General features: G+C 38.7%; 1 protein-coding gene across 1 annotated transcript; it reads right to left on the bottom strand.

Moving 5' to 3' along the window:
• Positions 1–858: 858 nt before the first annotated feature.
• pacsin3 (protein kinase C and casein kinase substrate in neurons 3) lies at positions 859–50057 on the bottom strand. The gene is given in 9 exon segments (XM_056233198.1): positions 859–908; positions 911–999; positions 11078–11253; positions 11918–12073; positions 15438–15673; positions 18230–18386; positions 20886–20986; positions 38746–38811; positions 49659–50057. Coding segments are annotated over 7 exon segments (903 nt in total). The 5' UTR covers positions 20940–20986; positions 38746–38811; positions 49659–50057; the 3' UTR covers positions 859–873.
• Between the last annotated feature and the right edge of the window lie 3732 nt (positions 50058–53789).

Below are 53789 nucleotides of genomic sequence, written 5' to 3' on the forward strand. Positions count from 1 at the left end.
GAGAGAGAGAGAGAGAGACCGAGTGACAGAGAGACCGAGTGACAGAGAGAGAGAGAGAGAGACCGAGTGACAGAGAGAGAGAGAGAGAGAGAGAGAGAGAGAGAGAGAGAGAGAGAGAGAGTGACAGAGAGAGAGAGACCGAGAGAGAGACCGAGAGAGACCGAGAGAGAGAGAGAGAGAGAGAGAGAGAGAGAGAGAGAGAGAGAGGAGAGAGAGAGGAGAGAGAGAGAGAGAGAGAGAGAGAGAGAGAGAAAGAGAAAGAGAAAGAGAGAGAGAAAGACTGTGCCTGTTTACAGTCATACAAAGGCCTCCAGTGTGCTGGCAGAACAGGGAGGATGCCAGAAGATTCCTCCGGAGGTGTCGCTTGCCTGGGCAAACTCGACTAAAAGTTTAGTTTTTAGCGAAGTTTAATCTACTGCTCGATTAAACATTCACACCGTTGATTTAAAAAGTTCGGACACACTCAGATTCCACAATGCATCCACACACAGACCGTCATGTGTGTCCAAACATCATTTGCACAAATGGAGGTGCTGACACTGCCACTGTGTGTCAGGGTGTGTGTGTGTGTGTGTGTTTGTGTTGGTCGGGAGGGCTGGGAAAGATTTGCCATTAGGGAGAAGGATCCGACATTCCAGAACCCACTCATGGGCCGTGCGAAGACAACAGCTCATTCACACTCGACCCATTAGAAATTCACCACCACTGGAGCCCGGGGCCCAAAACAGCTCTATGGTTGACGACGCCACACTGTTTGGGTCTGTAAATGTCATATCTTTTCTAGGCAAGTGTTAGCGCCTAAGTTTGCATCTGGTAAACGTCTTTCCTGGCATTCTGGGATAGCAAATATACTAAACAAAGCATCATTTTGCACTATACCTCGAGCTGTGGCCAGTTCATGCTCATGCGGGCCCGTGGGTGTTCCTCCACCACCTGAGGTCCTCCGTGTCACTCGCTGCGGTGATGGTCTGGCCGAGGTCTCGGTACAGGGCTTTGAATCTGCATGGGGATTTTCCACATACTCAGAACAGGTTTTATTTGTGCACAAGGAAGTGTATGTTAAAAAATACAGGTTACACCAACTTTAATCGATGGTGCTTGCCAAGACAAACATCCCTATTACAAATGCTTGTATTTTTAAAACACATAGTAAGTACAATTATTTATATAGCACATTTAAACACAGCAAAGCTGACCAAAGTGCTGAACAGAGTAAACAGAATAAAAAAATAAAAAAAAACAGCGAGACAATAAAACAATACTAAAATAATAATAAAGCGTCTGGGAGAAGATATATGTTTTCAAGCTCTTTTTAAAAATGATAATAAAAGGGGCGAGGCGAGGGACATACAATAGAAACCTATCTGAAGATCTGCTAGATGAATGTGGAATTAGAAGATGTTTGAGATAAGGAGGAGCTTGATCATTAAGAGCTTTAAAAACACAACTGAATTATAAACTGGACCAGGAGCCAATGGAGCGATGCTAAAATAGGGGTGACATGCTCATATTTCTTTGCCCTGGTCATTTTGAAGAACCATCTGGAGACGAGCGAGAGATGGCTGAGGAAGACCCAAGTACTAAGAATTACAATTGTACAACACAGAGAAATATATTGTGACGTGTAACGCATCCTGCACAGTGTTAAACTTTTGGGGAGTATAAAGGGACAACTTTTTACCTTATCTACCCCTAAAAGGTGCATACTAGTACTTAAATGGGTAATTCACAGCTGACGAGACGGGCTTTTACTCAAAAATTGGTGCTACATGACTAGAGAAAAGAGAAAAAGAGCTGTGTTGTTCCCTTTAGCCAAAAACGTCCACACACAAAATGCGCTTTTGATTAAATCAATCTGACGGTTCGTTCAATCTGTAGTTTTAACAAAAGCCCTGGAGCTGTCAAAATTCTGCAGGATCCAGTGGGCTTTCTTCCTGACAAATATAAACGCGAATATCTGGGATCAGGAAAGAGTACACTATTTATATAGTAATAATTTATTAGGGTTATTGTACTTTAACTCCAGTATTTGATCGGTTTACTTTGTTCACCGCCGGTCCTCCTTAGTATAAGTACTTGTTTTCAATTTTTCTTGAGTAAAAGTACTTGATACGTAATGTTATTAACTAATTTAGTCGATGGACCACGTTTATTATTTATTCGAACTAAATCATAATTAACTAAATCATACATTTAAGAAAAACTAAATCGTAATTTAAACTAAATCATAATTTAAGAAAAAGGTAAATACAATAAATGTTTAAATATGTGGAGACAAATAGTAAAAAAATGCAATGTACAGATCATGTCACATGGGCAAAATGCTTTAACAGGAAGGTTATGTAAATATACTAGTTATATATCATTTCCAGCAGGAGGATGATGTTAATTTGTGTTATTCTTCCTAAGATTCATGCATTTCAGTTAAATTAAACAGCTCTCCCTTTTACAGCAGATTTAGTTCCACAAATTACTCAGTCATGATTTCAATTTACAATAATGAAAACTACCTACAATAATCATCAGTTGCACACACTCAATCTCTGATATCCTGGTTCTTGGCTCATTTTGAGTCATTCTGAACGACTCATTGAATCAATGAGTCAATCATATCAGTCCGATTCCCAAATGAATCATTCAGGGCTGCATTTCCCAAAAGCATCGTGAGATAAGTTGATTGTAGGGAACGTTTATGGCTTTGGGGAAACGCAGAACAGTGCGATTCGTGATCCGCTTCAACAGGTTCGTTGAAAAGAATCAGCTCTTTCAAGAATTGGACATCGATTTTTTTCAATTCAAAATAACGAGGAATGAATGATGTGTTTGCAATGGAGTAAAAAGTATGATATTATGCTTAGGAATGTAGTGAAGTAAAAGTTTCCCAAAACAAAAATACTAAGGGTGTAACGATACCCTCATGTCACGATACAATATTATTGCGATACTCCAATATGGTAAAGGATATCAAACAATGTACTGTCGATTAAAGGGCTAAATTTGGGTTTGGAAATGAATAGGCTTGGACTTGGTGCTGATAACCCAATGCACAGGACAAGTAAGTACAGTAACGAAATAAATAAAGATACAAAGCTGGTTGAAAATTGGTGGACTTATCCTTAACCCTCTGGGGTTCTTCGGGTCAAAAATGACCCGAAGCATTTAAATAAAAAAATGTTAAAAATCGTAGCTTCATCGGAATGGTCCAAAACTTGGTGACTTTTTTGGTACTTGGTATATGAACACCCAAAAAAATTGGGGACAGGATTTAAAAAGTCTAAGTGGTCGAAAAAAAAAAAAAGTCACACTCAGGGTCTTCGGGTCTAAAATGACCCGCATAGGAAATAATGGGAAATTGGCAAAAATATGAAAATACAGAGTTTTTTTGTGCATACAAACTACCAAACAGCCAGGATGCAGAAAAAAAGCACACAACAGTGAAGGGGTGAATCTCTTAAAACAATGGGTGACAAAATGCTTTCCATTTGTTCTCTTTATAATGCAATGTTCAGGTTTGAATGTATGATAAAGTAAAACTGCCACTTCAAATTACCATTTAAACCAACCAAAAATTATTATTTTTTTTTTTTAAATGACAAAAATTGTCTTTGAGAATCTGTTATTATATATTCAAATCAACAACCTGAAAAAAATTAAACAATGTGAAAAAATCACTAGAGTGTTTCTACCATAGGTTTCTACAGAGAGCTGTAAATCCACTAGTGGTAAAAATGTGCTATTGCGTGATAAAAATGCTCAGTGTGTCCACCAGATGGCTCCGATCTCATTTCAAAAATTGCTTTCATGAGGCCTAGACTTGACTCTTAAAATGAAAAAATGGGTCTTAATTATTGCATAAATATTAATTATAAATCATAAAATTATCTCAAAACACCAAAAAAGAAAAGAAAAAATATTATTGAACAAAAATATATTTCATTGATTTTACTCAAATTAAATGTATCTTAATGCCGCCCTCCGGGTAATTTTTGACCCGAAGGTCCTGAGTGTGAGTCTAAAATGAAGAACCCCAGAGGGTTAAGGTACTACTACTACTAGACTCCTGTCGACAACTTTTGTTTAGCCAAGCACCGCTCACATTTTCTTCAAATCTAGTTCTTTTGTCAAAGTTTATTTCGTAACCACTGCTACCAGAACAAAAGGGCCAGGAAACATCAAGTACCATGGAAATTCAAAGAATGAGGGAGGGATAAAGTAAACAGAAAGATTCCTGTACATGAAACTATCCTATACTATTAACACACAGCTCAGCACCAGCCCTGTAATTACAGCTCAACAAAACTGCAGAGACAGGTTTGAAGGGTGTTGTTTTTGTTGAACATGTAACTCCACGCTGATTGAGCGAACACCGAAAACGCAAAATGAAAGGAGCTATTTGCTCATTGGTTAAAAAACAAAAAAGGCACTTGCACTAGCTTGTAGCTCTTTTGAAACGACCCTGGTTAATGGTCAACGACATGCTCCGAATTCCTCATTAAGTAAACAAAATGACAGCAGAGAGCACGGAAAAAACAAATACACACTTATTAATGGTTAACGTTCTTCATTTATTTCAGTTCTCAGCTATGAGACACATAAATGACCAGAAACTATTTCAAGAGCCTAAGGATATTGATATGGCCTTTATAAATGAGGACTTGACATTGAGTGGGTTTAAGTCAGAGCTCCCCATTTCTCTCATGTCGGTTTTCATTGCACAACCCCACATCTGTGCCTGTCAGTCTCTCCGCTTCAAACTCTAATGAGTCCCTGACCCGGGTCATTCATCTATTCCGGCACCAAGGCTGTTAGAAACAGTTGAATACCACATTTTGCTGCGTTTTAAGATATTCCAAATCTTCATGGATATAATCAGTTTAAATAAACTAGCAATGTCACTTTTGACTACATCATTCCATTCAATACCTAAAAGTACCATATAAAGTATTAATTCTAGGGATGCACGATATAGGATTTTGGCCGATATTCGATATGCCGATATTTTCAAACTAATTTTGCCCGATGCCGATACCGATATATATTTGTATTTTTTTTAAGTGCAAAAAAAGCTCATTAAAGATCTATTAAAGTTCTCAGTCAAGAGCAGTGAGTGATTTCCTCTGTGTTTTGTTGTTTTATTAACATTAACGGGATAGTTCTCCCAAAAATTTTAATTGTCATCATTTACTCTCTCAAGTTTCTTTCTTCTGTTGAAATTATAAAAGTTATTTGGAAGAATGTGGCTAACCAAACAGTTGCTGTACTCCAGTGACTTCCATATATTTAAGCACAAGAAATAAATGAATCCAGGTTTGGAACAACATTAGAGTGAGTAAATAATAACAGAATTTTTATTTCTGGGTGCAGTATCTCTTTAAGGACAAGCCGCAGCATATTATAGATACTGTCTCTTTAAGAGCTGCACGCGACGCGTCTAATATACACACATTTGACAAGCAGATTTTCTCTGTTTGCTTTCACTTTAGACATAACCAACTTTGTTTATGTAAACCTTGTGTGTATTTGACAGTATCAGCGCAATAAGACTCGAAAGATTAGTCCAGTATGCAGGCGCTGTGACGGCTTTAGTTCCTGTGAGCGTCGGGTGTAACGCGCTCAGAAAAGCGGATGTTAGAACAGCGCATCAGCACGTGAATGACAGGTTTAGCTAGCAAGACTTTGACGCACATGCAAATAATGAACTTTTGTGAATTGCAGTGTCCCGTGAGTGTAACTCTACCTCTGCGTTTACATGTGATGTGAATGTACGTCGCGTTGTACAGTATGTTGAGATGAAGGCGCCAGAATTGAACTGATAGAATGCACAATACTATGATTTTTCTTCAAAAGCAGATCGTGGAGACATTTTAATCGTCCACGATCAACAACCGTGAGACGCACACCCCTAGCTGGAAGTTTAAGTTGCTGGCGCTCATGCTTCATTCACGGTCGTCAAGTGCATATAGGAAACACGCCACCCTATCGGCAAGGCTCATCGGCAGAAATATTCATATCGGCCGATGCCGATGATGGTCATTTTAAGCTTTTATCGGCCGATACCGATGTTGTCCCGATATCATCGTGCATCCCTAGTTAGAAGGAACACTGATCTCCATAATGGTAACCATATACACTATAACCCAAAACAGATGTTTTAGTTAATACAACTATGACCCCTATACATTTGTTTACAAAAACTTAAAAGTCCCCCAAACCCTCCTTTCTTTGCAAGGCCCACTTATTTAAATATTCAGGTGCGAGAGCCAATGGCCACTGATCCCGAACACAATATGCAGATTTGCAGACAGACATGACCTCAGCTCAATCTTTCATTAATTGACAGTTTGTTCTAAAGACAGAGAATGCATTAAAATATTTATTAAAATAAACATCTGACTTTATATCTCGCAATTCTGACTTTACAACACGCAATTGCGACTTTATATCAATCAATTCTGACTTTATATCTCGCATACCGATGTTGTCCCGATATCATCGTGCATCCCTAATTAATTCCAATCAAATATGTTGACTAAGAATTTTATTTAATTCAAAAAGTATTGATTAGATCAAAATAATTTACACATTCCATTTAACTCATTTATTTTTTTACGATTATTAGAATATTGCATTGTTTAGCTCAATCTCTATAGGTCTTTACAATTATGGCACACACTGTTTTCATTTGCAAAACGCACAACTTTCAAAAATGTTCTATGGTCTTTTTGTCTACTGAAAGTCTTTTGAAAAGATGTTGTGTCAGCTGAGCAATCGGTATGTTGTTAAACAACAGTAAAATCCACTGAACAACTGTAATTCAGTCCCTCACAGCCTCGTTTCCATTCCTGTCAAAAACTAAATACGGCTCTACCCTGATTAAAGTCTACTGGAAGCTGCCTTTTAAATACATTTTAGCCAAATTCTGTAGAAGTATCACATGCATACTTTGTGGATAAGGCAATCAGTGAGAATTAGGCTATTGGATAAGGGAAATGCCGATTATGAATATCAGCATACTGTATTAAAAATGGAAAAGAATTGATGATAATAGTCATGTAATTAAAAATGAACTATTTTACCTAATGTGCGTGTGCTGTGTGTTTATTATGCAGTATTATTAGAGTAAAGGGAATCTACTCTTAATCACTGTTTGGTTGGGGTGTGTGAACGACCATTAATGGACTTGATGAGGACTAGGGTTGGGTATCGTTTGAATTTTTACGATTCTTATGGATTCCTAATTTTGATTCCAATAAGGTAAAAAACTAACATTCACATTTATTGGAAGTCTTACTGCAAAACATTTCATTGTAGCTGAACACCATGAACAAAAATCGACATTTACACAAGGAACTTTCGTCTATGGTTTAAAAATATCATTGCAAAACCAACTAGCCTATCAACTATAAATTTCAAGAATTATTTAAGACAAGTACACACTCAGTAATTAAAGAAGAACAAATGAGCAACTGCACAAATAAATAGAACAGAACAAATGAACAAGACTTATTCAGGTACAGAAACTAATGAAATAACACTGCACTTCATAAATAACTTTAACTATATTTGAAATGTATATTTTATTTCAGTCAAGAACCGTGAGTACATTTTCTCTTGTCTTTTGTAGTTTGATTAATGTTATTATAGAGACGGCAGAGGATATTTTGACATTTTTGTGTGAATTTGTCCATTCAAGTTCCCTGGAAATCCAGAGTTCTCGCAAGAGCACAATTTGAATTTGCTCAGCGAGTCACTCTGGCATTGAGTAATGATGCTCATTAACTATGCCCTTGCAGCCGAGCTGCACCAATCACATCGATGTATCTGATATAGGCGGAGCTAAACAGATGACGACAGCGCTTCGACGTCATTAATAAACATTGCAAGATGGCTATGGATGATGAACACCAGTTGTTTGAAACGGCACATTGGCGTTATGGCTTTTTATCTAAAAGAGGAACAGAAGACGGCGCTCGAATCATTCCTTTGCAAGAAGGACGTTTTTGCTGTTTTGCCGACCGGATACGGCAAGAGTGTAATCAACCAGTTAGCTCCGCTGGTAGCTAAGCGTATGGGGCGTATTGTTGTGATTGGTCATAGTGTTATCCAATTGCGAGCAGTGAGATTTTCAAATGCATGCTTGGTGCCGCCCCTTGAGTTGGCCGATTTTCATTACTCAATGCCAGATCCTTAATCTTTCAGATTTGGGTCTGGATTTCCAGGCTACCATTCAAGTACAAAAAGATGCGAAAGAGAACTCAGTTCAGTACGAGAGGCGGCTTTCTGTGCGCTCGTTTTCAGGGTACCCCCAGGATCCTCCAACTTAAATTCAAGGCTTTTTAAGACATTTTTAATACCATTTCAAATGAAATTCAATGCCAACTTCGTACCCATTCCGACAGAAGTATGAGGGGAAAATGTCAAATCTGTATACATTTTAAACCCTAGAAAATAATTATGTACAAGGAGGCTACTTGACTGATAATTTAAGTAAAATGTTTTAATTCATTTAATACATACGCAACAGCATTGTAGCGCGCATGTGTGTTTAGGCCAGTGTAATTTTGGCAGCCATTTTTTATTTAGTCTTAGTCTTCAGACGAAAATGTTTATTGGTCTTAATCACATTTGAGTCATCCAGTTTTTTATAGTTGTAGTTGACGAAAAGTCTTTGCATTTTTTTTTAACTTTTAGTCAAACTGCAGTTACTTGGTAGTTATTTTATATGTAGCACTTGTGCAGTTCTACATAATTATCCCTTTTTTACCTTTTAAAAAAAGAAAGAAATAATGCTTTAAATAAAACAATGTTCATTAAATTTGCAATGTTAAAAAACATTAAAATCGCCAGTAGGTGGCGATAACTCCCTATCTTTATGAGTGAGTCTTTGAGTCATTCATTAATTGGATCTCACGATTCGTTCAAAGCCACATATTTCGTTGCAAAACAGAGCAATAAGCCTGACAATGCTGTTTTAAATGTAGAACATAACTTAATGTTACCCTTTTTTCTTTTCTTTTTTACTGTTGTAAAAAATTAATGTCACATTTGAAAACGTGTGGATATTCGGGAAACATTGCATTCTTGTTCGTATGAACACTGGTGGATATATCAGCCTGCATTTTGATCGCAGATTTAGTCGCACAAACAGCGCAAGCGGCTCGTGACAGAACACAGACCGACTGAATGACACTTTAATTTAAGTAGAACATCTTAAATAAAGATCGCTGAATCCCAACCAGCTTGTCTGTGTTTTCAGATAATCCGCGCTTCAGCAGTGTAGAGAGAGAGCGCGCGCATGGTTGCCAGATACTATTGAAAAGACCGGGTAGAATATGTTCTTTTAACAGAAAAGCTCTTATTTGGGGTTTAAATTCTGTCATTTGTGGCCACAGCGGATTAAACTAGGCTAGGTACTATCTTGTTATGTACCTCACTTGCCTAGTAACCATAGTAAAGGTGTGCGCACGCGATCGCTTTTTCTGCTATGACGTGGAGCGCGAGGTGCACTCAACCAAAATTGTCTCTGACTCAACGTTGCATACTTTTTGAATTAGCCTACATTATTAACAGTTAATTTAGTCACGGTATGAACTTAATCCAAGCAAACGCAAAAACATAAATAAGACCTTTGTAACGAAATCCAAGACTTGGTATACAAAATTCAAGGCTTTTAAGGCCTTAATTTGAGATGATCAAATTCAAGACTTTTTCAAGGCTTTTAAGACCCGCGGGTACCCTGGTTTTGGATGTGTGTACAGCACAGAAAACAGTGTGCGAGTCTTCTTGCACTTGAATGGTTTAAAATCACATTAAAATCCCGTTTTCTGTGCGCTACCTTTGGATGCGTGTATAGCAAAAACAGCACATCGGTTTTCTTGCACTTGAATGGTTTACAGTCACATTAACATGCACACAAAGGAATCAATAAGAGGAATCGAAATGAGCCTAATCGAATCCCCGCTTTCTGGAATTTTGGAACCGGTTCTCGATACCAAACCCTGCTGCTGACACAAAGAGTTTCCAATTCAACATGTTCATTAGCATCAGTGTTTCCCCTAGGATTTGTTTTCAGGGGGGGGGGGGGGGGGGGGGGGGCTGCTAGTGTTGCGGAGCGGGCGTGTTACGGATACGTGGTGTAATTTTTTTTTGCAATCAAAAAGCATGTCTAATTAATTGAAATCATGTATTATGAATCATTAAACTTTTTTTTTTTTTTTTATATATATGGAAAAAAAAAAATCACACTAATTCTGTGTTGTGTTTTTTCTGGTAATAAAATGAAGACATAAAACACAAATTGTATCATTTATCATCAATTTTAATCATATGAAATTAAATAAACTTTTTGTCAAATAACTTGCTGCACAATGAGCTTTACTGTTAAAATTAAAACATGGATTATTCCTTAAAAATGTCAGTTTTGATGATAATTTATTTGGATTAGTGTTAGTGTATTATTACATTGGGACATATCTAAATTCTAATGTACAACAGTAATATATTTCTGTCAAGTTAAACCGAACTTTTATTTTGACGGGTTGCCGTGAAGACCTTTTGAGTTTCTGTGTGTTTATGTCATGATGATAGTTTTTCTCAAATGAAGCGGTGAAATGATCACGAAGTGACTTTCAGAGTGGATCTAGAGCCTGGAGAGGAAGTTCATGCATTTGTGTCTTCATATAGGCCAAAAAACAGCGCAAGCGTCACACGTGGTTCAGTGTGTGTGTGTGTGTGTGTGTGGTAAATTAAACTGCGCGTCGGCGGCACCACTCATTCACACAGAACATGCAGGATTCGTATTTAAATAGTCTTTGTGTTTTAATATTCACACACACTAGTCTACATCGCGATTTGATTTCAAGTGTACTGAACTGCTTTCTATTTTTTCCTCAAATTTACAAATTCCGTGAAATTCCACGTTATACACTAAATCCCTTTTTTATGACTGGATTTCGTCAGCATTTTAGGGGGGGGGTCGTTTTGGGGCCCCCCAAAACAATGGTAGGGGAAACACTGAGCATGCTGTCCTAGAAGATAAGTGTCTGTGTAGCGTGTGAAGCATGGCGGAGGGACTTACCCATCATTGTTGGAGAGGTCCATGTGCTGGTGTATGTCCTGAAGAACTTCTTTAAAAAAGCGCAACCTCTTCTTTTCAGCCTCCTGGGTGATTTCAAACACTTGCTCCATGTCCTCCATGTAACGTGGGTTACATCGATTCAGCTCGTCCAGGGCTCTCTCGTAACGTTCCTTAGCCTGAGGAAAAACAACCAAAGAAAAGACCAACAACAAAAAAAACAAGTAGGTCATAGGACACAGTTCAGTTCACAGGGTGACTAACAAAGATCAGAATTTCCTGTTCAGAATACATCTAATGGATCAATGAATATTCACAAGGTTTTGATGGAGAGTTGTTGAAACTAAAGGAGAAAGCTGTGCCACTTTCTTGATTTGTACATCACATTAGCATCGTCTAAATGAAATGTAAATGTACTAATTTGAATTTCATGACTATCTGAAAGACAGACAACAAGTCTGCTTTTATAAATTATGGGAAAACAAAGCAAAATGCCTCTAAATAAATAAAATCAGGTGGTGTTTCTCTTTACATCTTTGAAAAAGCAGAAACTGAAGGTATAAAGTGTAGTTTTGCGAATGAAATACACATTCGGAAGCATGTTGTTCACACCCATAATTTATCATTGTCACAGTAAGACATTAGTAATAATGGCACTAGCAACAAGCAAGCCTTGTCTTGTCAACATTTTATGGAAATTCTGTCATTCCCCACCCATCTCCTTCCACCTAGACATGGACACTTGTTGACAAGCTTTCCATATAGTAATTACAAGCTTAATGGAAAAACCTCACAAAACTAAAATGACTTAAACGGCTGTGTCTGTGCTTTTTCCCACGGTACCTTCTCAGCCTCTTGGGTGCATTTCTCCAGGCGATCTGTGAACTTGCGGACCTCCTCTTGGGATTTGGTGGTGTCGGCCTTGGCATGAGTTTCACGGGTCAATGCCGTGCGCTCTTCCTTCCGGGTTTGGTGGTAACTTTTTTTGGTAGAATCCACCTATCGCAGAGAAAATGTTTACACATCCATACTATTTACTCATATTACTAAATACACTGTGATACATGGTGTAACACATAGTTTTCTTTAAACACTGTTATAGACCTGAAATAAAGACTCGTTCATCCTAACATTGCTCCAAATCAGTCGTCGAGATTTTTCAGTTTTCAGATTTAATTTCAGTGTGTTTCTCATACTAAGCTATCATATTGATTTAGAAGACTTGGGATACAACAAACCAATCATTAGGGTTTCTGCAGGTTTATGAAGGTAAATTTAAGACTTTAAGGGCGGTTTCACACCTGAAAGTCCGCACCAAGGTCCAAACCAAAGTTCACGTTTTGATACATTTTATACTTTCAGAAAGTTTTGGTTCCACACTGCAATTCTGCGAGCGCACTAAAGGACTTTACGTGACACACTCGCGTCCTGTCGTCATCATCTGTGTGGGCTGCATCTTGACATTGATTGGTTTGTAAATGGACGTGACGTCAGCGTGTTGTCAATTCGGCGGGTAACTTTGACAACATGAATGAACAGACGCATATCGCTGCAACTATATTGTTATTTTTATGGCATAATTACCTGCAGCACCAACTATACACAAGGCTAGTCCAAATTCGCCAAATGAACGTCCTCGTCGTGCGAACATTTTATCGTCGCCGGCAGGAAAGGAGGAGAAGACTGCAAGTTGACTTCTTATTATGTCCTCAGACCATACTTCAATTAAAAACCTCGTCTCCTCCTCTCCCCGTGTGCCACGGCTCATTTCTCCTGCCACCTTCAGTTTTTTCGGCTATGCGGGAACCACCAGAACTTCCTGTAAAAGGTCTGAAAGTCCGAACCATACAGAAATGCTTTCACACTAGAAACGCACCAAACCTTTGCTCAGTTTGATCCGGACCGAGACTACCTCTTTTCGTCGGACCAAATTTCATCTGTTTAGTCCGGACCGTGGTGCGGGGGAGGTTTCACAACTGTAATTTTGATTCGGACCAAACTGAAAAGTCCGAAAGTCCGGACCAAACAAGGGAGGTGTGAAAGGGCCCTAAGACCTTTTAAGACCAAGTAAATAAAATGTAAGGAATAAAGTCAAGGGAACACAACATGTCTAAGGAGAAACAGAAGCAGAGTTAAAAAAAATAACTTCCAACAGATATCTATTACGTTTCACTTTTGCTTTTTATAAGTAGCTTCAATCACTCTGCTCTCAACCACTAGAATATGGAAATATCTTTTACTGAACCTTCTGATCACCCTGCACAAAAAATATGTTTTTCCTCAGTACTTTCGTATGGTTTTCCAGTGCAAATGTCTAAAGATTCTTATCACGATGCATTTACTGGAGATAAGAAATAACAAAACATGAAGTCTCGTTTTCTGTGAAATTGATCATTTTCAGTGAGTTTATGATTAAATCAAGAACAAATATCTGCCAATCTGTTCAGAAAAATCTACTTGATTCTAAGTGAAGTTTTGAAACACATTACCAGATAATTTTATTCATTTTCATTTGCACCTTAAGTAAATCTCTCTTTATTTAAAGATGTTTAGGTATTTGTATTGGAAAACAGGTCAAACATAGTGAGAAAGATATTAATTTCTTGCAATGCATGCAACATTTAACTCCATTGCTGCGTCCCAATTCGCCTACTTATACTACGCCCTAAAAGTATGTACTCTTTTTGTGAAGAAAAAGTACATACTTTTGAGTGTGTAGCAAAAGAGTAGGCAAGCTTTGGGACATCTTTAACGGACAGATCATGTCACCGTAAACTGCCCTGTCAATCATCTCGTCACAGTTAAAATCCTCCATTCAATCTAATATAACTTCTTACCATTTCGGAGAGAATTGTTGTCGCACGTTCATCTGCCAGTCATGGGTCTTTCATGCCGAGACTCTCCTCATGTGTTTGGAATTTGAATATAATAATGCATTTAAAAGTGAATGGCTAAACGTATCTTTGCAAAAGTTCACAATGCTGCTGCAGATGCAAAATAATGTGGACAACATTGAATAAATACATTTTCGTCAGGTTAGATACTGATAATAAATCACTCAAACCCCTTTGTCTAAACCTCTCTACATAACCGTCGGACTCGCGTCCTCCATGTCTATGGTTTTTGAACACTTTTCACTCGTGTTTGTAGTTCTATCCGAATCCTCGTCCAACGCGCGATGGGTTGTGGGCAATATCAGGCGTTAGCGTGCGCATCGATCTGCACTTCGGATTCTGACCGGATATAGTAGACCATCCGGGTCTCTTTGGGACACTCATTTCAACATACTATGATTTGGGACGTACTAATTCTATTTTCGAATACTATTTAGGACGGATAGTATGCGAATTGGGACGCAGCACATGACTAAGACTTTCTGCTCTGATTTCAGTACCCTTAATTTGTGTAAGGGCGAATTAAAACTTAAGACCTGCAGAAACCCTAAAGTCATTTTGGAGATTGACAATCACTGATCACCATCTATTTATTGCATGGGGGAAAAAAGCTGATTTTTGGCATTCGTCTAAATCAGTGGTTCTCAAACCTGTCCTGGAGGACCACCAACACTGCACGTTTTCTTTGTCTCCCTCATCAAACACACCTGAATTAACTCATCAGCTCATTATGACATGGGTTAATGAGCTGATGAGTTGAATCAGGTGTGTTTGATTAGAGAGACAAAGAAAACGTGCAGTGTTGGTGGTCCTCCAGGACAGGTTTGAGAACCACTGGTCTAAATGATAACACTTTACAATAAGATTTCATTTGTTACCAATTCATACTTTGCACGTGACGTCACAAGTACTGGCTGGCGGGCAAGAACGTCGTTCTCCAGCAACGAAACCCAGTAAACTAATCAAGGATCTTGCCAGGACGTCGCCAGTTTTACTATACAAAAGTTGGTGTTTTGAGGTTTGTGATATCTATGGTTTTCAATGAGAACCAGAGATGACCCAACAGTAGAGCTAGATTATTTACGGAGGAATCACTACTGCTCGATTATCTTAAAAAACCTTGTCTGCTTTACACAATTAAGCTACCTTGGAGTTAATCCTATTTCTAGTCCATAGTTACGCAGCTAGCTCGCTAACAGACTTGATAGCTACTAAAAGACTCATAAGACCTGGAACTACAGGACTCTATGTTGAAAATACCCGTTTGTTGCCCGCCAGGTATCCATGGTAGTCAACGTGACTGCAAAGTATGAATAGTTAACTACAATAGTAATCATGAACTTACAATGAAAACAAAACAAGATAGACAAAGTGGATTTAAACTCCGATATACTTTGTTCTCTCTGCCATCATTTAATGGATTAAATCCATACTAATGGCGTAGTATTCTGCAAAAGGAGAAGACTCACATCCTTCAGTTTTCGGACCCAGGGTTTCTGGGCCTTACGGAAGCCTTCGTCTGCGTCTTTGGTCTCACGAAATCCACCAATCATTTGCTTGTGGAAGGCGTCCTTCTGCCAGTTTCTAATCTTTTCACTGTCCTCAACAACCAGTTTCTCTTTTAGTTCCATATGGATCTCACTCAGTCTGTCAGCCGCATTCATGAAAGCATGCCAGGCCTTTTCCAGAGTCCCATACTGTGAGCCTGCAGGAGACAAAACAGAATTCAGCTTATAACACTGGATAGTTGCTTACTGGCCCGACTTAAAGGATTAGTTCACTTTTAAAAAAACTTTTGCTGATAATTTACTCACCCCCATGTCATCCAAGATGTGCATGTCTTTCTTTCTTCAGTCGAAAAGAAATTAAGGTTTTTGATGAAAACATTCCAGGATTTTTCTCCATATAATGCACTTTGCTGGGCACCAAATGGTTCAAGGTCCAAAAGACAGTTTCAGTGCAAACTGTTCAAAGGGCTTTAAACGATTCCAGACGATGAATAAGGGTCTTATCAAGCGAAACGATCGCTCATTTAAAAAATAAATAACAAAGTTTAAGTTTAATAATGTCAAATGCTCGCCTTGCTCTGTTCTGTGATGCACGTTCGTGACTCTCCTGTTCGAACTCGTTCATCAAAATGAACAAATCTTTTTTCGAGTCATTTGGTTCATTTAACGAACGAAATGAACGAATTGACTCGGAAAAAGATTCGTTCATTTTGATGAACGAGTTCGAACAGGAGAGTCACACAGAACAGAGCAAGGCGAGCATTTGAGCTTATAAAACTTAAACGTTGTTATTTATTTTTTAAATGACCGATCGTTTCGCTTGATAAGACCCTTATTCATCGTCTGGTGTCGTTTAAAGCCATTTGAACAGTTTGCACTGAAACTGTCTTTTGGACCTTGAACCGTTTGGTGCCCAGCAAAGTGCATTATATGGAGAAAAATCCTGGAATGTTTTCATCAAAAACCTTAATTTCATTTCGACTGAAGAAAGAAAGACATGGACATCTTGGATGACATGGGGGTGAGTAAATTATCAGCAAAAGTTTTTTTTAAAGTGAACTAATCCTTTAAAAAAAATAAAAACACCCCCAATTTTGTATAATATTCTTCTCTAGATACACGTCTTGCCTCTTATTATAATTGTAGGTCAGTGCGTCTGCCCCTTTAAGGTCACGTGGTTTGGTTACTGAATGTGTGTCCAGCCGGAGGCTCTCACTGGGAGGTAATCCACTAATATCCACAACTTTTCTTAAGGTCAATACAAGATACAGTGGCTTTGTTTACACTGAATCCTGAATGCTTAAAACTGTAAAGCTTTCCTGTAGCTCAAACAGTAGAGCATTGGCGCTTGCAACGCCAAGGTCATGGGTTCGAAAACTGATAAGAAAGTAAATGTGTACCTTGAAATGCAATGTAAGTCGCTTTGGATAAAAGCATCTGATAAATGCATAAATGTAAATAGGTACTGTTCTCATGGTTATTTTGCAAGTGCTGTAAACACATCTATGCAAAATCCAGTATATTGTCGCTGTTGGGCGGAAAACTCGTATCTCCAGAATTCGTTATTTACATTTTTTTCATAAATCATTACGATTGGTCACCCTTAACGTCTGTCTGTGGGTTTTTTGCAAATATCTAACCCAGTGTTTCCCAACCCTGCTCATTGAGGCACACCAACAGTGCACATTTTGGATGTCTCCCTTTTCTGACCCATATATTTCTGGTCTTGGAGTCTCCACTAACGAGTTGATTCAGGTGTGATCGATTAGGAAGAGTTGGAAAATGTGTAGTGTTGGTGTGCCTCCAGGAACAGGGTTGGGAAACACTTATCTAACCAATGAAAAATATTAAAAAGAGCTTGTTTAAAGCTCATAACTCCATTGGATCCTCAAACTGTCAATCAAACCTTATAACTCCACCCACTTCTATTGTGAATGAAGTGCCGCATACGTCTTTGCTTGTTTGCAATGCAAGGGTAAGTAAAGAACTGGTGCAGCATTTTCTTTACTCACGAAACACTAAATATGGCTAATGTTTTATTAATTTGAGGAGCAAAGAAGTGTGTCTTAGTCAACCATTTGTCATTGAGAAACCAATACTTTAAATAGCCTGTGCGAAGCACTTCATCTGTTATAACATGAGGCCAAACGATCTTAACCAGTAAGTTGATGAAAATGTAATGCGATGCACTTACTGCATCAGATGCAGCCGTTTTAATAACGGACAAAACACGACACTCAACGGTCAAAAACCTTGCAACTCTATTTGAGCTTGATTTTGGTAAAATGTTTATAATATAATGGACTAGCCTCATAGCATAATTGCCTTAGACATATTTCAAATAAACATGACTTAGGCAATTATGCTATGAGGCTAACGTGTCTGACCACAATATTAACTTTGACAAGGCAGTGTTTAATTATTTTAAAAAAGAAGAAAAGAAAAAAAAGAAGTGTTTTTCCATTTCCTAAAAAGTAGCTGATTTGGAGATACAAGGTTTCCACACAAATTGATAGATCACCGGCACACAACATAAGAAACAGAGGCAGCATTACTGTATATTACATTCATACCTTCTTTTCCCCAAACTACTGTGCAACTATTTTCGGGTGGGCACTAATACGGTGAACAAAAGGTCAGACAGATTTATAAATGTTTGACAGAGCCACTTATCAGCTCATCAGTATAGAATGTGTTAAAGTAGACGCATCCCTCTACAGTCACATCAAGATAAGACGCAAATGCATACTGACCTTTCTCCACAACACCCCTCCATTTCCTTGCCCAATCGCCCAGCTGCTGGGAATAGCCCTTCTCAATCTTGGCCCGCTCCTGGAAGCAGCTGACCAGCTCGTTGCATAGCTTGTAGCCATCGTCAATGCGCTTAACCGTCCTCTTGTAGTTCCCAGGCTAACCGACGAAAGTCATGTTAGACAGTCATACACAAACTCTGCACACAGATCAATTTCTGAATCCGGTTCTCAAACGGAGTCAAACTCACAGACTCAGTGATCTGGTCACAACAATTAACAACTAGGAATATCAGTGATTATATAATTTCAGTCTAATAAATGTCAATCGTTAAATTAAAGATTTTAGAATTTGATTTCCTGTAACTTACACAAGTTAAAAATGGCACAGTTCTCCTAAACTGGTTTAAGGTTTACTCAAAGCAAGGAGAAACGAGATAGTACTTCGGTATTTCGGTTATCAAGTGAAACGAGAAGAAAGCATTTATGAACAAGGACATTTATGACAAATCTTAAAAAAAAAAAAAAAAAAAAAAGAAGTGGTCCACACAACTTGATGCACATTTGGGTGAAAGGTTTATAGAATTATAAGGAACTACATTAATGATTGATAATTCAAAAACATAAAATGGATATAAATGAGAAAAAAAATATATTTACTGCATGATCCCATCTCAACAGTCTTATTGTGCTGCAGATTATTTACATTTATTAATATTCATAATACTAGAAGTGAAACTGTGTTAACATTTTCTATTTGTGCAACATTTGATGCACTTTGGCACACTTTTCTTTTTTTTTTCTAAAATGATATCTAAATGTAAAAGTCATGGCTAATCTTTATATCTTTAAATGGTTTTAGACATTGTCAATTGACCAATATGTTTGATTTTTTTTTTTTACACCTGTCTATGACAGAAAAACATAAGTATTTGCATTGTAAAAAATGATTTTGTGGTGAAGTAAATACTACTGAAAAAAAACAATGTAATTTACATGAAAAAGTTAGTTCAGGCAAGAATAAAAAAAAACTAAGTAAATTCCATATCAGTACTTAATTCAAGCGAGTAGAAATGAAAGCGTAAATATCAACTTAATAAAATTAAGTAAAAATTACTCAACTTTTCTGATACTGGGGTTCCCATCATGCACTGGACCTTGAATAATTAATGAGGATGATTTTTCACTGGTTTCCAGCTGTATTTACACGGTTTTATCATTGCTTTTGTTGTTAGGATTATAGTAACTTGCCATTTTGTGACTGAGTAAATTTTCTGCTCAAAATGACACATTCAAACACAAAAACGATCCATCAAATGTTACCGTCATTGTGTATTTTCTACCAAGTATTGAGGTCTTTGCATTCACATGATGTTTAACATCTGACATGATGTAGTATAAATTACTTAGAAGTTCTAAGTAAAGCCCATACTGGTATAAATCAATATTATTGTTTGAGTGAAATGTAATGCAAAGGAAATTTAAACTAAATTGATATTACTCAACCTTTTACTAGCCAAGTTAAAATTTCTTATTTTCTTTAATTAACCTAGTCAAGTGAAATTAACAAAGTTTACTTAATTCCATATTCCAAGTAAATTTAACTTAAATATTTCTGATTAAAGCTACTGATAAATATGTTTAGGTTTTTACTTAGAAAATGCTTGTAAATTTACAACGATTTGCCGAGTGAAAAAAAGTTGCCTAGCTTTTTTTCAAGTAAATCCTACTCCAAATTTTTTTCAGTGTGCTTATACTATAATTTTATAACATAATTTTACATTCTACATTCAATTTTACATAGGTGCATTCTACACCTAAACTACTGTCAAGACAAATGTATTTATATAGCTCTTTTAAGAATGTGTATGTATGCAGGCAAAGTAGGATGTATCCAACTGGTTTACATTTGACTATATAACAATCAAGCAGTTAAGATTTGCTATATAGTACATAGTAGTTTACTATGAGTGTACTGTATGTATTTGGGCAAGGGTGAATATACTTATAGTAGTTGTATAATTCATAATTAATAAGTAATTAATTAATTATCTCGAGTTATATTGTGGGGATATTGAGAATCATGAAACCTGTGAGGTTTTGTTAAACTTATAACAGTTTGGTGTGGTGACAAGCCTAATTACTATTTGGTGATGCATATAAATGACAGGGTTAAAATAAATATAACATCACCCAGTACCAAGCAGTTTTGCTGATGAGTTAATTGAAAGTAGTCATGGCATAATACTAAGTTATGTCCCATGTACTGCGTGTTATGTAGAAGTCCTCCAGTGTGCAAGACAAAGGCAACTTTTTCGCAAAGGAATGAAAAAGTCCATGTGATGAAAAATGGAGGAGAAAAAAAAAAAACACCCTAAACAGTCAACAGGACCGATGGCAAAATGCTACTTTCACTTTGCTATCTAAGAGCCCTTAATATCTCTTAGTTTTCTCCAAGGCAAGTATGGACCTGACCAAGCATGCTTGAAGAATTGTAGTGTAGAAAGCTCTCAGAGAGCTCTTGGAAATGTCGGATCTGCAGGAATCCGCTCCTTTAGTGTCTGTAACTCCCTGGCTGGACGCCACAGCATGCGGCCCACTCTGCCAGGGAGATCTGTGTCTGTGTGTGTGTGTGAGAGAGAGAATGTGGGATACTAACCTCCCAGAAGCTGTCCCAGCTCCCAACGTCTTGCAGATCCCCGTTGGAAGACATTTTGGGGTCGCCCTTGCAGCACGGAATGATGGCGGCTGTCTGTCAAACTGTGAAGAACAAGTCGTGAAATCAAACAGTGCCAACAAGTGTAGCATATCATGACAACCAAAGACACACAAAACAAACTAGTTCCTCCAGTCTCTGCTCTAGATGACACACATGCCCTCAAGTTCAATCAAGAAAACTAAGTAGTGGCATATCATACGAAATATATATTCCATAGACATTTCACTACGGTCTTGCCAGGAACCTCTCGTGACCCAACGCTCCCTGGCCTCTAAAGTTAAGACATCTGCCCATGCACAGTAATCCTGCATTTCGCTACAGTAAGGAAGCCAGCGTAGGCCAGTCTCACCTCTGAGCGGATTGGTGTCTGCCTAAGGTAAACCTAGGTGAAGCACAAGCTTCTCTGCTCCAGTCTGGGTGGAGTCGCAAAAAAAGCAAATGGATCCTCCCTTTAGTCAAGTCAAGTCACCTTCATTTATATAGCGCTTTTAACAATATTGTTTCAAAGCAGCTTAAAATAAAGGTTCTTTATTGGCATTGAGGATTCCATTTAGAACCTTTAACATCCATGGAACCCTTCCATTGCACAAAAGGTTCTTTATAGATGAAAACTAAAATCTTTAGATTATTAAAAGTTCGAGGCTCAGACTCGCTGTCCCAGTTTAAAACTAGATTAAAGACGCATCTCTTTAGCCAAGCATTCACATAATGCTTACCTTTTATACAACTGTTGAATCAGACCGAATGCATTAATATTATGAACAGCAGCTACGCTAATTATTTCTCATCTACTTTTCTGCTGTTATCTCGGGACGCTAGTCCCGAGGTAAATGGTGTTTGTCAGCTCCAGTTTGTATCCAGCCTCTCACGGAGACTTCAGATGCCCCAACACCTGCGATGAGATGACTAAACGCCTGCGATATGTTATGCCCTAAATTAATACATGAATAACTAACTGTATTTTTCTATGCACATTTCTGAAATGCACTTTCTGTAAAGCTGCTTTGAAACAATATGTATTGTGAAAAGCGCTATACAAATAAATTTGAATTGAAAAGTTCTTTACACTAAAGCTGTGGTCACACATTAACGATATTTCACCAAAATTTCATAGGCATTAGACAAAAAGGTTAATTATCTCTTGTCAATAATATAGCGGTGCATTGACAATACAAGATCTTGACCAAAAGTTGATGCACCTCTTGATGGAAATAAATGTCGTGATGTTACTTCCATCAAGAGGTACAGTACATACATTTTTGGTCAAGATCTTGTATTGACAAAGCAAGAGTCCATCACTCTGTAAAGTCTCCTCCGGCACATCCCAAAGACTTTCAATGAGTTTAAGCTCTGGACTCAGAGGAGACAATTCATATGTGAAAATTATTCTTCATGCTCCTCACACCCATTCTTTCACAGTTTGAGCTTGATGAATCTTGACATTGTCATCCTGGAATATGGCCATGATGTGTCTTTAGAAGTGCTGTCAAAAGTACCGACTTTGGTCCCAATTTGGTATTGAAATTTAAAAAATTTGATGATACCAGCATTTCATGCTTAACATATGTCTGTGATTGGCAACAATAAAAAACGCTTCAAAAACATGTTGTAAATAGAAATCTTTGACGCTCTTCACAGAGCGCTTACACAGATACACACAGAAGCGTTTGAAAGCAGGAGTCAATCAATGATCGGATCCCTAGTAGATCCACTGATAGACGGATCCGCTGATAGCATCTGCTTTTAAACACTCCAATCAATGTGTATCTGTGCAGGGGCGTAGGAGCAATTTTGAACCTGGGGGGGACAGTAAACGTCCCAGATTTTTGTATATATTTTTTTATATATATATATAAGGCACTTAAATGCTCATTTCTAATGACTTATGGGAACAGACTGTATTACTTAGTTTGGTTCTAAGCAGTGATTAAATTGGGATTTATTATGTGGGCTCTCCCTAGGGGGGTCCGGTGGGTATGCTCCCCCGGGAGTTTTTTTGAAAAATAAACCATTAAATGGCACTTTCTGGAGAATTTTGTGCAAAGAAATTGAGAAAATGAGTCTTACATGATATGTGAAAAACTGCAAGGTTAAGAGCATATACTTTGCATTGTTGTAGTATCAACAGGTATTAGGACATTTAGCATTTACATTACTGTTAATCAGTCATGTACTGATTAACTAAAGTTAAAAACTCAAATAAAAGGTTGATTTAATTTCCATTAACCACCTAGCTTACCCCCCAAGGATAGATTGAAAAATAAAATCAATCTATCCTTGTGGAAAGGTTCCTTAGTAGCTAAAAGTAGGTCTAGCAAGTCTTATATTTCTGTAATTCACACAGATCAAACACAAATATGCTGCCTGAATAGATTGCTAGTTTATTTTGAGTAGCCAGCTAGCAGTTCTCTTGGCAGTTTGCTGATAATCCAGTGTCTGAAGTAAAATGCTCAAAACATCTCCTGAGAAAAATCACATGGCCAACCTAGTCTTGGTTATTTAATTTAGATTTAGTCTTATTTTCCTTACCTTGTCATTCAAGGCCAGGGCACTTTATGTACATTTCTGGAACTTTTGCACGCTTCCACATCCCGCGCAACTAGGATCTCCCAGGAACACTCATTATATATCGCTGCGTACATTTATCTGTGTCACCTAGATGCGCATGCGCGATCATGGTCGACTGACAACGAGATTAGCAGCTGAAGAATATACGGCCGTTTTTTAAAATTGAATTATGTATTTAAAGCTCCAGTCCGTACCTTTAAGTTAAAAAAAATCCAAAATAATTATATTAAAAAAAACTTATTCTGCCAGTGGTCAAAACTATCTGCTTGCCGTAGCTAGATTCAAAACGGTTAGCTTGTAATAATGATTTTAATTCCAGTGGTACTGGTGGGTTTCCGCGGGAAATTCGAGCATGTCTTTGCGTCATGACGTCACACCCGTACACATAAAGAAGGAGTTTCGGCTAGCCGGCTATACTGCGCGTGACGAGATGTTTAGATGTATAGGCTTTTCTCGCAGCACTTTACATAATTAAACTTATGGCATCCAGAAAGATCCAAACAACAATCATCAGTGTCAACTGGAGATTCAGCAGTTATAAAACCCAAAAGACTTCGTACTTCGGATTTAAGGTGGCTAGAGAAAGAGAAAGAAACCGTCTCATGCGAACACAAGGATTTAAACATCGGCGGGGCTTTTGAAGAGTGCGTGAACTCCGTGTTTTGAAGGGGTTCGAAACGGAAGAAGAGACGGCTTTTTTCTGCTGAACAAGTAAGACATTTCAATAGTTCAATCGTGTAACAGTACGTTTTCTTAATTCACACAGTTATGGAGTTTCCTTTGTTGTGCCTTTCTCGTTTTGCTATTATGGAGAATATGAATTCTGAACTACACAGGTAACCATAAAACACATTAAATTTAACATTAGTCACGCAATGCTGATGTTGTTAACATGAACAATTTGAGAACAAAGTAGGCTATAATTTGCACGGTTGCTGTAAATCGCGTTGATTAAATCTAACGAAGCTTATCATGTCGAATGCTTTTTCCCCCTTAGTTGGTCAGAACAAAAATGGATTTTACTTACTTGTTCAGAAGACATTTTCTGATGAAAATTCTTATGTTGGTCAAACTTTCAAAAAGTGAATCTGTGATTCTGTATGCCAGTATCCACACAGCGCGGTGACTGACAGCAGCACTCGCCTCAAAGCACTGTGTTCATCGGCGCTGCTTCATGCCGATTTACAACCCACGTAAAGATGATAATTCCGCGAATCACTGCAGTTACAGATTTCGAACAGAGAGATGGCGACAAAGAGGAAAAGATACGGACTGCAGCTTTAAAAGTTGCCGAATTGATTCATTTGGAGACTCTGAAATTGGCAGAGATAGGCAGGCAATGCAAAAAAAAAAATTCTTACATTGGGAAATAGTGGGGGGGACAAAACTTAGATTTTGAAATGTGGGGGGGGGGGGGGTGGGGGGGCCCCCACGTATAATGGCTCCTACGCCCCTGTATCTGTGTAAGTTCTCGGTAAATAAAACATGAAACAATTGAAGCGTTGATCATTGTAGCCAATCACAGACATATGTTGAGTGCTTGAACACCATGGCCAATCAGAGGTGTTTAAGAATCCGTTCAACAGCGCTCAAAATGCTACAGGGAAATTATGGTATCACCACATTTTTTTTATTTCTGTAACGAGTCGGTACAGAAGTCAGGAATTTTGACAACACTACTTCCTTCCTACATGGTTGTTTAAGAAATGAAAAGCAACACACTCCACCAATTAGTGTTAGAAGAACTGTTGCCAAACATATAACATGCTAGAAACATAATAATCACTGCAATAATGATCCAATCATAGACTCTTAAGCATTAGCCTGTTTAAATCCAAACAGCGACTTTTGTTTTAGTTTTTTGGCTGGGCGGTGTATAAAGCACAGCTCACACATAACTCTAAGCTACTTTCGGTTTGTCAGAATGGTGAATTCAAGAAATAAAAGGTACCACCTGGAAAGGGTTTCCTGGAACCTTTCCATTGGATAAAAGGTTATAAGGAAAAAAAAAGGTTCTTTAAGAACTGTTTATAAAAAGTTATTTGGGGATTGCTGCAAAAAAACTTTATTTTTAAGAGTGTGGAAAGGCATGTTGATAAATATATGTCTGCTGATATGCAAGTGTCCATTGCTCATAGGGGCATGGGAGACACTACGCCTCTCCAACACTTATTCATCGCCCTAAAATAACCGGTTTATTAATGCACAAAGTGCTTCGGCTACTGCATAAACTACATTTAGTCCAAACAGAACAAGTAGGCGTACATATAATAAACTTTGTACACGCTCTTCCCGTGCTTGTATACATTTAGCACCACTTCTGGCCTTGGTTTCTCGTCATATTGTTTGAGCCAAGGTCGTATGGTTTCCTCAAACAGACACAACAAAAGGGAGGAAGCAGTGGGATCGGTCTCGCAGGAGCATCTGCTTCCAATTCAGGCCAAACTGGCTATGCTAATGGAAAATTAGCATCCTCAAGAGGGACTTGGGAACCAACATAGTGAAGAGCATTTGCTGTGGATGCATAGTTCTGACAATGTATTTAATGATTTGTTGAGCAATTTCTGGTTTGCGATAGATTTTCAAACATGACACAAAGGTAGGGTTGGGCAGTATAATCAATTTTGTAGGGCATATCAATATATTTTCAAAAATGTGAAACTTTATTTTGTTTTTGGGCTTTTTTTTTTACTTATTTTTCCCATATTTTACATTGTTTCAGCTCCTCTCTTTCCAGTCTGTCAGTAAAGCTCTGTTTAGTTTCTGTCTCTATGAAGCCCCTCCTTCTGAAAAGCACACTGTGCTCTGATTGGTCAGCTGGACCAGTGTGCTGTGATTGGTCAACTGCTTTGAGCGTGTTTGGGAAAACTAACCGCCAGTTTCAACACACTTCTAACTAACTCAACCAGGCCCGGCCCTTTATTTTGCATAAGCCTTAGGCTACATTGCCACTTTGTAGAAAATAATGATATATATATATATATATATATATATATATATATATATATATATATATATATATATATATATATATATATATATATATATATATATATATATATATATATATATATATATAGTTCACTGCCATTCAGCCAAAAAAAAATTTGAGATATGATTTTTCACCAGCACCATTAGCATACTATTTTTTAAGAATTGTAGAAACACAGTTACTTTATTGTTAGCATAGCACAAGTTGTTTTTCTACATTTAGCAACCGTTTAAGCAAAAAACTAAAAGAAGCTGAAACACATTTTTAGGCGCCTGCGTGTTATGGCACATCCCTAATTTCAAGCAGATCCTTTTAGCACTGCTATTTGTTGCAGTTCAACACAAATCGTCTCTACATCTGACTTCACATCCTTGAAGATCATTTGGGTAAACAGTGTATAGCCTAGTGCATTATTTTGGATGCAACTTCCTATGCACTTATACACTGTGTAGTGTGTACTTATGCACTACTATAGTCAGTGCAAGAGTTTTATAAGGTTATTTTGTCATTTAACATCAGAGTCTGATGCCCCTCCCCCTCTGTTGCGTAATTAAAGCTGCGACAGTCGAGCGAATGAAGTGTCCAACATCACACACTATGTTTTTCCGGTTAATTAAGTGCATCATCTGAGTATTGAAAGTGCACTTTTTCTTTTTGGACTTTTCAATGAACTCGCAATATTTATACTACAAAGAGTCTTTGAATAATACAATAGCAGGCGAATTGGGATGCACATTTAGTTTTTTTCCATTAAATAAAGAGCTTGGATTACTTCCCTTGAACTTCCTCCCTGTGAGGTGAAGAGAGGGCTGGGAGTGGAAAGTCAGCTCCCGATGATGGTATTTCCCACAAACATGCCAGGAGGAGCACTGATATGAGAGCTTCACTTGAACCTATTTAAAATCAGTAAATATTGTTTGGAGTACTGGTATTGCTGTAGAATATTAGCATATTACTAATGGCGTAGTGTGTGACAGTACACGTTATGCAACAATACACATTTCAACTTTGACGCATGATTTTGTCGTATTTATTAAGCCAAGACACCACATGTGAACAGGGTAAAAAGATTCCACCATGAATTTTGTGCTGACAATTGTCATAAAAAGAATTGCGATTAAAGCTGCGTTCACACTACACGCGACCAAGCGACATGATACCATTCATTTTCAATGGTGAGCGGGCGACTTTCGGCGACACGCGCGGTCGCAACCGTTGGCGGCTGGATGGGGCGTGTCTGGCGACGCGACAAAGTTGAGATCTGTTTAACTTTATGCAAATGCAGAGCGACTTTCGGGAGCGACAACCAATAGGAGTGAAGTCAGTGGAGCGCGTCACTCTTCAGTGCGGAGTCTGACCGAGGCAAGTTGAACGAGAAGGTCATTTTAGCAGTCAGAAACTGTCCTATTATTTATGATATATCTCCGTGTACATACAGTGGTATTCACCGTACTGACTTCGTGAATGAATGGTTTCGGTAACCCAGATAGACCGGTATTTGCCCGTTTTCTGCAGTTAAATAGCCACGATGGCAAAGAGCACTCACTGTTTCTCGTTCATCTTTATTATTGTGCATTTTATGTACTGATTCCATTTATATTTAGACTTTTCCTTCCAAAATATTTGTTTGTAGCGGCAAGAAAACGTTGTTGTCTAACAGAGTAACATCCGTGAATGTCAGGCGCGAGTGATTTCAATGTTAAGTCAATGCAAAGACGCGTTACGCGCGTAAAAAATTCCTGCGGCGCGAATGAGGCATAGAGCGCGGCGCGGTAGACGCGAATACGCCTCATTCGCGCGTCAAGTTCGCACGAATGGCGCGAATTGAAGCGTCTGGCGCGGAATCTCGTTACGCGCGAATGATTTAGTTAGTGCTATTTGTGCATTCACGCGTTTGACGCGAATTCGCGTCTGCCGCCGAGTTGAAAAATCTGAACTTCTGCGTCAATTCGCGCCGCGTTAACCAATCAGGAGCCTGCTTGCTGCTGTCACGTGGTGAAGTGAAAGTTTATGTTATTTTAATAAATTATTTTGTAATATTACTAAAATGTCTGGTGTGGTTCTAATGCACAACAAAGCAAATCTTTCACATAAAAACTCGATTTTAATATATGAGAGATAGTACTCATTTTGTATTGAATGCTATTTATTCCATATCTATTTTAGATTATATGAAACATTATTATTTTAATGTAAAAACAACAAACACTTAGTGTATAATAAATAAATAAAATATCACAGGACAGGTTTCACTTTTGGAGGCTGGCTCCATTTATTATCAAATAAATGTGCGGGCGAGGGTGAACCTCGCGCCGGGCTGTAGAGCGCGGGCTCGTCAGGCAGCGACCACTCGAGGCCGAGGCTTTACACGGCCTACGGTATCCTCGTCAGCGTCCTCACCGTTAGGTCCACCAAACCTAGCTCCTGGAACAAATGGTGAAACTCCTGAAACCCTCCGGAGGGTCTGGTGGATCCGAGTACAGCGAAGATGTACCCTACGCAGCCGTTTCTGCTCTCCAGAGCAAATACGAGCGGTGACTCTCTCGATTAATGCTAATGCTCGATAAACATCTAAAAAAGATGGCCGCCTCCGGATTTCGCTTCTGACGCGCGTAAATTTCGCTTCAAACTTTTGTTTTTATGCGCGTCAGTTTCACTCTTGACGCACGGATTAACACAAAGTGGTCAAGCGTCAAACTAGACGCGGTAGACGCGAATTTGACGCGCTATTCGCGTCCGGTGTGAACGCACAGTTACAGAGTAGGCCTAATATGCTACTTTTTCTTTTACCTTATAATATTATACTTTTTATTATTATTATATTAATTTAAGCACATATGATTTACTTTAATGCAGTAAAAATGAATAATATTTGTATAGTTATTACTTAGTATAATTAATATAATATATTACAGAATGCATTCTTATTGACACACAAGCCTTGATTTTGTGTATGAAGGAACACCTTTGACTATCTTTGTGTACTTCTGATGTGTTTATTTATTCTTTACTCTCTGACATAATTAATTATGATTTCTTTGCTTCTCGCTTTAATTTCCCTAATTTTGATGGCAAAATTTAACAAATTTAAACTGCATAATAATTGCGGTTATCTCAAATAATTGCAATTAGACATAATAAGCACGATCATACAATTATTCAATAATCGTGACAGGCGTATTTACTATGGCCAGAGTTGACTAATCACAGCAAATTAAGACAATTGTTTTGGATTACAAGGTTTCTGTTTAATAAGCAGAGGGATTCATAATCTAATTAAATTTACACTTAAATGGCATACATTTAGAATAGGAATCTGAACATCGGATAAAACCAGGTTCAATATTCATGTTTCATTTTGAAATGACACTAGAGTTAAAGGTTTTTACAGAGGGGATTTTGGATATCGCTTTTTATTACTCCATAAATCATTGAATACTGTCAGCCAGAAAAAAAAGAAGAAAAAAAACACGTAGGTTTTTAGGAATAAAACGTCACGGGAAACCACTGACCATTGTTTGAAAAAAATTAATATATTTTAAATATCTTCATAGGAATAAAATGTTCAAATAAAACAGGTGAATGATATGAACAAATCCCTCTATTAAAAAAATTCAGAAAATACATTATAGAATAAAAATATATTCAGAAAAAATAAATGATGTATGTGCAACTGGATATGATCCTGAAGTGTAGATTTAAGCTCAGTGTATTAGAATAAAAAATACAAACTTTTAAATGTGCATTTTGGAGGTTTTCTTTTCACTAGTCTGGAAGAAGACATATAATGGAAGCAAAATGGGTTTGCCTATAGTGAGTCAGCGACACCGCACTGACACCGTAAATATGCAAATAATGATGTTAAGCCGGGGTTTAGGAATGTGCAGTGTGAAACGGCAAAGTATGAATACCAATGATTAATTGTTAGCCCCGGGTAAATTATAAGCAACGTGAAGATAACCCAGGATTCTGTTTACCCAGGGTTTAGAATGACCCAGGGTTAACTAGTCCTCATGAATATACCCAAATTAAATTGTGACCGTGTTTGAATTGCATATTGTTGTATATTACACTATATATTTTTTTTATAGCAGCAGTATTCAGCACATATCACTATGGCCCTGTTTACACCTGGTGTTAAGATGTGTCTTGGTCGATCGGATCACAAGTGGACGACGCTAAACACAGGTGTAAACGGGGTCTAAAGCGTTTTGAGTTTGTCCACTTTCAACCACTTCCAGAGGTAGCGGGAAACACATTTGACCGGATTGCTTTCATAGTGTAAACGCTCATGTGATCGAATGTGTTCAAACAGCCACAAAAGACCGTCTTCTCTCCGTCTACTGATCAAATGCGTGAACATTATGGGAAGCGCTCGAGCCAGACGGGGTTTAAACTGTCGGCTGGAGACACAAATTTGGTTTGAACTTTGAAGATGAAAAATGTACCAAGCAGAAATGAAAGCTGCTGCACTCCGTATGTTTTTCCATCTCCTTTCACGTTTATACCCAAATTGCTTGAGCTTATTTCATCCTTTAGATCGAAAGATCTGATAAAGCCCATACATTTACCCGCACATAGACCCTCCCCTGGAAGAAATCAGGACAGAAGTGGTTGAAAGTGGAAAAAAAAGAGACGGATTAGAGCACCAAACAGGAATGGGTCTCCGTCGTCTACTTGTGATCCGATCGACCAAAACGCATCTTAATACCAGGTGTAAACAGCACCTCTGTAACCCGTATTGCAACAAATTTACAAGGAACTATGTGAAAACGACAAGGAAGTGGAATAAAGTAAAAAAGCACAAAGCATTCACAACAATATGTGCACAAGACATTTGAAGAAGCCAGACACACCCATTCCCATGGAGCCGGTCACACTGTATAAGTACAGCAGCGAACAGCTGTGTCATGCTGAACTCCAGAAATAATCAAAAGCCCCAGAGATCCCGTCGAGCTGGAGCGAGAACACAGCAGATCCCAATAACACTCTTCCATTAGCAGCCAACAATCTCCAACAGCTGAGAGTAGATGGAAGTAGATTGGGTCCTGACTGGACATGTCAAATACCCACTGTCAGGGCCATGGCCTAAAAGAACCTAGCAACAGGTAAATCAACACAATGGACATGTTCACGGAGATCCTGGAGCTGTAAAACTGAAATACTAGCAGGGAGGAGTGCGGCCCCGTTCTCATTGCGCCGCTCTCTATTGTTCAGTACAGCAGTGCTTCTGGTTTGGTCCATCACATCGATGTAAAAGAGCTCAGCACTCCCATGGAGATCCGAGCTAAAAACGGGCCCGTCTGGTGAGAGGAGTGACCGCAACGGCTGTAATTACACGGCTGTGTCAGCAAATCACTGAGGGAAGAGCAGGCAGCTCTTAGATCTACTGCGCAAAGTTGGACAGCAAACAGCAAACTATAGTGCCTGTCCAGAGCAAAAAATCTATAGAGCCAAAAGAAAATATGAGTGGTGCTTCTCCATGCAAACTCTCCATGATCTAGGGTGTTGCTATTCAGTTGCTAAGGTGCTCAGAATGCTTTTAGGACATGTAACATGCTGTGGAAGATTGATAGTTTTCAGGCAGTTGCTAGGATGTTGTAAGTGGATGTTAGGATGTAGGTGGGTTGCTTTGATTTTTTTAGTTGTTCTGACCACCACAATGCTAGGTTGTTACGATGTTTTGCTAAGGCCGAGTGGTTGTTAGTACGTTGCTAGGGTGTTGTGTAAGGTTGATTGCCGCTGCTAGGGTGTTGTGGGTGGTTGCTAGGGTGTTGTGTATGGTTGATCGGCACTGCTAGGGTGTTGTGGGTGGTTGCTAGGGTGTTGTGCATGGTTGATCGGCACTACTAGGGTGTTGTGCATGGTTGATTGGCACTGCTAGGGTGTTGTGGGTGGTTGCTAGGGTGTTGTGCATGGTTGATCGGCACTACTAGGGTGTTGTGCATGGTTGATTGGCACTGCTAGGGTGTTGTGGGTGGTTGCTAGGGTGTTGTGCATGGTTGATCGGCACTGCTAGGGTGTTGTGGGTGGTTGCTAGGGTGTTGTGCATGGTTGATCGGCACTGCTAGGGTGGTGTGGGTGGTTGCTAGGGTGTTGTGCATGGTTGATCGGCACTGCTAGGGTGTTGTGGGTGGTTGATCGGCACTGCTAGGGTGTTGTGGGTGGTTGCTAGGGTGTTGTGTATGGTTGATTGGCACTGCTAGGGTGTTGTGGGTGGTTGCTAGGGTGTTGTGTATGGTTGATTGGCACTGCTAGGGTGTTGTGGGTGGTTGCTAGGGTGTTGTGCATGGTTGATCGGCACTACTAGGGTGTTGTGGGTGGTTGATCGGCACTGCTAGGGTGTTGTGGGTGGTTGCTAGGGTGTTGTGGGTGGTTGATCGGCACTGCTAGGGTGTTGTGGGTGGTTGCTAGGGTGTTGTGCATGGTTGATCGGCACTGCTAGGGTGTTGTGGGTGGTTGATCGGCACTGCTAGGGTGTTGTGGGTGGTTGCTAGGGTGTTGTGTATGGTTGATTGGCACTGCTAGGGTGTTGTGGGTGGTTGCTAGGGTGTTGTGTATGGTTGATTGGCACTGCTAGGGTGTTGTGGGTGGTTGCTAGGGTGTTGTGCATGGTTGATCGGCACTACTAGGGTGTTGTGCATGGTTGATTGGCACTGCTAGGGTGTTGTGGGTGGTTGCTAGGGTGTTGTGCATGGTTGATCGGCACTGCTAGGGTGTTGTGGGTGGTTGCTAGGGTGTTGTGCATGGTTGATCGGCACTGCTAGGGTGGTGTGGGTGGTTGCTAGGGTGTTGTGCATGGTTGATCGGCACTGCTAGGGTGGTGTGGGTGGTTGCTAGGGTGTTGTGCATGGTTGATCGGCACTGCTAGGGTGTTGTGGGTGGTTGCTAGGGTGTTGTGCATGGTTGATCGGCACTACTAGGGTGTTGTGCATGGTTGATTGGCACTGCTAGGGTGGTGTGGGTGGTTGCTAGGGTGTTGTGCATGGTTGATCGGCACTGCTAGGGTGTTGTGGGTGGTTGATCGGCACTGCTAGGGTGTTGTGGGTGGTTGCTAGGGTGTTGTGCATGGTTGATCGGCAGTGCTAGGGTGTTGTGGGTGGTTGATCGGCACTGCTAGGGTGTTGTGGGTGGTTGCTAGGGTGTTGTGCATGGTTGATCGGCAGTGCTAGGGTGTTGTGGGTGGTTGCTAGGGTGTTGTGCATGGTTGATCGGCACTGCTAGGGTGTTGTGGGTGGTTGCTAGGGTGTTGTGCATGGTTGATCGGCAGTGCTAGGGTGTTGTGCATGGTTGATCGGCAGTGCTAGGGTGTTGTGGGTGGTTGCTAGGATGTTGTGCATGGTTGATCGGCATTGCTAGGGTGTTGTGGGTGGTTGCTAGGGTGTTGTGCATGGTTGATCGGCACTACTAGGGTGTTGTGCATGGTTGATTGGCACTGCTAGGGTGGTGTGGGTGGTTGCTAGGGTGTTGTGCATGGTTGATCGGCACTGCTAGGGTGTTGTGGGTGGTTGATCGGCACTGCTAGGGTGTTGTGGGTGGTTGCTAGGGTGTTGTGCATGGTTGATCGGCAGTGCTAGGGTGTTGTGGGTGGTTGATCGGCACTGCTAGGGTGTTGTGGGTGGTTGCTAGGGTGTTGTGCATGGTTGATCGGCAGTGCTAGGGTGTTGTGGGTGGTTGCTAGGGTGTTGTGCATGGTTGATCGGCACTGCTAGGGTGTTGTGGGTGGTTGCTAGGGTGTTGTGCATGGTTGATCGGCAGTGCTAGGGTGTTGTGCATGGTTGATCGGCAGTGCTAGGGTGTTGTGGGTGGTTGCTAGGATGTTGTGCATGGTTGATCGGCATTGCTAGGGTGTTGTGGGTGGTTGCTAGGGTGTTGTGCATGGTTGATCGGCACTGCTAGGGTGTTGTGGGTAGTTGATAAGGTGTTCTCAGTGCTTCTTAGCATGCGGTTTAAATAAACCATAAGATCGAAGGCGTCTTTCAAGTTAAACGAGCATAAAACGTGCAGAATGAGTTATGTAGAGTTTAATGTTTAGAGTAAAGGATGTAAACATTCCCTTATACTCACGTATGAGCTAAAGTAACAGTTTGTCTGATGACCTTTGAAACACTGTACAGAGCAACGTGGCACGAATGTTTTTACAGATTCCCACTGCTGACAAAATACCTAGAAAACTAGGATACCAAATCTGCTTTCAGAGCATAAAAAGACAAAAGCTTTGTGATATTCGAAACCTGATTACTTTAACATTGACCATGACTAACAACAAAGACAAAAAAACTACCCAGCTTTGTTAAGTTGTTGGAACTCACTTCATTTCCTTGTGCGAGAACACGTCCAAATCCTCAGGATTATTGGGATGAAAAGGCTTTGGTCTAAAATGTACAATTCATTGCATGTCGGCATTCGGCAATGATTTAAATGCTTTATGGTATAGAAGATTTCTTGTACTGATCATCCCAGACAAAAAATAGACAGCAGCAGATGGCTGATCATGCATGTTATTTGTAATCTAGTGCAACAGCTTTAACTGGGCAACCCCCTTCCCCAAGAGGAGACAGATGTGCCGAACTCCCATTTGTATAAATGCCTCTAACAATTTGTTGCACAAGTTGCTGAGAGTGTCAGGGGCCCTGCTTTTGGGGAAGTTTACTTTTCATAGGTCGTTGACTCGGTTTAGATGTTTTTGCCAGATCAGTGCTGAAGTCTGTCAAGCTCGATTACTACAAAACAGAGCATTTCTTTAGTCACACACAACTGGCCGACAAGAACAAAAATTTAGTGACTAAACCCATCCATATTCAAGATGATCAGGAGAAATAATGCTTTAGGTTTTAAAGAAATAGCTCTGTAACTAATTTTTTTTTTTTTTTTTTACAAATTAAACGGATACTCAAATATGAAAATTCGAAACTTAATTTAACATAATTTGAGGAATGACAAGTGTTTTTTTTTGTCCAAACAATGGAGGTCAATGGGCTCCAAAATGGCTCCCACTTTTGCAGAGTAAAAAAACCATGCAGGTTTGAAACAACTTGAGGGTGAGTGAGTAAATGATGACTGAATTTTCATTTTTGGGTGGAGTAAACGAATAATAAGCATCTTCATGTCAGACCTGTATGTGTTTACTTTCATCAAACAAATCAGAAGATATTCTGAAGAATGTTTGTGCTGCTCTTTTCCATTCAACACAATCGCAACCCAAGGGCTGTTGCGATATTTGAAAAACCACAATAAAGCAAGTAACATAGAAGTAGTCCATCCATATGAAGCAGAATCGCAGATGCATTATCATGTCTTACGATAGCTTTGTATGCAGAAGAGAATGAAATGCTAAAAAGTTATTTACTTAAAATCTTTCCCTCTACATGGCATGTAAATGCATGTATACCAAATACCATGATGCCAAATTCCATTTGTTCCTGGGTGTCTCATAACACACTGAGTTTAAATAGGCTATACGTAAAAGCACAAGAGAACTAAGAGCTACTGCGACAGCTAAAGTTTTACTTTATAGTACTGTTTTCTGTCAATTAAAACCCTGCGTCTGTATTCACCGTATGAATTAAATTTATAAATGATTCTTAGAGCAGTGAGTGATTTTCTCTTCTTTTTAAAGCTGCAGTCCGTAACTTTTCCTCTTTGTCGCCATCTCTCTGTTCGAAATCTGTAACTGCAGTGATTCGCGGAATTATCATCTTTACATGGGTTGTAAATCGGCATGAAACAGCGCGGATGAACACAGTGCTTTGAGGCGAGTGCTGCTGTCAGTCACCGCGCTGTGTGGATACTGTCATACAGAATCACAGATTCACTTTTTGAAAGTTTGACCAACATAAGAATTTTCATAAGAAAATGTCTTCTGAACAAGTAACATCCATTTTTGTTCTGACCAACTAAGGAGGAAAAAGCATTCGACATGATAAGCTTCGTTAGATTTAATCAACGCGATTTACAGCAACCGTGCAAATTATAGCCTACTGTTCTCAAATTGTTCATGTTAACAACATCAGCATTGCGTGACTAATGTTAAATTTAATGTGTTTTATGGTTACCTGTGTAGTTCAGAATTCATATTCTCCATAATAGCAAAACGAGAAAGGCACAACAAAGGAAACTCCATAACTGTGTGAATTAAGAAAACGTACTGTTACACGATTGAACTATTGAAATGTCTTACTTGTTCAGCAGAAAAAAGCCGTCTCTTCTTCCGTTTCGAACCCCTTCAAAACACGGAGTTCACGCACTTTTCAAAAGCCCCGCCGATGTTTAATCCTTGTGTTCGCATGAGACGGTTTCTTTCTCTTTCTCTAGCCACCTTAAATCCGAAGTACGAAGTCTTTTGGGTTTTATAACTGCTGAATATCCAGTTGACACTGATGATTGTTGTTTGGATCTTTCTGGATGCCATAAGTTTAATTATGTAAAGTGCTGCGAGAAAAGCCTATACATCTAAACATCTCGTCACGCGCAGTATAGCCGGCTAGCCGAAACTCCTTCTTTATGTGTACGGGTGTGACGTAATGACGCAAAGACATGCTCGAATTTCCCGCGGAAACCCACCAGTACCACTGGAATTAAAATCATTATTACAAGCTAACCGTTTTGAATCTAGCTATGGCAAGCAGATAGTTTTGACCACTGGCAGAATAAGTTTTGTTTAATATAATTATTTTGGATTATTTTTAACTTAAAAAAGCTACGGACTGCAGCTTTAAAAAATAATAAAAAACAGACAACAGCAGTTATATTAGGTTGCTGTCTAGGGATGCACGATATTATCGTCACAACACGTAAAAGTGTACAGATGACCCCATAATAAACACTATGGGGAATATGACGATATGCCTTGCCGATATGGTAACGTGTTGATATGCGCCTGCAACAACTCGTGTGCAAGGAGGGCTATAAGATCACATCAGCAGTGTCATTCTTGAAGTGAACTTTTGCATGTATGGTTATTATATTCACCACAAGTTTTTGATTGCTGCTTTGAATTTGTGAATGCGACTACAGAAGGACACATCCATTGTGTGATAGCCATCAACAATCACTCTCTACTCTCTAGCGCGTGCACTGTAAAAATGATCAATAACTTACGACAACATATGTTTTTACATTGCTTTAACTCATCAAAATAAGTTAAGGTTAGTTTTTAGGTTTTTTTTTTTTTGCTTGACAGTATCCTTCACTTTCATTGTATGGAAAAGAGCAACATGAACATCTACAAAACATTTTCATGTTCAACAGGGGAGCGAAACAAATCAAAAAGATCTTAACAAAAAGTGTTTATAATGGGGTCAACTGTACACTTTTACAGTGGCATTGGAAATACATTCGCTCTGTAACAGCCCTCGAAAAGTAGGGGAGTGGGTGGCAGCACATTTGCAATCAATTAGAAGGGCATTTACCCTAGTTGTTAGATGTGGCTTTACAAATACGACCGTTTGTATGACTCTCAAACAGATCTCTGACACACACCTTCGCAAACAGCATAAATGCATGTCAGCCTCACAGGAAGAAAACCTTTGAGTCGTGGGACAAGGCAGCAAATAAATGACAAATACTGGATAACCTGCAACCACAGACTGACCCACGAAACAATGGCTTTCGTCTGAGCAGAATGAGGCCATGGGAAGGAGGGGTGGAAGCTCTCATAAGCCCTGTTGGAAACTCGCAGTCATTAATCTGATTAATGTATAAGACAACAGAGCGTCTACAATATTTCAACTCCAAAAATGCCCATTAATCCATGCAAACTCTTTCCAACAAGGGCATTCTTTCCAACAGGATCTTTCTCCTCTGCAAACAACATGGATAGAAAATAAATCAGCAAGGCCAGCTTATTCCCTTAGGGAAAACATGCAATCCAAATGGTCTCAAATTGTAAAGACATTACTGACCTATATTTCAGCCATGCTGATTAATCACATAATATTTTGCCATTTTGAGATTAGCGCATTGGAATAATACAGTAACGCTAGTGCCCACTTTGGTCAATGAAGGGGGATTTTGCTATTGTGCTAGTTCAAAAATCTACCCAACATATAAAGATTTGAGTAAGTCTTGTGTAAAATAGTTTGTCAAAAATGTGTCTTATTAATATTAATTATTGGAAAAACCCATACTGTGGACGCCCACTAAAAAAGATGCACAATAATTCACACATGGCATAGAAAAGAAATGCAGCGTAACATTTGCAAAACAAGATAGATGCAAAGTGTAAAATGAGGAACTTACCAAAAGCAAAGGAGAATGTTATAAATTAGTGTTGCTTTGCCCAAGGACACGGCCTCTTCGGTGGCCCTGTGAGAGGAAGGAGATGTTAGGGTTTTGTCAGGTTTTAGTAAGCCAGAGAAGATGTAAGCAGCTGAAAGAGTCTCCGGGTCCACTTAAGACGACAGGACAGTAAAGAAAGCAGAAGGTTAATATAAACCCGGGCACTCAAAGGTGGCACATTCTGATATGAAGAGTGAAATGCCACACATTGAAGACCTGAAGAGGCAATCATGAGGACGCTGGAAAACGCCTCGGCTATGTGCTACTGGCCCCAAACCTGACCTAGTCGAAAAAGTCAACACCTTATGTGAGGAATGTCCCGGGTTCAATACGAGTTAAGCTCTATGGAGAGCATCTGGCATGATTACCTCAGAAAAATATATAGTAATGCACTTGCAATAAACAACTTAAAAGGTTAGTTCACCTAAAAATAAAAATTATCCCATAATTTACTCACCCTCAAGCCATCCTAGGCGTGTAAGACTTTCTTTTTTTTAGCCAAAGACAATCTGAGTTATATTTAAAAGTATCCTGCCTCTTCCAAGCTTTGTAATGGGAGTGAATGGTACCACAGATTTTGAAGCCCAAAAAAGCGCATCCATCCATCATAAAAGTGATCCATAGGGGGTTAATAAAGGCCTTCTGAAGTGAAGAGATGGGTTTTTGTAAGAAAAATATCAATAATTATATCTTTACGAGCTATATTCACTAGTTACAGCCGTCCGTGAGTCTAGTTCCGGTGGAAGAGCATTACATGACGTAATGACGAACGCGGAAGTCCAGAGGATCGAGCAAAACAAAAAAACATTATTTTTCTTACAAAAACGCTTCGCTTCGTAAAACTCCAATTGTGTTTGACTGAAATTAAAAAGTCATATACACCTAGGATGGCTTGAGGGCGAGTAAATCATGGATAATTTTCATTTTTGGGTGAACTATTTAAATACGTCATTACCAAAAAGAGAAAAATTCACCCACACATAACCAGATGCATCTAGAATAGTGTTCTCACTACTTTGGTGGTGAATTTTTACCACTTTATACTATAAATTAAAATAACTGAAAGATTAATATAACTGCTTTACCAACAATACACTAGGCCAAATCAATCTTTTTGGTGGTGAACAACAGTTTACAACAAATGTGATCTATAAAACAATTATTTTAGACACTGAAAAACCTAACATATTTGGGAACATTTAGAAATGGTGCTACATGTTGTATATAATATATTTTGATCAATTTAATTTGATTATAGCAATTCATATTTATCCATATTCAACTACACCGCACAACATGAGCTGAAAACATTACACTTCTTCCACTGTAGAGCACAAGCTCCCTCTCCAAAAAGAAGCCGAGTTTGTAATGTGACATCACCCATGACATAGATCACATTCCTGCTGTCAGGTTCAGGCACGCTGGTCTAATTAGACCCCGAGCAAACGACCGCTCACCTCATCAGGCCCTCGCCTGCCTCGAACACTCCCACTAAACCAAAGTAAACTAAACTGCTCGCCCCAGCCGGATAGCTCAGATCTAGCAGATTCACATTCTTCATTGGACGAATAAAGCAGGACTGGGTAATTGCTGCTGTTCTTCAAAATATTAAGAGCCAAAATGTTGCATGAAATGATTGGACTGTGAAACCTAACAGATTTGGGAGCACTGGCTAAATGTGAAAGGCCCACTGTTACAGCTCATGACACATGTGGACACGTGGATTATTTCACCGGCGGGAACCATGCCTAATTTCATTAATGAGTGACTGACAAAAGCAAGCCGATGGAACTGAACGTTCTTCTTGAGGCTCGTTTCAGAAAGTCAGTGAAAAAACGATATAGGCTTTATATACAATATCTAAACAGAAGGTGGCCGATATAATTCTTTGAGACATTTTAAACAATATTTACACAAAAAATAACAGCATTTACTATGTATTGACAATTTGTGATTGGCAGCTATGGAATTTTTTTCTTACTCCTGGTATTAAGACGCGTTTTGATCGATCGGATCACAAGTAGACGAGGGAGACCCATTACCGTTTACACCTGGTGTTTTAATCCGTCTCTTTTGACCACTTTCAACCACTTCTGTCCTGATTTCTTTTAGGGATGGGCACAGTACTCGATCACTCGAGTACTCGAACGTGACAGCGACGATCGATCATAGAAACGATGATCTGAGTTAAAAAAAAAATTCTTTTTTTTTTCTGATTGGTTATAACAGCATTTTGGGTGGGACATTGAGCTCTGATTGGTTAGCGTTACCAGAGCGCGGTCCAAAGTCCAAACTGAAAAACAGAGAAAATGGCTTCAAAGTCACGTAGTGATGTCTGGCTTCACTTCGACAAAATAGACGAAAAAACAGTTCAGTGCGAAATGTGCTGCGCCAAGCTGTCACACAAATCTACCACAAGTAAGTACAATGCGTTATCACTTAGTATTTGTACATAAAATGTCTTCCGATACCACCAATGACGCAACTCAGACGAGCATCGCATCTTTTACCGTCAGACAGAAATGCACCGCAGCCAGAGGTGAAAAGATGACACAACTAATCACCGAAATGATAGCGAAAGATTTGCTGCCCATTCGTTTCGTCGAAGGAGAAGGGTTTAAAGATTTGATGAATTATGTTGAGCCCCACTATAACGTCCCATCGCGCAAGACGGTCACGAGACGAATAGAAGCTCTATATGAAAAGACTGCTTCTTCACTGAAAGACAGACTGTCAAAGACAGCGAGGATGGCTATCACTACGGACGCATGGAAATCGCCGACCACTGAATCCTATATAACACTAACTTGCCATTACATTGCGGAATGGGAAATACATAGTGCAGTGTTAGAGACGCGCAGTTTCAACGAACGACATACCGCTGTGATATCCTTTAAATTGTATTCAGAATTCATTAATCATGTGTTTTTCAGTAATTTAAGTCAGTTTTACTCTGACTTAAAGGTGCTCTATGTAACTTTTAGCGGCCTCTAGTGGTGATGTTTCAGATTGCAACCAAATTTTACAAGAGCGCTCGTGCTCGAACTCATAGACAATACCATCTATTACGCAAATATCTCGGCGAATACTTGACGGATTCGGCGAGCACCGAGCTCGTTGGGACCATCTAGTCGAGCTGAAAAGAACCATATAAGTTCCATAGTTTTTGGTGGTGTTTTCGCGGAGATATTAGCAGAAAACCATCGGGCGTGCTGCAAAATTGCGGACCCCGGTGACGTCACGATCTTAGAAGAAAATCGCTCGTATCTCTGGAACACAAAGACCCAGAGAGCTCAAATTCGGGGGAGGAGGTCCCAGGGGAACCCTTGCCCGAACGCTAGAGTGGCGGGCCTCGGGGACGCCCCCTACTGGATCGCCGTTCGCTGGGACCCCCGATTTCGAACGGCTATAACTCGGGGAGCCGGGCGAGTTGGACCTCGGGGGTGGGCTCGTTCGAAAGGCCCCGTCCAGCACTACGAACGATTAGAGTCTTGGGAATATTGATCAAAGATTGACTGCGATATAAGCCGAAAAACGTGCGCCTTTAACCGGACGTAACTCCCTGACCGTCTACAATAGACTGTATATAAGGAGAGAGGCTCGGGAGCGCGCATGCACGTCACATCCGTTGGATTTCGCGGTAAATCTGACCCGGAGACTTCACATAGAAATAGGAATACTGGCCTTCAGAGGTAATAGCAAAACTCGACAAGTGGATCATTTTAATGTGTGATTACAACCCCTTCACACACAGGCAATAAAAAAAGGATTCATTTTAGTAGAAAAGCACCTTTAAGTGTAATTTTAGCCAATATACTGTAAAAATAACATTTTGTTCTATCAGAAAGTGCTAATGTAAGCCAAAATATTTCTAAAATATTCAATTGATATCATTGTCTCCATGATGGACATGCCTCTATGCCATTATGCTACCGTGTTAGTGTGGGGCTATTTTGAGCCTTGTTAGTGGTATTAACAAGCGATTTTTATTTGTCATTGATCTATGCCCAATATACTAGCGTTATACTAGCTTTATAGGCTAAACTGTTTTTAGAGATAAAACTATTTACATTCGATAATCATGAAAACAAATCTCAGATAACAGTTGACTAGGTAACAATGTGTAATTAGACCAAAGGTTCATTTTGCGCCAGAGTTCTCCTTTAAGGACAGCTCAATATAGCCCTGCTCTCAGAGGCTCAGCGCACTCGGTGTAGGCATGAAGAAAACAAAGGCATTTTTGTTCTCCTCCACCCAATGTCCTCCAGCACCACACACCACAACAGAGATAGTTTCCTACGTTTGCCCCAGTGAGTTTAATCTAAAGCCGGGTTCACGTTCACACTGTACAATTTTGGCCGCCTGAGAAAAATTGAGAATCCAAAAAAGATTCTTCTGATCCTTGGGTCAAATTCTGAAGTCTTTGATCGCTATTTTTAACAAACAACCGATTATTGAACACTGCGATTTAGTGTTGTCAAAAATATCGATTTTTCGATAAATATCGATACTGAAATATCTGAACGGTACCAATACTAATTTCCAGAAGTATCGATACTAGCCGAGCGGTCACTTTCACTTCTCTCCAAAGGTGCGTTGACAAACACCACACGTGACGCACTCGTCTCATTCGCTCTGGTTAAATAGCAAAAATGCAGTGAATTTGAAAGATGGCGAGGGCGGCGCCCCCGCGACCGGCTTTGGTTGATTGATAAAGAACACGGACGCGGACACGCGTAAAAAAACACTCCGCGAGCGGGCATGTCGGAGTCGGAGAATAGCGCGGACACGCGCTACACACCGCGAGCGGGCTGCGGGCACCCAAAAGATTGTTTGCTAAAACAATCCACTGCTAAAAAAATCCTAAAGGAAACACTGTAACTCTTCTCGTTTTAACTTCTCTGAAACATTAACCAAGATGGTAGTATTGTTGTTGATATGAGTCTGTGTTGTCTCGTTTTTTCACAGTAATTCTTAAAGTTAACATAATCTGACTGAGGAATCTTAGACAAGTAAATATTGTAACTGTGGTCAAATGTAAATTAACTTGTGCCTATTTAACTTTATTAAAAAATTATTTAATTCTGCAATTTGCCTTCATTAGCGATTATCATTAATTTGATTACACAGATATTAATTAAACTAAACAGCTAGACAACGGCATCTCTGAATTCAATAATGAAATGCCTTTAACTGAAAATTGAACGTTTAATCTTATTATTATACAATACTGACACTCGATCCTCCAATTTGATACTGTTAAGTGCTTTTTTGTTACAGTATATTTTAATCTTTGATAACAGTAGGTAATAAAAATACATCATGTTAGCTCTGGTCCAATTAAAAAATATTAACAAATAGAACTCAGGACATTTTTGTTCATGTAAAATATACCTCATTGTCATGTTCTAGACTTGTTATAACCTATAGCTTTAAATAAAAAAAATACCCCCTTAATATTGTGGCAGTTTTTCTCTCTGTGGTATCGAAAATGGTATTGAATATCGATATTTTTCAAGGTATCGAAGTTAGAAATTCTAGTATCGTGACAACACTACTGCGATTATATTTTACCTCAACTTCTGTGACTTCTCCTATGACGATTGTCAAATCAAAAACCAACACCGGCTCCACACACTTTCCATTTTTCTTTTCACGATAAGCCATGATCAAAATGAACACTAGATGTTTTAAATTTTGTTTTCTACTGCTAGCCACTAGGGGTATCACAATATATCGCAAAAAGGCAATATGTATCGTGATAATATATAATGTGGATAGTTCACTCAAAATCAAAAATTACTGTGTGAGAAAAAAGTTGAGAGTTTTAGTGTCAGTACTACATATATAATGTTGAATATAACGTATAATAATGCAATGGGGGAATATACAAATGTCTGATGTTACCAGTAAAAAGTGGCCTACATTATTTTAAATATATCTAGTCAATGACAGTGAAAGCACATTCGTTAGGGGTGTAACGATACCTTTATGTCACGATTCGATACATATCGCGATACTGAACTCACGATACGATATTATTGCGATACTCCAAGATATATGGTAAAAGGTTAACAAAAAATGTTCTGTTGATTAAAATGCTAAATTTGGTATTTCATTCTGGGTGTAAATGAATAGTCTTGGACTTTGCTGAAACCTTAAGCACAGGACAATAGAGACACCAGAATAACAATATTCATAATTCTGAAGCTGAAAATACAGAATTATTTAAGACGAATATGCTTTCACTGTCACTGACTAGATTTATTTAAAATAATGTCGGCCACTTTTTACTGGTAACATCGGACATTTGGCATTATCAGGACCCACAAATATTCCCCCATTGCATTATTATACATTATATACAACATTATAGTAGTTTAATGTAGTTCTGACATTAAAACTCTGTAAACTTACATTTTTTCTTGGACAATAATTTTCATTTTGGGTTAACTATACCCAATACGATATATTGTGACACGATATATTGTTACACCCCTAATATTCGTCTAAAATAATTCTGTATTTTCAGCTTCAAAATCATGAATATTGTTATTCTGGTGTCTCTATTGTAGGGCTGGGGGAAAAAATCGATTTGAATTAAAAATCGAGTTGGTAGGTCAAATCGATTCATATTTTCAAAAAATCGATTTTTTTAGTTTTGTTTTTCTCCCCATGGCCCATTATAAATAATTTGGATGTTTAACAATCTTTGTTGCACACTGCACAGTGACTTTTCAGTTAGAGAAAGAGTTTGCCTTTTGCAATTTTGTTTATGTTGATGCACTTTAATTAAATACAATAAATATATATTTTAAAAATATATTTAGAGTGTGCAGTTATTTTGTTTTAAATGGAAGGGGGATCGAATCGAAAATAGAGTTTTTTTGTAAAAAAAAAAAAAGATTTTTTTTAGAAAAAAAAAGGAAAAAGAAATTCGCCCAGCTCTACTCTATTGTCCTATGCATTGGGTTTCCAGCACTAAATTCAAGCCTACTCATTTACACACACAATGTAATATCAAATTTAGCATTTTAATCAACAGTGTATCGCAATAATATCGTATCGTGAGTTCAGTATTGTGATATGTATCGAATTGTGCCATGAGGGTTTTGTTACACCCCAACTAGCCACCATCTCTATCCCACATCTAAATGCAGCTCACCATCACTGAACACATCACGGATTGATGATATAAAACTCTGGATGGGTCTTCTTGTAAATCGTACAGTGTGCACGACGGCTCAAAGGGTTAATTCACCCAAAAATAAAGAAATATCCCATAATTTACACACCCTCAACTCAAGCCATCAAGTGAATATGACATTCTTCTTTCAGCCAAACACAATTGAAGCTTATAAATAATATCCTGGCCCTTACAAGCTTTCTAAAGGCATTGAACCATGTCCGAATTTTTTAAGCTCCAAAAAGTGCATCCATCCATCACAATAGTAATCCATGCGGCTCCAGGGGGTTAATAAAGGCCTTCTGAAGCGAAGCCATGGGTTTTTGTAAGAAACAAATATTTATAAACTATAATTACTGGCTTCCGGCAACGGCCGTACACGTGTTCACGAGAGAGTCGAGTTCAGGAGTAATACTGACCCGCTGAATTACGCATGACATTAGCCTAGGCCAGGGGTCGGCAACCCAAAAAAAATGTTGAAAGAGCCATATTGGACCCAAAAAAAAAAAAAAAAAAAAAAATCTGTCTGGAGCCGCAAAAAATTAAAAGCTTTATATAAGCCTTATAATGAAGGCAACACATGCTGTAAGTGTTATATTAGCTTTATTAGTATCAAAATGATAAGTAGGCTATACATTAGAGCTTATATCGGGCCCAAAAAAAATCAAGCCCGGCCCGGCACATTAAACGTAATTATGAGCCCGAGCCCGATTTTAACCCGACCATTTTTTAATGCGTGGGTCGTTATGACTGACGTTCTCAACTTTCTTTCTCCCGCCCGCAACATGTTTTGTCCCGCTCCCGCCCGCAAATAGACTTTTTTCTGTACCTCCAAATACTTTCAAGTTAGCCTACGTGTCGCCACCATACATCCTCCTGATAAATTATTTGTTATTAAAGCATTAAAACACAAATCACTGTTAATTTAACATAAAAGCAAGCAGTTTACTGCGTGCATGGTTTGGTTTGGCATGACTGAATGCGCAAAGTGCGCTCTCTTAATAATTCCTAAAAAGCTGACAGTTCATCGCGATCTCACACATCTCTGTTATTATCAATGAAGCTGACTGCACAATGAATCTTTCATAATATCCACACTTTGTTCTTTATAATTAGAGGATTTGCCAGCATACAGAATTCAGCACTGAACAAAAAAGTCCGTTTTGAGCGGTGAGGGGAGTCTATCTTAAATGCTTCTGATTGGCCATTGCGTTCAAGAAATCAACACATATGTCTGTGATTGGCTACATCGCTCAACGCTGCAAACATGTTATGAATAGAAATTCTGGCCTGTAAATCGTTTCCGTTTTGTTTTAGTAGAGTGAGTGCATTACCACATGCGCCCGCGCCCGCGCCCGGCCATCAAATCTAGTCCCGCGCCGCACTCTATTGCGTTGGGAGTCCTCAGCTATCTTTCTCTTTTTCCCCTTGGGATCCATGGCCCATGACACACCCGCCGGTTTGTTTGTTTGTTTGTCAGCCACCGGTCTGGCATCACGCCGATCTGATGCCGATCTGATGTCACAGTCTATGACGTAAATTCTTCGTTGACAGAAATGTTGAAATTAAATATTTATTATACACATTTTTACAACGTTGAAAAACTTTGAGAATGTTTGTCATGTTTTTCCTCCTACAGAAATTATATTAAACCAAAAAATATTTTTTCCATTTTCAAATTTTTGAAAAAGCTCCAGGGAGCCACTAGGGCGGCGCTTAAGAGCCGCGGGTTGCCGACCCATGGCCTAGGCGTAGCGTAAGCTTAGGTGAGAATTGACGAGCGCGAAAACACAGAGGATAGAGCAAAACAAAACGCCGGTCACGGATAAGAAGTCTAAAACGTTTTAAAGAGAAATGTCGAAGGATTTCGATATAATAGAAGAGGAGCTACGTCATACTTCACATGTCGGGTCAGAGGTCACCGTTCCGCCGGAACTCGTCTCTCTAGTGATTATAGTTTATAAAGATTTAAATGTGGATATTTTTCTTGCAAACCCCATTTTTTGGAGTTTGAAAAACTCGGGCACTATTCAACGCCATTATAAAGCTTGGAAGAGCCAGGAGGATGTTATTTAATAATATAACTCCGATTGTGTTTGGCTGAAAAAAGAAAGTCATACACCTAGGATGGCTTGAGGATGTGTAAATTATGGGATAATTTTAATTTTGGGTAAACTATTCTGGCTTTAAGATCAGTGGGCATCCATGAAGGTTCTCCATGATTGAATAAAGCAATAAAATACAACATAAGGGATAAAAATGAATGGGAACACAACAAAGAAAGCTGAATCAGATCACCTGAGCACTTGCGGATCTGCAATTCAACTCTCTTCTCTAAAAGTGCAGAACCCCAATTACTAAAGAGCACGAAGCCTTTGGCCCTCATTCAAAACTAAACTCACAGGCTAATCTCTGATTTAACTGTTACTGCACTTTGACATTTTGCAAATACTTTTTATCGAAAGCAACCTGCGCCGTGATCATTCCTCATGCAGTTAAACTGCCAGGCGCTCCAACATCCTTCATCTGAGATACAGAAGGAAATAAAAATGAGGATTCGTTTTGAGGATTGAAGGAGAAGTAGCTGAATTGCTAAAATGCTAGGCTATATTGAGAAAAATATTCGAACAGGCTATTCCAAATCATCTGCAATCTGGTGTGAGAAGACAAAACAAACGATTTCTCCTGAACCTTGATCCTGTTTGACACTGACAGGCACAAACAGTAAATCCCAATATAAAAGATTATATTCAGAACGTAATTCTGTGGGTGTTTCTTCAACTTTTGAAGTCCCACTTTTATGTGCAATGGGTTGGTTTTTTATTAAAATTAACAATTTAAACTTTTCCGCTTTTAGTACATCGATCAATATTGTGTAACGAACCCTTAAAAAAGTAGCCTAAGTGTTTGCACTTTTAGTAAATTTGAGTTCTCAACAGAAAATGCTAAATAATGGCAACATGATTTTTAAAGATTTTAGCCAACTTTTGAAGTCCAATGGGTTGGTTTTGATACTAAAAAAGTCAATATTTATTGTGAAAATGATATCAATATAACTTTTGCGCCATTTCCAACACAAACAACAATTTTCTAACCCAATGTTTTTCTATGAAAGTGTTGAATGCAAAGTTTACCAAGAGACAGTGAACAGCATTGGTTGAGATATAACGTTACACGTGATGTTAAAAAATGGGAAAATAGTGGGAAATATTATTTAACTGTATTGTATTCAGAACATATAAAATACTAGCATCTACTGTGTAACCACTGTTAATAGAGAAATTAAACTAACAAAAAGGGTGTTTTAAGAGCTTATTTTAAAAAAAACCAACAGGCCCAAATTGGCCCATATTTAAAAAGACACCCATTTTATTCACAATACATGTAATATCAGCAGTCTGCAGACTTTTCCACTTTCTTCAAATAGCAAAAGACTGAAGCCTCATCACATTTCAAGGCGTTTGTAAATTGTATGACTTCAATGTCAAAGGAAACGGATGTTGGACAAACTTCGACTGGAACACAACACATTTTCCGCTAGATAAATACGTTACAAAACTTGTTGCTGGCTTGTTTATCGTGCCTTTGAGCCTTATATTCTGGATTGAAACCCTTAACAAGCATAGCTCATGGCTTAATCGCCATAGTGATACCACAGTAACCTATTGAAATATCGAAATCCACTTACTCGTTGTTGTTTTGATCTTCTCCAGTTATGCACTCGATGTCCCGCGTCGTCAAACTCTCCTAGAGTTCCTCCTCACTGTGAATGTGATGTGAAGCTGTTTATCTCCGGTACATTTACATGCAGACTGCGTTCAAGAGCGAGAAAAACGCCATGTGAATAAAAGTTGACACCGCTCGCTCAGACTCCTTCCCTTTCTTCTGCCATGGCAACCGAGCGGCGAAATAATATCTCCCATAAACATTTACCAGGAGACAGGATCATGGAGAAACACTTCCAACAGGTTGTTTTTAGCAAACAGGGCCATCATCAACATTAACTCATAACGTTTATTCCAGCAATAGCACTGAGCAGGCGTGTATGAGAGTCTTCACGGATGAAATTAGATGCTGGGGCTTCGCATTATGCCCATTGATCCAATTACACGGGTTAACCCTTTCAGGTTCAAAGTACAACAAACGGCGGAATATTTTAGTGCTTGCACACTTGTAGGGTTTTATATACTTGTTTCTTCTACGTTAAGTAAATACTGCTTATTACAATTCGATTATTAAAGTACTAAGGATAGAAATAATATTTGAGATGTGTACAGTCACTTAGTGATAATAAGTGCAACAGCGCCCTCTGTAGACCGAGAAGAGGATATTTGTTCTCAACTGAACTAACTGACCTGTGATGACGCGTTGTAACGGTTAATCCTGTAAAGTTTTTTTATATTTTAATTTTTTTAATGTTTGTACATTTATAACACTATACTTTGTATTATATGACATTTGCATCAAATTACAAGAAAAAAAATAAAAACGAGTTAATTTACGTTGCCGTGTACACGAAAAATGCAAAGGAAAAACGTTTCCGGTTTTAGTACATCGTTCGTTTTCATGTAAACCAGAGCCGTAAGTTCGTGTTTGCGCTCCCTTAAAATTTTAATTGTAGTCAATTTGGATATTTGAGTTATCTAAAAAAAAAAAAAAAGAAGATGTTGTCACACTACATGGGGGTAAGTAAAACGTACCTTTAGAAAAGACTACTGGAAGTTTAATGCGGAACTTTTAAAGGACAAAGATTATAGTCAAATAAGAAATTTGATTATTGAGATTCAAGATGACCTCACTTTAACTTCTAATGGGAATAAATGGGAGTATTTTAAATTTAAAACAAGGGAAGTTTCAATTAGATTAGGCAAACAAAAGAACAAAGAACAGAAGCAAAAATTCAAGAGATTAACACCTGTTGTAATACAATGACTCAAGAAGTTCTTGATAAATTACTCTCTCTTCAGGCTACATTAGATCATTTTTATTTAATGAAAGCACAAGGAGCTTTTGTACGGTCTCGTGCAAAATGGTTGGAGAAAGGAGAGAAGAATACAGCATATTTTTGTCAGTTAGAAAAGAGGAGACAGAAAAGCAATGCTGTGAATAGTTTGATTGTTAATGAGAAGGTAATCACAGACCCCAAATTAATATCCGAGGAAGTTTACTCATTTTATAGTGATATTTATTCTTCTTCATATTCTGTCAGAAATGGTCAAGAATTTCTAGAAAAGATAAAAGATTTTATTCCACAGATTGATATTGAATTTAAAGAAAGCTGTGATGTAGACCTGAGATTGGAGGAAATCGATTCCGCTATTAAAAAAATGTCTTTAGGTAAATCTCCCGGTCAGGATGGTCTGACTACAAATTTTTCTGGGAAGATTTAAAAGATTTGCTGTTTAAAGCTCTAAAGGATTGTTTTGATTCTAACTCTTTACTTCCAACTATGAAGCAGGGGTTGATCATTCTCATCCCAAAGTCAGCCAAAGACAAAAGAGTTATTGATAATTTGAGACCGATTACCCTAATCAATGTTGATTATAAAATTCTTACATCTGCTATTGCAAACAGGCTAAAATGTATGTTGAGTCAAGTTATAAGTGAAACGCAATCTGGTTTTATTAAAGGAAGGTTAATACACAACAATATTAGACTTATTTTGGATTTAATTGATTATGCACATTTGATTAAGGATGATGGGTTTATTCTGTTTCTTGATTTCTATAAGGCATTCGATAATGTAGAACATACGTTCATTTTACATACACTTACATCCTTTGGATTTGGTTATAAATTGGTTAAATTGATAGAGATGTTGTATAAAGATATTAATAGTTCAATATCGCTTCCAGTTGGGACTTCTAAGCGTTTTAACATAAACAGAGGTATTAGACAAGGAGATCCGACTAGTCCGTATTTGTTTATTTTAATAGCTGAACTTTTGGCAATTTATGTGAAAAATAGTAAAGATGTGTTGAGCCGTTGAATGTTTTGGGGAGTCAGCTATTAATAAGTCAACTAGCAGACGATACTACTCTGTTTCTCAGGGATGCAGAGCAGATCCCAGCTGCCATTAAAGGTGAACTAAGTAACTTTTTTACCTTAACCGAACAGCTTTGGAGTCATTGTAATGTTTATATTACTGATTTCGTGTTGAATGATGGTCGTCTCGCACCCCCCTGGTGCTTGTGAGCCGCAAAACCACCCTTGCAACTTTGGGCCGGCGAGCCAAGTATCGTGTGATATCAGGTCTCGCGAGGTAACGAATTGCTTTACGGCAAAAAACAGATCTGATAAAATGAGCATCAAACAGAAATAACCCGGCGCCGTATACATGTGGTGTTCGAGGCGCACATACAATACAGACTGCCGACAGTTAAACAGGGCGCGTGCAGCTCTTAAAGGGGCCATACCTTATTTCCACTCGTTACAGCGTCCATCCTACTGAACAGGTACCGGTGTACAGGGGGAGGGGATCCGGCCGTGAGTGCGAGCCATCTCTGCGTGAGTGCTATTCACGACAGTACAAGTACTCCTCAGCGACTCTAGGGGTCGCTGTTTGACAAAAACGGAATTCCTACTTAGTGCTGCTTTAATTTAGTGTCACATTTTTCCAAAGCTTCTGGTTTGAATTTAAATAAAAAAAAAGTGTGAGTTGATGGCATTGCGCATAATCGGACTGAATCTCAATTATTTAATATTCCATTAAAAAACGAGGTAAAATATTTAGGTATTGTTATTACTAAAGACACTAAAACTAGAGAAAAAATTAATTTGGCTGACAAAATATGTTAAATGTGTTGTTACAAAGGGATATTTCCATTTTGGGCAGAATTTTATTACAGAGGTACTTTCTAGGCTGATTTATCCTGCATATTATTTAGGTATCTCTGACAGGTGGATAAAGGATATCAATCAAATTCAGTATAAATTTCTTTGGAAAAACAAACACCATTACATAAGAAAATCAGATGTAGTGAAGCCAATCAGTGAGGGAGGTTTGAATATTATTGATTTCGATGTTATGAATGGCACTCTTAAACTGAGATGGCTCCAAGCTTTCCTTAGGAATAAACATTCTGTTTGGTCTAGTTTTTCTTCAAAAATCTTTGATTTTCTTTTGAGATGTGATTTTGAGCCATCAAAACTAAAGTGTAAATTGTCGTCTTTTCATAGTCAGGTATTATTGTATTGGAAACTGATATACAAACACAATTTTTCCCCACATATTGTTCTTTGTGGAATAATAAGTGTATCCTTATTAATAGGAAATCTGTGTTCTTTCAGGACTGGATGGATAAAGCTGTCTGGTCCATTGTACACATTATGGATGGGGAAGGGAATTTCCTTAGTTATGGCAATTTTTGTGAAAAAAATATCATATTATTTGCACTTTGAAATTATATGTGGCTTTATTAAAAGCTGTTCCTGGTGGTTTGGTTCAGCTGGTTAAAGGTGCATTGTGTTATTCACCTGTGATTCCAAGATTGAAGAGTTTATTCATTTCTGGTTTTAATTTTACAGAGGAGGGCTGTAAGATTAAAGTTTTAAGATCATTGGTAAATATAGAGACTTTCCCTTGTAAAGTTAAAAAGAGACCTCTTATATTTGATTTCCCGAAAGACAAAGTGGGCCAAATTAGAACAAGATTTCTCACTTTTCCACTTTTTCCAAAGGTAAAAGAGGTTCAGTTTAAAATTATCAATGATATTTATCCTTGTAATGATTTCCTCAGACACAGATTTAATATGGATTGTAATGAGTGCTCTTTTCGTGAAGCAGACATAGAGTCGTTGGAACATTTATTTTATTTATG

This window comes from Rhinichthys klamathensis, unplaced genomic scaffold (genome assembly GCF_029890125.1).
Source record: "Rhinichthys klamathensis goyatoka isolate OS25496 unplaced genomic scaffold, OSU_Roscu_1.1 h1tg000362l_1, whole genome shotgun sequence".
NCBI lineage: Eukaryota > Metazoa > Chordata > Actinopteri > Cypriniformes > Leuciscidae > Rhinichthys > Rhinichthys klamathensis.